This window comes from Eptesicus fuscus, chromosome 2 (genome assembly GCF_027574615.1).
Source record: "Eptesicus fuscus isolate TK198812 chromosome 2, DD_ASM_mEF_20220401, whole genome shotgun sequence".
Taxonomy (NCBI): Eukaryota; Metazoa; Chordata; class Mammalia; order Chiroptera; family Vespertilionidae; genus Eptesicus; species Eptesicus fuscus.
This window is the reverse complement of record NC_072474.1, coordinates 102,380,675-102,452,763: the sequence shown is the minus strand read 5'-3', so window position 1 is coordinate 102,452,763 and position 72,089 is coordinate 102,380,675. Positions and strand designations below refer to the sequence as shown.

At 43.8% G+C, this 72,089-nt stretch overlaps 1 long non-coding RNA gene across 1 annotated transcript; it reads left to right on the top strand.

The window, feature by feature from the left end:
• Positions 1-16,469: 16,469 nt before the first annotated feature.
• Positions 16,470-62,806, top strand: LOC129150884 (uncharacterized). The gene is made up of 3 exons (XR_008557667.1): positions 16,470-16,648; positions 40,199-40,392; positions 62,726-62,806. It is a non-coding gene; the product is annotated as an uncharacterized LOC129150884 (long non-coding RNA).
• The last annotated feature ends 9,283 nt before the right edge of the window (positions 62,807-72,089 follow it).

The window sequence follows — 72,089 nt, the reverse complement described above, 5'->3', positions numbered from 1 at the left end:
GGTGTTGCCTACTGCCGCTGGCCAAAACACGTGGGGCCCAGATCTTGGCCCATTAAGATAGCATGTTTACATCTGAGGCTCAGAGAAGTTACTCGGGTTGTTGCCCAGAATCCCACACGCAGGGGTCAAGACTCGAATCCAGACCTGCTACATTCTTCCCACTCCATTGCCTTATCTGCTCTTCAAAGTGGAGTGTAGCCAACAACCTGGTAAGTGGAGGCCTTTCCACTTGAGGAATTGCTAACTAAATGAGGCTTTTCTGGACCAGCCTAGGATCTTGGAAGTATTTTGGGCAACTCTCCATGATGATGCTGTTGCTACTGATTTCATACCTGGATTATCCAAGCAATTTATTTTTCTTTCTTCCCAGTATCTCTTTCCTCACAAGCACTTTATTAAGAAGGTGACATCAAGGGTGGCCCATTTTTAGGTAGTTCTGGAAAATGCTGAGGGAGGCGGGAGGAAAGGTTGCGACTGCTGGCAGTGTGGTTTTACAGAAAGAGCGTGGGCATCAGAATCAGACAGGCTTGGGTTCAAATCTGGGTCTGTTACTCACAATTTGAGTAATTGTTCAGAAGTTCAAGGCCCTCATCGGTAAAACAGAGATAATACCGTTTAGCTATCAGGGTTAAATGAGAAAATTTATTTAAAATCATCTGTCCTAAACAGGGGCTCAATGGACCTTAGTTTTCCTTGCCTTGCCCTACCCTTTTTGGATTATACAAAAATTTCAGCTATCTATACTTTTCTTTTCATTCCTCTTCTGGACATCCCTAAAGTCAGCTTAGAAGTAGGCCTTGTTTCCATGGAGATGTATTTAAGGTAAACAGCTTTGAAAAGGGGAAGCACAGACACCCATCCCCTCGCCCACTCACAACCAATGCACAGCCTCAGCAGAAAAGTTTCCAAAGAAATGCTTCACAAAGCTTTCGGGGAAGGCACCAAGTGTTCTTTCAAAGTCTTTACATGCTTGTTCATTGCAGGGCTCTTGAAATGAACAATAATTCGAAACAGATAATAATGAACTTCACACAGCAAGGGATCAAAAGTGGAATTATTGAGCTCACCATTGTCTAATATAATTAGGCTGACATGCTGCTGAATCCAAATGGATGGCTTTTTTTTTTTCTTCTTCCCCTGTCCTGTATGTGCACATTTATTTGGAGAAGAACTTTTAATGGGCAGAATATTACAAGATTTTCTGGGCCCCACATGGTTTCAGCTTTAATCCAAACAAGTTACTTTCTTCTGAAAGTCTGTTTTTTTTATTTTTTATTTTTTGGCATCATTATGTTGTCAGTTTCAAAGGAGACTCGCTTCCTTGAGTGTGGATGGAAATATAAGCACATAAATCACACGCCAATTTTACTTAACACAGAGGAATAATCCCACTGTTGCTTCTCATGGAACTAGGCCTTCTTAGGGAAAATGCCACAAATCCTTGAGAAGACCAAAGTGCATCCCATCAAATGACTTTTAAAAATTCCACAAACTAATGTCTCTGTCTTAAATAGCTTATTAAACATAGTTGAGATTAGATAATAGATATTTCTTAGAACTAACTTTAGATTTCTCCTCAATTTTGGCAAAAAAGCAGACTGCTTTACACAGATATAAACATTCACTTAAAAGTCTAATAACATAGTAGTTTCCTCTACTCGCCCTCTAGCATGAGGGCCAACTTTTGATGAATGAAAATCAACTCATGTCTCACTCAGGACATCTGTCCTCAAGATGTGACACCTAAAAGGATACGGCAGAAACATAAGTCACCAAAGGGCAACAACTCATAACATTACAGCTAACAATGGTACACAATCTTGTTTTTACCATCAACCACATAAAAGAAAGAGAAAGGCATCTAATAAAGCCTTTAGTAGTCACTTTATTAGTCTCTAGCACATGTCTTGAATTTTCCAAAGACTCTAACAGAATAATTGACTTGGCCCATGCTGCAAAATCACAGGCAGAAGAGTTCGTGCTACCAAGGATATACACACAGTGGTAGGGAGAAAGAGTAGCAGAACAATTTTCCCAAAACAAGAACGTCTAGATGTCTCTGGGTGGACAAGTTAAAGTTACCATCTCTAAAGTGGGCCTAGGTCTACTAGCTAGTGAGATATAAGGAGCCACAGTCTCTGTAGGAAAAAGGCCCAGCCGGGCCTCTGGTTATTAACATCACTAGCTCCATCCATCAATATCAGATCAAGAGCAGAGAATGAAGAGGGAACCTAGGGAGACCTTCTCCATGTCATATAACAAATCTGTCCAGTGAGATGTGAGAAGAGTTGAGCAGCCACAAAACCACAGACTTGCTGAACATTGGAGCTGGAAAGTTATAGAAGGGAAAACTGCAGTTGAAGGTGATGAAATGACTCGCCGGGTCACAGAGAAACTACTGCCACTCTTCATGACTTGTGACTTGAATGGAAATAGTCTCTTTCTGACTTTGGGGAGAAGAAAAAAGAAAAGAGTGAGTACGTTATGTGTCAGCAAAAGTCATGCCACATGCAGCTAGATCATTGCCCAACAAAGGAAATGTGGATTCACAGAACTAGCTTCCTAGTTCAAACACTATTTTTCCTGTAATTGGGTAAAACTAGGGGCAAACTGTGGTCAAACAGCACGAAGATGAAGAGAAGATCTCTGTTTTTAGATGTGTAAACTGGAGGCCCAGTTAAGACTTCTCAACCAGTTATCAATCCAGTGTTGCTTGAGGTATGCCCAACAGGGGCTAGGCATTTTAGAAAATAAAGAAAAAGCATAAGATATGTTCTTTTCCCTCAAGAAAAATTTGAACAACTGTCGGAGGTCATCAGAGATCAAGTGTGAAGACTGAGTATTGACAATCATTCCAACAGGAGTTCAGAGAAATCACAGACTATTGGACAAATAATCAAGGATGGCTTGATGGACCTGCTATCCATGGTATGTTGAAGACTGAGTTGGGTGGGAGATTAGGTGTAGAAGGAGAGACAAGCTGGGGGTGTCTAATTTAGAACTAAGTTTCCAAGGGAGGAATTAATGTGGCTGCAGAGAGTCTGGTAAAGCGACCCAACTAAGTGACCCAGAACTTGGGTTTAAGGACACAACGGGAAACACTGAATCTATAGAGAAAAGCACAATGAATGGCTCACTAAATCATTTGGCTGAAGTAATACAAAACAAAGCACCAGTGTAGACCTATTTCTTCGGAGGTCTTTGCCTCACGGCTATGTGAAGAAAAATTAAAATGAATTTTTAGATGTACATATACCAAAATCATAAAAAAGATTATATTCTTTATATTGTGACTAATATCTTGACCTGTGTACAAAATACAAAATTGGTCTGAGCCATATGAGAAATGATTGCCCCTTCATATCACCACTCCCCAAGAGGAAAGTGACCAGATAATTTTAGAAGCCATTTCTAGACCCACAAGGTACTGACTCAACAAAATAAAGTGTTGCCAATGCTATTAAATAGCCAAGGAGGTACTGCCAACAGGGATTAAATATCCAAGAAGGTATTGCCAACACTATTAAATATCCAAATGCCTTTATGTGCCTTTGAACATTCTTTCTCTGTGACCTTGAAGGCTTTCTTAAGCTTACCAACTCCTTCCATCTGAAAACCTGCCCATGGCCTTCCTTTTATTCCCTTTAATTTCTGGGGCAGGGAGGTAAACTGAGGTACAGAGAAATTATGGAGCCATCTAGATGAGAGACTATTTCAAAGTTAAAGCATGGCACACCCAAACGCCTGCTGTACACAAACGCTATTTATAATGTCTGATTTTACACTTGGATTTACAATGAGTTGAAGCAAAAAGAGCACAATTCCAGATTGAAGAAAAATTACAGCTGGAAAAGTAATTTTAAAATGAAAAACCCAAGAAAACCTTCCAAGTAGTTACTCAGTTTGGGAATTTAAGAAAGATGGAGGCTGTGTCCAAGAGGAAATGGCTTTGGGGACACAGAGGAATGGAAAGTCTTGCCTTCAGCCTACTTTTGAGCCCTGTCTTCTGCCATAGACACATCTGAATCGATAAAAGGCATTTCTGGATTTCACTAAGGCACGCGTGAGCAGAGGCCTCTGGACACAGTATGCATGAGGCACATGCAAAAGCTTAAGGTGGTGAGAGGATGTGGGAAGGGAGATATTAATGGCTGCTGGCCCCAAATAAACATGTGCCTTCCCTACCCCCCTGCTTATGCCTCCACTGCGCCCGCAGCATGCAGCCCAGGATACTCGGGAGCTGTGTGTTTGGTGGGGATGGAGGGGTGATACCTGGGGCAGGCATTTTCTCCTTCTTCCCTCAGCATAAGTGGCGGGAAGCTTTGGATTCACAGTTAGCAGCTGCTCAGCGTAGTCCTTTGCTGTCCGGAGATTGCCGAGTTTACCTCTAGAAAGGCAAACACATGGGATCAATGCTGCCCCTCCTCACTCACTTTCCCAAGGCAGACGTCACTGATCAAGCTGAACACTCTTGCTTTCAGCAAAGACCCCACTTCAGAATCCTTCTCAACCCAACAGTCCAGGCTGCCATCACCAATTAGAGTTGGCAAGTGATTTGAAACTAATTTGCCAGCCCAAGAGGAGAGAGAAAGAAAGGGAAAAGAAGGAAGAAAGTGGAAAGTAAATTTACTAAGCACCAACCATGTCTCAAGTAGTGGCATATAGAGGAGGGTGGGAAGTAAGACAGGTAGTTTACCACTGGCATTGTGTAGTAATCGTAAAAACAGACTTGAATCTGCCTCACCTGGTACTTAAGTTCTCCAAAGACAAGGTACCCCTTAGTGTCTGTACCCTGGCTGGACCTCGCACTGTCCCCATTCCCCTTCCTCAGTGCACTACTGAGACAAGAAGTTGTGGGGACCTTTCCACTCAGGTCACCTCTGAGAACCCCTGGTGAGATAACAAGGAATCGGAGTCAGGAGAGCCATCCTTTTATCCAAGCCTCGTCCTTAGTTGTGGGTGAACTGCGTTTCGGTTTCCTCATTAACAGAATGTAAAAAACAAGGCTGTCTCTTTCTTAGAGCACTGTACTGCACAGAGCTTGGCAGATGGGAGGAATTTTTTAAATGTAAGATTTTTTTCCTTAAGTTACCAACTGACTGGATTGCCCTTTCTTAAGTTTACGATCATTACAGTAATAATGAAAACAGTTTCTAATATACCAAAAAAAAGTTGTCAGATTTAGAAAAAAAAATTACAGGATTCCCAGTTAAATTTGAATTTCAGATTTAAAAAATAATATTTTCAGTATAAATATATTTCAAATATCTCATGGGATATATGTATACTAAAACCTTATTTTTTTATTTAAAATTCAAATTTAACTTGCTGTCCTGTATTTTTATCTGATAACACTAACATCAAATCTTGAGATGTGTGGGATGAATAGAGGAATAACTCTTCAGAGATAAAAATGTCAAACAGAAAGGAATATTTATAGAAATGGATGACTTTCAAACTTTTTTTTAGCCACATTCCAGAGTAAGAAATACATGTTGTATGACAATTCAATGCACACATACATATATGAATTAATGGAAATAAATATTTCACAAAACCTTTTCTGTGTGCAATGCCCTCTAACACTTTCTATCTTAACCATTCTGCCTTATTCTATTTTTTTTTTTAAATTCCTGATTCAGCCTCACTTAATTGATTTCCTGACCCCCTCATGCAAAGGTCAGCAAACTACAGCCCAAGGGCCAAATACAACCAGCCACCTGTTTTTGTATGGCGTGTGAGTTAGGAATGGTTTTCACATTTCTAAATGGTTGGGGGGGAAATCAAAGGAGTATGCTATTTATGACACGTGAAAATTATATGAAATTAAAATTTCAGTGCCCATAAATAAACTCTTATTGGAACCATATGCTCATTTGTTTATGCGTTTCCTATGATCACTTTCACACTATAACGGCAGAGTTGAGTAGTTGGGAGTATTGGGTTGCGTGTTGAGTATGACCCACAAAGTATAAAATACTTACTATTTGTCCCTTTACTGGAAAAGTTGGCCAACCCATCCTAATGGGTTGCAACCTGCAATTTGAAAAACTCTGGTCTAAATTGTTTTACCCTAAAAGCACCTATTTCTATTCATGTGAGGAGGGCTTTTTTTTTTTTTTTTTTTAAGAATCTCAGGGCAAACTTATTCTCAGTTCCTCATAAGATAAACCCAGATGAGCAGACTCTAGTCAAAACATTTATTTTTGGCTGCCCTTTGAGTATGAGTTTGTGTCATTCAAGGCCTAGAACTTAGAAAGAGTTGAGAAGACGTCATTTACCAATATCCCCAGTCACTTGAAGCACTGGCTGCTGCTCACAGAGAAGAAAAGGATTATAAAGAACAAGGAGAACAAAACATCATGTTCTTGACCTTGAGCTGATTGGATTCTTGACTTTTATTACAGAGTTTAGAACCTCCAGAGTGAAGTTTTGTGGTTTGCAAGAGCTAGTTGTGATCCAATCCAAAGGCTAACTCCCAAGAGAATGGAAAGAGAGGAGAGGATGGTTGCTCTGGCTAAAGAAAGAGGAGCCGAGAGAACAGGGGTAGGTCACACATCCATGAGGGGTCCGTTTCCCCCAACTTGTGACCTTTGGTGGTGTTGGGGGTAATAAATCCCAAGACAGATTCAAGGGGCACCATGACCTGAGAGAATTTGTGCCTTGTTCTCTGAAAGATTCCCGAAGTTAGGGGGTCCTCACAGAGGATTATCAGCAGTCAGAAACTACTGCCCCAGGGCCAAATTCAGAGTGCTACCATTTTTATAAATGAAACTTTATTGGAACAGAGCCATGCCCATTGGTTCACAAATTGTCTATGGCTGCTCTTGTATTACAATGGCAGAGTGGAGGAATTGCCAAAAATATTCACTGTCTGGCCCTGACCAGGGCATAGTTTGCCAACACCTATTTTCTATGCTAAGCAATAGTGGGGAAGACAGAGAAAAGGAGGCAGAAGGGCCCTGAGAAAGCCCTGTGGTTTTCCCACAACCAGAAAGGTGAAGGAGAACACCTGAATATGTCCCTTGCTCTCCCCGCTCCCCGCATGGGTCCAAAATAGCTAAAGCGGGATCCTTGGACCTGAGCAAGCCTTGAAGTTGGGACAAGGAGGATACATTTGAGATGGAAGACTCCTTAGCAACCGAGACCTGAGCAGAATACCAAGTATGGCCATTGGGTGCCAGGATGAAAAGATGCCAACAGCCAAGACTAGATCTGCATCAGACTAAAGATGCCTGTGGGCCAGACCACACCTCCCTTCCTCACCCCCGTGCAGCCCCATTTTCTACATTTAAACAATCCTAAGCTTCCAGGAATCTTAGCTGCAACTCCAGGAAGAAGGGAAGGGAATGACATGCTGAATTAAGTGACTAAAACACGAAATGACTGAGTAAACACCAAAGTGAGTGATTTTTCTCAGGAAGTCCCTATATATTAAGTTTCCTGCCACTAGCAGAATATGGGCTTAAACTAGAAAGTAGGTTATTGAAAAATGAAGAAAGTTATATTCTGTGTAAACAATAGGAAAGAACAGGAAACTGACTTTGCCACTACAGGAAACTGGAACTTCATTCAGCAATTCAGGAGACTGCAGCAGTGTGAGTCTCAATGGTTCACGACTCAGTGACTCCATACTGAATTTTTTTCTATCTCCTTCTTCCTAGAATAAGACAATTTAACCCAGTCAGCTCCTAGTGGTTTTCCCCATCCTACCTTCAATGTCAGAGATAGCCTGTGCAAGCCTAAATTGTCACCAGTAGGTGGTGCTAACATGGGGAGTGTTGGTACTCATTATCTGATGATGACTTAGCCAGATACTAATTAAAGTTCTCTTCGTTGACTGTTCCCTCAACCACACATTCCCTCTGGTCTAATTGAGCCTTGTTATTAAATAGGCCCTGAGTGGTTTCACCTCCAGGCTAACTCTCCCTCTCCAGCATGGTATAATGGAAATAATTCCAGAGTTAGGATACTTGGGATATGAATTTGGGCTGTCTTACTAATTAGATGAATTGGCCAAGTCACTTAATCTCTCTAAATCATGGGATCTTCATCTTTAAAATATGTGAGTTGGTCTTGTTAAACTCATGTTTTTTACCTCTGAAAAGCAATTTGTCAACCGCTATGAGATAGCGCTTTCCACCCATCAAATTAATCAATCTTAAGAAAAACTCAAGATTTCATGAAAAAGGCATTGTGACACATTGCTATGGGGAATGTAAACTGATACAAATTCCCTGGAGGGATTTCTGGCAGCGTGTAGCAAAAGTCCAAAAATTTACACACCCTTTGACCACCAGTTCCACATCTGGGAATTAATCTTAAATAAGTAGAGACATGTACAAAGACAGAGCTAAAGGATGTTCACAAAGCAGAGCATTTTGTTGTTGTGTGTTTTTAATTTGAGTTGTTTGATTTTGCACACCTTTGTTTTTGTTTTTTTTTTAAATATATGTTTATTGATTTCAGAGAAGAAGGGAAAGGGAGAAAGAGAGAGAGATAGAGAGAGAGAGAGAGAGAGAGAGAGAGAGAAACATCAATGATGAGAGAGAATCATTGATGTGTTGCCTCCTGCATGCAACCCTGGCCTGCAACCTGGCATATGCCCTTTACTGAAATTAAACCGGGACCTTTCAGTCTGCAGGCCGACGCTCTATCCACTGAGTCAAACCAGCTAGGGCAAAGCAGAGCATTTTAGCTTCTCTGTGGGCTCAGTGTACCTTTGTTAACTATTTTGTGAACTTTCATTGAACTACATTACAATACTTGTATAAGGCAACAAAGAACAACATTGTTTAACCATATAACAAGAAGATGTAGAGCCGAGGATTTCTCAAATATTTTTTGTATGCCAGATGACATGCTAGAGAGTTTTCTTAAGTTCCTTCTTTAAATATTCTCACAATAACTCTGACCTGGCCAGAGTGGCTTAGTTGGTAGAGTGTCATCCTGTGCACCAAAAGGTTGCCAGTTCGATTCCTAGTCAGGGCACATACCTGGGTTGCAGGTTCAATATCTAGTTAGGGCATGTATAGACGGCAACCAATCAATGTGTCTCTCTTCTCTCTCTCTCTCTCTCTCTCTCTCTCTCTCTCTCTCTCTCTCTCCCTTTCTTCCTCTCTCTCAGCATCTCCTCAGGTGAGGATTTAAAAAGAAAAGATATTATGAACCCTGTTTTACAGATAGAGAGACTGAGGTTCAGACATGTTAACCTTTTTGCTCAAGGTCATGCAATGCCTGGTAAATGGAGGAAGAAATGTGCCTTATGCTTTAAAAAGACCACGTTCCCTGTGGGCTGGAGGGAACTTGCATGGAGGTAAAGGCAGGGAAATGCAGTATGTGGACTTTGATCCTGCCTGAGAATTGGATCCAAGCTCTTCTGAGCCCTTAAGGAAGAATTGTCATTTCAAAGCTTCTGCCAATTCTTTGTGCTGCTAAAAATGGAAATCCAAATTGGTCTGTGGGGGCCAAGGCTTTCTTGTAGGGAAAAAGCACTTAATTGAGCTTCCATTGGTATAAAAGGAAATTCTATTCTGGAGTGGCAAAGCCTAGACGAGGAGCCTTCAAGTTCTGTGGATAGCAAAGTAAAAGGGTGGGGCGTTGTTCTGATGCGAATGGGTTTGGGGCCTCCTCTGGTGGGATAGAGAGGAAGAAGGTTGTGGGGCTTGGCATTGGGGAGGAACAACACAGAGCAAACCCCTGTGCAGGTGAGGAGGGAGCAGAGCCATCAAGGTCAAGAAAGACCAGTAGGGGCAGGATGGGAAGGAGCAGTGGTCGGCAAACTCATTAGTCAACAGAGCCAAATATCAACAGTACAACGATTGAAATTTCTTTTGAGAGCCACATTTTTAAACTTAAACTTCTATTATTCTTCAAAATAGACTTGCCCAGGCCGTGGTATTTTGTGGAAGAGCCACACTCAAGGGGCCAAAGAGCCGCATGTGGCTCGCGAGCCGCAGTTTGCCGACCACTGGGATGGAGTATGGGGCAGGGTCCTGGGTGTGGTCACGGCTAGCACCAAGCTCAAATGTCCCTTCTGTGCACTGAAATGCCTTCGACTTTTCAGTCAAGCCAGCATGCTTCCTGTCAGCATTGCCTTGGGAATGAAGGAAGGCACTGAGTTCCTTTTGGGGTCAGAGACACTGTCCAGATGGACCATGATAACTGACCACCAAGACTATGTCTGCAGTCATGGGAGAGCCCGGGTTTCCTTAAGTCTCACGGGTTGGAAGCGCGGGTTATTTTATTTTTAAACAAGGATGACCCTGGAAGGTTGTAACACACTTCAAGACATACGAGTTCAATGTACTTGCTGTACTTCAGGGGATGAGACTTGAGCTGCTCTGCAGGACAGCTAAAACCACACAGCGGGATGCCTCTTAACGGAGTTCACCTGTCCTGGGGCCTCTCCCTGACCACAAGCACTTGGCCGCCGGCAGCAGGGTAGGTGATTATAGCATTAGATCACGCTTATAATGGAAAAAAGGCTTTTCCTCTCCGGCTGACTAATCAGCTTGCCATTTTTATTGCATGATCAGTATCAAGAGACAGTGATTCTGAACTCTGCCAGCATCCCGGGTGTACACTGGCGTGACAGAGCGAACAGCTATATTAGCAGAGAACAGGTGGGGGGATTAGCGAACGCGCTAAGAAGGTCAAGAAATCCTGGTCCCTGAAGGCACAGGAAAAGGCTGCTGGCTCCTATTGGAACAAGAGCAGCTACTATTAGAGAGTTCTCACAAGCCAAGTCCTTATAGGCAACGTGCATTTGCCTTTTTCTTCTTATTTTAATGTCAAAAGTATTTAATGCTCGTTATCCATCTGTATTAGTTTCCTAGGGCTGCCATAACAAATTACCACAACCTTGGTGGCTTCAAACAGCAGAAAATTATTCTCTCACTGTTCTGGAGGTCAAAAGTCCAAAATCAAGGTGTTGGCTGGGTCATGCTCCCACTGGAGGCTCCAGGGAAGAATTCTTCTTTACCTTTTCTGGCGCCAGATGGTTCCAAGAAAATCCTTGGTGGTCCTTGGCTTGTGCCTGCATCACCCCAACTGCTGTCTCTGTCTTTACAGGGCCCCGTGTGTGTCTCGTGTAAGAAACTTGCCATTGGATTTAGGGACCATCTGCACAATCCAGGATGATCTCACCTCAAGATCCTTCACTTAATTACATTTGCAATAACCCCTTTCCACATAAGGTCACATTCAAAGGTACCAGAAACTAGGGTATACACATATGTTTTGGGGGGCCACCATTCACCCCCGTACAGTAACTGACAAAAGAATTCAAAGATGAGGAAGAATAAAGTTTTGGAAAACCTCGTCAGTGCATTTTCTCCTTTCAATAGTCTCATTTCTCTCCCTGCAGCCCTCCTTCATTTTTTGTCTCCGGAAAGGGGAGGGCAAATACCATGAAGCAGAATAAAAGGGTAAAAATAAAAAAGCAGGGTAAAAGGACAGAAAGGAAAGAGAGAGCCCTCCCAGTCCCAGGGCAGGTCAAAGGGGAGAGGGAAGGGAAGAAGAGAGGCAAGAGGACAGATTGGAGGCTCTGTTGGACCCCCCATCCCTGCCTCCCACCTTTGAGGTAGGGAGGAAACCAACTGGGAACTCCAAGTACCAGGAGCTTACTCCCCACTCAGGGTCAGCTCAGACAACCGGAAATCCCTTAGAGAAGTCTTGTGTTTATCATAGTTGTCCATGTGACAAGATGCTCGCTGCCCAGATGGTGGTTTAAAGCAGGCTGATGGGAGGGTCTAAGTGCACAGAGGGAGGAAGCGCCCCAGTTCCCATGCCTGATGCACTGGAGTTTCTGTACCACTTCCTGAAGGGTTTGTGGAAGTAGTGACAGACCAAGGGAGACCTAAGGATATGGGGACCAGGAGGCCTCTAAGTGCGGAAATCTCAGTGAGAAGTGAAGGCAGAGGCCGATGGACTTCTGCAGTGGAAGCCACCAAGCATCATGAATTGAGATTATTGAGCTCTGCCCCAACAGGGGATGGGGAAGAACCAGGAAGTAGATCACCTTCTATTCCAACCCACCTGGAAGTCCTCTTGGAAAGAAGCCAACGCAGAGGGAGCTCCTGAGGAAAAAAAAAGAAAAGAAAAAACACACTAATGAGCTGAACTGACTAAATTTTTATTTCATTTATTTTAAAAAATTAAATCTTTATTGTTGAAAGTATTTAGTATGTCCTTCATTGACCCCTTTTAGCCCACCCCATGCCCATCCCAGGCCTTCACCACCCTTATTGTCTGTGTCCATGGTTTATGTATATATGCATACAAGTGCTTTGGTTGATATCTTTCCACCCACCCACCCACATCTGCCTTCCCTCTTTAAAAGGCTTCTTTCCTTTTAAAGAAAAGAAGCTGTTACCTCTAACTATCGAAGTATAAGACTGTATGAAATGAAGAATATATTACAGGGAATCAACAGTGGAGTAGATGAAGCAGAGGATCAAATCAGAGATTTGGAAGATAAGGAAGTATAAAACACTCAAACAGAACAGCAGAAAGAAAAAAGAATCTAGCCCTAGCTGGTTTGGTTCAGTGATTAGAGCTTTGGCATGAGGACTGAAGGGTCCTGGGTTTGATTCCAGTCAATGGCACATACTTCAGTTGCAGGCTCAATCCCTGGCCCCAGGATGGGGCATGTGTGGGAGGCAACCAATCGATGTGTCTCTCTCACATTGATTTTTCTCTCTCTGTCTCTCTCCCCTCCCTTCCACTCTCTCTAAAAATCAATGGAAAAATATCCTTGGGTGAGGATTAACAATAACAACAGAAAAAATAATCTTAAAAAATGAAGATAGTGTAAGGAGCCTCTGGGACAACTTCACACATACCAATATTCACATTGTGGGAAGGGGGCCTGCCCAAAGGAGAAGAGAGAGAGCAAGAAATTGAAACTCTATTTGAGACACTAATGACAGAAAACTTCCCTAACTGGTGAAGGAAATAGACATAAATGTCCAGGAAGTGCAGAGAGTCCCAAAAAAGATGATCCCAAAGAGGCCCATACCAAGACACATCATAATTCAAATGCAAAAGCTTAAATTCAGAGAATCTTAAAAGCAGCAAGAGAAAAACAGTTACCTACAAGAAGCTCTCATACAACTGTCTGCTAGTTTCTCCACAGAAAATTTGCACACCTGAAGGGATTGGCAAGACATATTCAAAGTGATGAAAAGCAAGGATCTACAACCAAGAATACTCTATCCAGCAAAGCTACCATTTAGAATTAAAGGTCAGATAAAGAGCTTCACAAAAAAAGAAAAAGCTAAAGTAGTTCATCACCACCAAACCAATGTTACATGAAATATTGAAGAGTCTTTTCTAAGAGGAAGAAAAAAAAAAGATAAAAAATATGAACAACAAAGTGGCAATAAATACATAGTGATCAACAATTAAATCAATAAAACAAAATAAATGAACAAACAAACAAAAACAGACTCATAGATATTGAGAACATTTTGAATATTGCCAGAGAGGAGGAGGATTGGGGGCATGGGTGAAAAAGCTGAAGAGATTAAGAAGTATAAATTGGTTGTTACAGAATAGTCATGGGGATGTAAAGTTAGCATAGGGAATATAGTCAATAATCCCATATAATAAAAGCCTAATATGCTAAGTATCTGACCAGTCAGCCATTCAACCAGTCAAAGCATAATATGCTAATGATATGCTAAGGCTGCTTAACCACTCATTATGACGTGCACTGACCACCAGGGGGCAAATGCTCCAACCAGTAGATTAGCTTGCTGCTGGGGTCTGGCCCATTGGGACTAAGTGAGATGGGCCAGACATGCCCTGGAGCCCTCCCGCGGTCCCTCTCCGGCTAGCCAACCTCCTGCATCTCTCCCCGGCCCCAATCATGCACCAGTGGGATCCCTCAGCCTGGCCTGTGCCCTCTCACAATCCAGGACTCCTTGAGGGATGTCAGAGAGCCAGTTTCAGCCCGATCCCGCAGGCCAGGCCGAGGGACCCCACTGGTGCACGAATTCGTGCACTGGGCCTCTAGTAGTCTAATAACTATGTATGATGTCAGATGGCAACAAGATTTATCAGGTTGATCACTTAGTAAGTTATATAATGTCTAAACATTGGGTATACACCTGAAACTAATTTAATATTGTAAAAAAATTTTTTTATAGATATGAGACTAGGCTGGGAAGCAAAGAGGCATGAAAAAGCAGTGGGATAATGAACAAAACTACCTTTGTGTGTGTGTGTAGTTGTTCAGGTGGCAGTATACATATCCACTATGGAGGTACTCTTTTTAAGTTTATCATCTTTTCTTCAGGTAACAAACTTCACTGGTTGGCTGTGTATCTTTCCTCTCCTTTCTCCATGCTTAATAAAGCACCTACACACACACACACACACACACACACACACACACACACACACAAACACACACACACGTTCAGTTTTGTTTTATTTTTAATTGGGAGTAGATTATGCCCAACTATTTTTCTTACTTAACACTACATTATGGACAGTACAGTATAGCGAATGTATATGTATTTATACACGTGTGTGTATAGTGAATGTATATGTGTATATATGTATATATAATACACAGATAAAATGTATATATATAGCCTATTTTAATTCTATAGTATGCAATATCCACAAATCATATTCACAATTTACTTTTTCTCCCCCACCACCATCACCACACTTTTTATTGACCATCCTAAGCCATGTTTCATAGATATCTATACTTGTTTTCTCATCTAATCCTCACAAGATCCCTCTTAAGCTAAGGTCATTGCTGAGACTCATGGCACAATGACAGGCCTGGGCCATGTGTCCAGATGCCACTGTCCATGCCCTTTTCTCTGTACCACGTCCAAGCTCCCAGAGTGTCACTCCCCATGACCGTCTGCAGTGTCTGCAAATCCACCGTCAGGGATGTGTTAGTTTGCTAGGATTGTTGTAACAAATTACCACAAACTGGGTGACTTAAAACAGCAAGAACTTATTCTCTCACAGTTCTGGAGGCCAGAAGTCTAAAACTAAGAGGCTCTAGAGAAGAATCCTTCTTTGTCTCCTCCTGGCTTCTGCTCGTTGCTGGCAATCCTTGGCCTTCTTTGGCCATGTGTAGACACATGGCTCCAATCTCTGCCTCCATCATAACATGGTGTTCTCCCTGTGTACCTCTGTGTCCAAATGTCCCTCTGATGGACACCTGCCATTGGCTTGGGGCCCACATTAATTCAGGATGACTTCATCTTAACTTGATTGCATCTGCAAAGACCCTTTCCAAATAAGGTCAAATACACAAGTTCTGGGTAGACATGAATTTGGGGGGGGGGGGGGGAGAGGTGGAACACTTTTCAACCCAGTACAAGGGGGATGTTATTTTAAGTTGAAGTTCTATTTTTTGAAAACTCATTTTCAAGTTCTAAAGTGCAAATGGCTTCTCTAAAGAGCCCTGCTTATGTGACCAGTGCCATGTGAATGTGAACGGTGGAGTAGGCCTAGTGCTGGAATGTTGACAGAAGAAACTTTGGAATTAGTCCAAATTCTCCACTTTTTCCCCCTCCCTTCCCCGCCCAGCTCACATCAGTCACCGATCACTGCATTTCTGTCCCCTCTCCTCAGAATCATGAGATCACTTCTTCTTCTTCAAAAGCCAGGCCTCCAAATTCCTCAGCTGAGCAGCAGCATCACCCTGTGGGAGGGGTTTCTTCACCTCCAGTCTTGCCTTCCTCCAATTCCATCCTCTCACCTTCAGCCCAAGTGACCTAAGTTTACAATTTAGATCATGCAAAGCCTGCTCATTGCCTTCAGGGCACTGCCCAAGCCTGCTGGCTGGCACAGGTGCACAAAGTTTTTGCTTCCCAAGGCTGCCTCAGCTCTCACCCAATGCCCAGAATGCCATGACCTGTCATCCCTGCCATTTTCAGAACCTAACATACTCTCAAACACCTCCTTGCCTTTACATACTCTGTTTCTGAAAACTCTCTTCCCTTCCTCACATAGTGGGGTGAATAGTGAACCCCAGAAAGCTATGTACATGTCCTAATTCCCAGAACCTGAGGATGTGACCTTATTTGGAGATGGAGTCCTTGCAGCTGTAATTAACAAGAATGTCAAGATGACATCATCCTGGATGACCTGGGAGGGCCTACGTCCCATGACAGGTGTCCTTATAGAGGAAAGTAAAAGGAATTTGACACAGAGACAGGCAGAAGGGAAGCCATGTGAAGACAGAGGCAGAGATTGGCTTGATGCAGCCTCAAGCCAAGGAACACCTGGAGCCACCAGAAGCTGAAGAGGCAAGGAAGGATGGACCTTGAGAGCCTCCAGAGGGAGTGCAGCTCTGTCAACACCTATATTTTGGATTTCTGGCTTCCAGAACGCTGAGAGTATACATTTCTATTGTTTGAAGTTTGTGGTAAAGTTTTACAGCAGCCCCAGTAAAGTAATACACAAGGATTGTCCCCAGGTTCTCATGGAAGGCTGGTAGGTTACTGATGTCACAAAGACACCATGCTAAGAGGGTGAGTAAGGACTGAATCCAGCTCACACTGGGCCTGCCAAGCTGTGTGCCCTGCACAAAACTGCCTGTCGTCAGCACCGCGCCTTTCTCTTCTTCACACAAAGGCACCTGATGTGCCGGCAGCAGCCCTCATTCAAGGTACTGCTCCGGGGTTGTTCCTCCAGGAAGCCTTCCCTGACCCACATACTCTCCCTCAGTCTTGTGTGGCGTGTAGACACATGGCTCCAATCTCTGCCTCCATGGTGTTCTCCCTGTGTACCTCTGTGTCCAACCTAACATGGTGTTCTCCCTGTGTACCTCTGTGTCCAAATGTCCCTCTGATGGACACCTGCCATTGACTTGGGGCCCACATTAATTCAGTATGACCTCATCTTAACATGGACCCTTTACCTGCTCCAATAACACTTGTTCACACATTTATTCTGCTATAGGACAATTGTCTATTCACATTTCTGTCCCCTTGTCTGTATCTTGAGAGTGAGGACTTTCTTATTCTCTCCTTTCTCCTGTACCTAGCACATAGTAGGTGCTCCAGACCCATTTAATGAGTGAGCAGGAGCACACAATAGGACTTTACTGAGCCAGAACAATGAGAAGGTATGGTCAGCAAGGACAGGGATGGGGTGCTATTCCCAAATAGGTCCTGAGTACACACAGTTTCATGCACACCACCATTTTGCCTAAACTAGCCATCAAACAGAACCAAAAAATTGACTTAAATAGAGAGCATCAGCAGAACATTAAAGTTTTGCAAATGCCATATCTGACCTGGTTTCTTTATCTTTTCCCTAATTGAGGCATCAGTGCCTAAGGATATTTCCACTGGAGCCAAGCACGTGCTCCACACATCAGCAGGACCCAGTGGACTGCATTCCATGCAGACGCACACATGAGCTCATGCAAGTCCCAAGGTGCTCATCTGGTCCAGATTTGAAGGAAACTATTGAGCTGGATGGAGAAAAGCACATCATGTATCAACTTAATACCAAACAGATTTTATGACATACTGAAACTGCTTTTGATAATCTACTAATATATCAGAAGGGCTAATGAATTAAAAACAAAACCAAAAAAAGGAAAAGAAAAAGCTAATCATTGTATGTCTGTGGTCTGGACAATGTCTAGGAGTTTCAGGGATGACAAAAAGACAAAAAATTGCAGGGAGCTTTAGGGAAAGTTATCCAAAAGGCCCCCCTGAGAAGTAATCTTGCCTTTTGTAGCAAGAGGTATATTTTGCCAATTTATGAGCAGAGGCTTTTTTTTTTTCTGGCTGAAAGTCAGGATGGACTTTTCCAGAGATGAAGAAGAACCACAGCATGGCCATTCTCATCCCTGGGAAACATAGGTGGCCATGGAGGCTACTGAGAGAGGAGTCAAGTCTTGGCTCTCTAACTTGGCAATATGTCAACCCATTGGTGGTTTCCCTGTAAGTTGATAGTTTGAGCCTCCCTTGACTATCACTTGACCACCCATCAAAATGGGGAAAATGGGGATTAATATGATATATTAGCTAAGAATTTTTGGCTGCTAGCAAAAACCAATTATGGTTAGCGTAATAAATAATTTAATTGCAGGACAGGGTATTAGAGAGATTAAACTAATAAAATGGAAAGTTACTGCACCATGGGAAAGACAAAGATTGAGATAATCCAGTGTCCTCAGTAGTGGGACCTGCCATCCATGGGGCAACTTTAAGTTATGAGTGACCGATTCTGAGAGGAGAGAAGCTGATTGACCCAGTTTGGAATTAGATGGAATGGACTGGATTGGAATGGATTGGGTTAGAATGGATCAGACTGGAATTGGAATTGGAATTGGAATGGATTGGATTGGATTGGATTGGATTGGAACAGGTTGGATTGGATTGCACTGCATTGCATTGCATTATATTGAATTGTATTATATTGCATTGCATTGCATTGGAATAGATTATTCAGCTAAGGGCAAGATCAAGTGGTCCTCAGGCAGATGATTTCTGTAAGCCAGTGACCACCATAATTGGTGCCACCATAAACGCCTACCTGGAGAACATTTAGGGAAGATTTTAGGACATGTGGAAATTTAATATAAGGCCTTTCTTTTGTTTGCTTTTCTTAGTGCAGAATTTTTATCTGGGTGTGGTGGGGAATGTGCTACTGTCCTCTGGGATGGGGGATGGCATTTAGAAATTTGTGGAATTCTAATGGACTGTCTCAATATCTTGGGAGGTCTTGGGGGGGGGGGGGGTACTAGTGTCCCTTAGAGGGCAGGGACCCAGAAAACTCAACCTCTTTCTGCAATGCCTCCATTGAGTGGCACTGTATTAAAGTAATTCAGGCGGTTCCTGACTGAATCTTTATGATACTAACTCCTTCTATGTGACAAGGAGAAGGGGTGTTACTGTTTGTATTTACTTTTGTTTTATGGTAGGTTGTCATTTGAGGGTGATTTTATTGTATTATATTGTATTTTTTTACATAAGAAAATCACTTTTGTTGGCATTGTATAAATAGACATATATTTTTCAAATCAATAGAAAACATTTTATTATTCAATACATGATTTTTTAAAAATTGAAAAATAATCTTATTTAACACAATATGCCAACATAATTTTCAAATGGTCTAAAGATTTACATATATAATAAAATTTTATGAAAGTTCTGGAAGACATTATTTGTTGCAATTACTTTTGGGAGCAGAGAAGTTCTGCCAAAGCGTTCCTAATGGCCAAGTCCATGATATATATATGACCACACAAACATATTTCTATGGCAAACATAGATTTAAAAGACAAATAAAAAATATATGTACACACACACAAACAGAGAGTAGAGATGGGAGGAGAGAGAGAGAGAGAGAGTGTGAGAGAGAGAGGGGGAGGGAAAAGAGGGAGAGGGGGAGAGAGAGAGAGAGAGAGAGAGATCGGAGAAATAGGCACTCAGTTACTAGCAGTGGGCATATAAATTGGTCAAACTTTCTAGAAACCAAGTAAAAGGATACCCTTTAAACTATGATTTCTATCTTTAGGAACTTATTCTAATATTTATTTTTTAAATAGCCAAGAAAGGAGTGAAGGACATTTTTTAGACTAAAAATGCTGTCCTCACATCAGGAGCTCCAGGAGATGGTCTCCATTTGGGCCCTTACAGGAGATATTATAAAGAGGGTCTCGGTGATCAGTTAAGCCCACAGGGCAAAGGCCACACTGTTTTAGGACCCCATGCACATAAAGCATAAGGAGGAATCTGGGACAAAAGACCATTGGAGAGCCCTTTCCTCCCTGGAGAGAAGCAGTATAACCCTTTGTAACAAAAAAAAATCATTTGACCCTTTCAAAAATAAGGGTGAAGTCAGAAGTCAGGACTGCCTGTGCGGTAAGCTGCAGGGAAATGAAAGGAATTTTAAAAAATGAGTAAATTCTCAGAATAAGGCTGTAGGTTGAAAATGTCCACTGACAACTGGGGCAGCCATATTGGCAGAAGTTAATGTGCAAACGTGATTAACCTCATTTTATTTTTACACAGAAAACCAGAGGGATAGCTAGGAAATAAGCTCACTACTTCTTGTTCTTGGCTGATTCTAGCTTTTAGGGGACATTCTCTTCCTCAAACAGAGAGCTGTTCTTATGGCAAGGAACTCACGTGCTTTTTTTATTGCTACATCTTTTCTTTGAGTCATGGTTGGCAATCAGGCATTCAAATTCGACTATTTACCTTTGGGAATCCTCTGGGTATGTGAAGAATTAGTAACCACTAATAGATATTGCATCTGTTTGGCTGGTGTTGGGAAAGAACCTTTGCAATTAGCCAAAGAGACATTCGCCAGCACTAAGAGAGGGCAAATAGAAACATATCTTGGGATCTCATCTACTTCTGCACCTGTCCTCAGGCCAGAGGGAGTGGGGGTGGGAAGTCCCACCTTTCAAAGGTTAAGGACAACTTGTGACTTAAGCAGAGAATTGTGGAAATTGAAAAAAGAATGAAAGGGTGCGCCATAGCCCTAACTGGTTTGGCTCAGTGGATAGAGCATCGGCCTGCGGACTGAAGGGTCCCAGGTTCTATTCCAGTCAAGGGCATGTATCTTGATTGTGGGCACATCCCCAGCAGGGGGCTTGCAGGAGACAGCTGATCGATGTTTCTCTCTCATCAATGTTTCTAACTCTCTATCCCTCTCCCTTCCTCTCTGTAAAAAATCAATAAAATATATTTAAAAAAAAGAAAGGTTGCACCATAAATTTAAAAAAGAAAAAAAGAAGGAATTCAAGTCAACAAATATTTATTGTGCATTACGTGCTGTTAGATGACTCATCATCCCATCATCATCATCATAAGGACAGTGCATGTTTGCAATTCTCCTTCTACGTGCCAGGCACTGTTTTAAGTATATTATATGTGTTAACTCATTTAATCTTCATAACAAAACTGCAATGGCCATACCTGTTAGTATAATCCTCACTGCAAGATGCTGAAACAAGGCACCAGAGGCTAAGCACCTTCCCAGAATTATCCAGGTAGTAAGTGGTAGAGCTGGGATGTAAGCCCAGACAATAAGTCTTTGGAGTCTGGGCCTTAAATCACTATATTATAATGTCTCTTGAGATATAATTTCTTTATTCAGGAAGGTTACTGGGAGATGGACACATAAATAGGTAATACCAACATTATGTGCACAGAAGACAGTACAGGTTTTTGGGGAAGCCCTAGCCAGCCCAGGGGATAAAGCCTGCCTGGAGGGCTTGGTTTCTAACCAAATCTTGAGGAGAGGGTAGGAATGAGTCAGGCAGGTGAAGGAGCAGAGAGAAAATGACCAAGGCAGCAGGAATAAAAAAGGTGTGTGTACAAGGAGAAACAAATAGTTTGGAGGTAGCATAGTATGAAGCATGAGGAAGAGGGTGGGGTGAGATATAGCTGGGACCCTAACATGTTAAAGGCACGCCATATGCATCTGTTGAATGAACACAAGAGAGTCCAACCAGGTATGGCTTTGTGGGCCAAATTAAGGAGTTCGGTGGCCTCCGAGGGGTGGGGGTTGGGGGGAGATTTAAGCATAGGAGTACTATGATATTAGAAAGATTACTGTAGCAACATTGTTGAAGATAATTTTTTCTTTTTCTTTTTCTTTTTTTTTAGGCTGGGAGGAAGGCAAGTTTATCTGTCTTTTCTAGAATGTTATAGGGAAAATTTATATCGGGAACTGTTTGAAAAATGGGCTAAGGAGTATGCCTAGAAGTTACAATGTTCTTTTTACTAAAAGTTAGTCTAATAATCCAACTATAGTATGTACTTAATTAAATACACAAATTAAACCATGACACCATCACCCTAAGGAATTTTAATATATGTTTGACTAGGTTTCTTTTCTTTCTTCTTTATTTTTCTTTTCTTTTAAAAATTTCCTTAGTTCCTTTCTTCCTCCTCCTCTTCCTCCTTCTCTTCTGCCTCCTCCTTCTCCTCTCCTTTTTTCTCTTGCCTTACTTATTTCAACAGGTGGCTAAATTGGTCTCAAATCATACCTCAACTTCACCACTGGAGTTAAAATGGAGACACAAAGACCATGTAGGAGACCATTGCAAGGAGCCAGGCAAGAGATTGTGCTGACAGCCTGAACTGGAAACATATTAGATATGGAGAAGAAGGGGCATGTTTGAGAAATAGCTAAGAGTTAAAATTGGTCAGCTATGTGTACATGGGGAGCTGGGGTGGCAATAGAATTAGAGGAGCTAGGAAGAATTCGGGTTTCTTGCCTGAATGGTTATCATGTAATTAAACAGAGCATTGGGCGTGAAACATAACTAGGAAGGAAGGTGACAGGTTTAGTTTAAGGCCTATGGATTCGAAGTGCATGTGGAAACATCCAACAGGAAGTAGATGGGTCTGAAACCAAGGCAGCTATGACAGCATTGGACATTGTAAATTCAGTGCGTGTTGGTTAGAGGCTGTGGTAGCTCATTTCAAAGACAACAACCATTCATTCCCTCCCTGAATGCACATGCCAGTCCCCCATCCACAGAAGGAGTTTGTTTACTCTCCTCTTGATTCTGATTAGACTTGTAAGTGCTCAGAGCCATAAAATGCTATGGAAGAGACTTCTGAGATAGTCTGGGACTTCTGAGTTTAAGCCTTGAGAGGACAGGCATTTTTTAGTTAATTCCTCTCGGAAGATTCCTCTTGGAACGTGGGATACTATGCAGTTGCCTTGCTATGAGGAAACCCAAGCTATGAAACCCCAGACTCATGATAATGAATAGTTGGTGTTGTGTTTTAATCACTAGTTTAAAATGGTTTAATACATAGCAGGGGAAACAGAAATCAGTACCTCAACGTGGAGCACTTCTAGAACAAAAACCAAATACATATGACATTGGCTTTGGAATCTGCCAGCTGGGAGGGCTTTGAAAAGACACAAAGGCTGAAAGCAGTGAGGAAATTGCTACTAAAGATTTGAGAATAAGGGCCATGAGTTATGGATTGGAAGAGTAATTATCAAAAGAAAGAAAGGGTAGGAATTTATAGCCAAGAAGCAGTGTGTCGGGGGTGGTGGATGAAAAATTAATCAAAAGAAACATCAGGAGTTAGGGAGGATACTGGCTAAACTTACCTAGCAGGATTCTTGCTGAAGACAAGCCAGGGTGATCAGACATCACCTGGGGGATGGTGAAAGATGAGGAATCTGATTAGATATCAAGAGTGATCAGACTTGGAGGATGGGGGATTCTGGCTAAACCAACTTAGCAGGATTCTTGCTAAAATTATACAATGCAGAAGTACACGGAGGCCCCAAAGTCGGGCCTAGTTGAAAAAGAGTTCAGAAAAGCTCTGTTATCAGTGGAAGCGGAGTTCTTGGGGTGCCAAGAGGAAAAGAATTTCCTGAGGCCCCCAGAGGAGGATGGGGTTTCATGGAAAGCTTTATTGATGATATAAAATTAAGGGGGTTCCCCTCCACCATCCCATCTCTGTTTATCTCACCATGGAAGAAGTCCAAACTTGTCTCCAGCAGGGCCAGAATTAAGACCACTGCCCAGAATTACTGTTCCATATTAAAGTGCAGTGCAGTCCAGTATCCTGTGTGTGGAATCCATGTGGCCATGGACCATGAGGCTGCTAAGGCCACATGGCTATGGAGAGAGAACAGGAGAGCACATGGGCGAGTGTGGGCCACAGAGCAAACAAGAACAAGAGATAAGAGCAAGCAAGAGAGAGGGAATGCTGGGGATTTTAACCAGGAACTTCTTCAAACTAACCAATTATCCTTTCAACACATTGCGGACCAGTAGTTTTATTGCTAGCTTTATCCAGTGGCCAGATAAGTTTCTATTGAATGAGTACAAAAAACATTTTACATAAATGTTAAAGGCACGCCTTAAAATTAAATACCCATTGCATTTTGAAGTTATTTTATTACATATTCTTACAAGCTAATATCTTTTTGAAGTATGATACTTCGTAAAACACTGTGTAATATGAAAACATGAGAATTCTCGTGATCTGTCCGCAATGTTAAGATTTCATGCTACCCATTGTTTCCTAGGCTAGACTGACAGGCAAGCACCTCCCTGTGTCACCCCAACTTCTAATGCGCATCTACCTATCTCCCTTCTCCCCGCCCCCCCCAAACAATCCCGTACCCAATGGGGAAAGGAAGGGGTATTAATCTCTTTGGAGGGACAATGCTGTGTGAAGCTGGAGCTTCCTGGTGAAGCTTCTCAGGTGACCCTGCTTACAAACCTGACTTCGCTTTGCTTTCTTTCTTTTGTTAATGTTAACTAGCTACTTACAAGGCTAACAGCTTGAGTAGAGTTTGGTCAACGAGAGAATCTGTCAGACTTCCCTATCAAGAGGTAGAGTCTATTTCCCCTGGGCTGGCCTTGTGACTGCTTTGGCCAATATGATGCAGTAGAACACCTGGGACTTTTGAATCTCCATCTGAGAGAACTGGCAGCTTCCACCTCCTTACTGTGGGACACAGCCCCCATCAGTGAGGCAGCTCCACATCCATGAGGCAAAGAATACGCAGAAGAATAACAAGGCCCTCAACTGTCAGCCCTTGAGCTCCCAGTCGGTGGCCAACACCAATGGCCAGCCACGCGAGGCCATTGTGAAGCTACGATCCCCCTTAGCACCCCAGCCAATTCTGCAAAAAGCAGAAGAATCACCCACGTAACCCACAGAATTGTGGAGATCATAATTTACTGTTGTCTTAAACCACTGAGTTTCAGGTGGCTTGTTGTAGCAACCTGTAACCAAAACAGATAAAGATCAACACGTTGAGATTGGATGAGATATCTCCAAGAAAGGACATAAAATAAGAAAACAAGAACAACTCTGGGGAAAACACGAAAGTTAGGTGGTTAGAAGGGCCCCCAAGGAGACTGAGAAGACAGGTTCAAAGAGATAGAAGGAGATCAAGAAGAAGCAACACCGCAGAAAACAACGGAGGGCTCCTCAAAGGTGGAGGAAAAAGGCCAACCCCGCCAAACGCAGCAGAGAGTTCTAGAAAGAAAAGCAAGGATGTGGAAATCTGCCATCAGCTTTGTGATGTGAAGTCATTGATAACCTTTGCAAAAGCAGCTTCAGCCAAGTGGTGGAAACAGAAGCCCAATTTCAGGGGGTGAAAGATTTCTAGTTGGGAAATTTTACTTAGTCATAGACAGTAACAACGAGGGGAAACAACAGGTACAGACATCTCTTGCCACCAAGTGTCTCGAAAGGAAGTCAGAGTAATGGGACATTTGGTAAATGAGGTCATGGGTCAGAGAGGTGTTATATGAACACATTTATGCTTTCCAATCAAGCTCTAGGTTGCCTCGATTTTTTTTTATTTTTTATTTTTTTTAGAGGACATCATCTGACTGGTGTGTGACTTCTGCTGCTAGTTTGTTTGTCCACATGGTTCTGCTCAAAAGCTCAGCGGAACTGACCTGGTACGAAGGGTGGCACTATGTGGTGTAAAGAGCACTGAAATTGGGAGTTCTGACTGGATGCCACCAGCTAGCTACAGCATGTCAGTTCACTTCCAGACCTCAGCTCCTTCCACATTCAATAAGGGGTAACGTTCTATAAAGGGAGTTCATTCTCAAAAATTTCTACATGTCATTATAATTTATTGTTCTTGTTGTTCCCTGAAAGACTGGTGTGTGACTATGGCTAAATCACCAAACTTAAGCAACATACATGCATCTTAATGCCTTTCCCTAAAGCACACACAATATCTAATTTCTAGCCCATATCCTATTGAGTTGGAGCTTGGGTATAAGATATTCAACCAAGGGCCAGGTCCTTCCTGAGCCCTCAGAGCCAGGGTCACCCAGAGCAGGTGATTCTGGGCTGCAGGGTTGATGACTAAGACCTTCCCCTTGGTTATACCTGGGGCAGAGAGGTCTGTGGGCAAACCCAGGGATACAACAGGCTGCCAAGCAAATAGGGAAGAATCGGGGATTTACCAAGTAGTTTATTCCCTAAAAGGACAGGTATTCTTCAGCTTACATGGGTTGGGGTGACAGACCTCTGTCCCTTAATATGCTGCAGAGATGGAATACACACAAGCCTTTCAGTATCTCTCCCTCTTGAGGTCAGTATTGTTCAGCATCTTTTTAAAAAAACACACCACACATTTAAAATCTATTGGAAAATATTATTTCTGCATCAGCTTCTTTCTTTTTTACTTCTAATTTATACTTTCATTTTTAATCTATGGGGTGCCTTTCTTCTCAGGTACACTTAGAAATAAAGCCAGTGGGTAAGTGGTTTTTGTACAGTTAGGAAATGTATTTAATGGGTATTACCATGCTTTTTTTTTTTTTTTTTTTAGAGAAAGAAAATAGGCTAGAAAGAAAAATCTTATTGCATCTCTCACAACTGCCACCCAAACCCTAATATTTTAATGTCAATATTATTAGTGTGGCCCTGGCTGGCTTGGCTCAGTGGATAGAGCGTCAGCCTGTGGACTTAAGAGTCTCAGGTTCGATTAGGGTAAAGGGCACATGCCTGGGGTTGTGGACTCGATCCCGAGTAGGGGGCAAGCAGGAGGCAGCTGATCAATTGATTCTCATCATTGATGTTTTTATCTCTCTCTTCCTCTCTGAAATAATAAAAATACATATTTAAAAACAAAAAGACTTAAAAACCTACATCCAATTTGCTTCTCTAATTCTTCTACCTCTATGTCAGTACAGGAAATTCTACAGGCAAATGTCTCTGCTCTTTGTCCTTTCCTCTCTGCTCCTTTAAAAAAAAAAAAAAAATATATATATATATATATATATCCTATCTAATAAAAGAATAATATGCAAATTGACCATTACTCCAACACACAAAATGGTTTCCCCCATGTGGTCAAAGATGGCTGCCCCCATGTGGACACAAGATGGCCACCACAAGATGGCCAGCAGGGGAGGGCAGTTGGGAGGGACCAGGCTGGCAGAGGAGGGAAGTTGGGGGCGACCAGGCCTGCAGGGAAGGGCAGTTGGGGGGGGACCAGGCGTGCAGGGGAGGGCAGTTAGGGGTGACCAGGCCTGCAGGAGAGGGCAGTTGGGGGGACCAGGCATGCAGGGAAGGGCAGTTAGGAGTGACCAGGCCTGCAGGGGAGGGCAGTTAGGGGCAATCAGGCTGGCAGGGGAGCAGTTAGTCATCAATCAGGCTGGCAGGGGAGTGGTTAGAGGGTGATGAGGCTGGCAGGCAGAAGCAGTTAGGGGCAATCAGGAAGGCAGGCAGGCGAGCAGTTGGGAGCCAGCAGTCCTGGATTGTGAGAGCGATGTCTGACTGCCCGTTTAGGCCCGATCCTACCTACCGGGATCGAGCCTAAATGGGCAGTTGGACATCCCTCGAGGGGTCCCAGATTGGAGAGGGTGAAGGCTGGGCTGAGAAACACACACCCCCGTGCATGAATTTCATGGACCGGGCCTCTAGTATATATATATATATATATATATTTAGTGTGATAGGAGGAAAAATATATTTGTGGCAGAAAAAAATAATTTCTTATTCCCCACCAGGTTCTAAAGAGGAAGGTCCTCTGAGCATTAGTGCTAAGTGGGATGGTGAGTGTGTGGAAGGAAAAAGGGGCCACACACTAAACCTGACCAGCTCAGGGGAGGCCTACATGGTGGCCTTACAAACTTGGAGTCTGAAAGTAACATCATAGGGTGGTCTGAAATGAAACTTTCTAATTAAAAGCGAGTCATGGTAGGTAGTCATGTCAGGCCAGTATTTTTCATAAATAAATAAATAAATAAATAAATAAATAAATAAATAAATAATTTCTTTATTGTTGAAAGTATTACAGTTATCCTCCTTTTTCTCCCCCAGTACTCCCTCTACCCTGCTCCTGCCCTCCCCCCAGGCCTTCCCTGCATTATTGTCTGTCCATGGTCTATGCAAATATGCATACAAGTTCATTGGTTAATCTCTTCCCCCTCACCCCCCCCCCCCGCCCCTGAAATATGTAAGTCTGTTGTATGCTTCAGTGTCTCTGGATCTATTTTATTCATTAGATTCCACGTATAAGTGAGATCATGTGACACTTGTCTCTCTCTGACTGGCTTGTTTTGCTTAGCATAATACTCTCCAGGTCCCTCCATGCTATCTCAAATGGTAAGAGATATTTCTTTTTTATAGCTGCATAGTATTCCATGGTGTAAATATACTGTATCTTTTTGGTCCATTCATCTACTGATGGGCACTTGGGCTATTTCCAGATCTTAGCTATTGTAAATAATGCTGCTATGAACATAGGGGTATATATATATATATATATATATATATATATATATATATATATATATTTTTTTTTGTTGTTGTTGTTGTTGTTGTTGTTGTTTGTTTGTTTGTTTGTTTTGATTGATGTTTCAGGTTTCTTAGGTTATATTCCTAGAAGTGGGATCACTGGGTCAAATGGCAGTTCCATTTTTAATTTTTTGAGGAAACTCCACATTGTTTTTCATAGTGGTTGTACCAGTCTGCATCCCCGCCTAGTAGTGTACCAGAGTTCCCTTTTCTCCACATCCTTGCCAGCTCTTGTTGTTTGTTGATTTATTGATGGTAACTAGGTAGCTAGGCTAGTATTTTTCCCTAACAAAGGTCAAGCCTTATCTTAACTGAGCTTATTTTTTTTTTGCATTTGCGATAACATATCTGATAACATACCTTTGGGATCCTATCTAATAAAAGAGTAATATGCAAATTGACTGTCACTCCAACTCACAAGATGGTTGCCCCCATGTGGTCAAAGATCATGCTCCCATGTGGACACAAGATGGCCGCCGCAAGATGGCCTGCAAGGGAGGGCAGTTGTGGGCGATCAGGCCAGCAGGGGAGGGCAGTTGGGAGGGACCAGGCCTGCAAGGGAGGGCAGTTGGGGGCAATCAAACCTGCAGGGGAGGGCAGTTAGGGGTGACCAGGCCTGCAGGGGAGGGCAGTTAGGGGCAAACAGGCTGGCAGGGGAGTGGTTAGGGATGATGAGGCTGGCAGGCAGAAGCAGTTAGGGGCAATCAGGAAGGCAGGCAGGCTAGCCAGCCATCCTGGATTGTGAGAGGGATGTCCCAAATTGGAGAGGGTGCAGGCTGGGCTGAGGGACACATCCCCGTGCGCAAATTTTGTGCACTGGGCCTCTAGTTATCAAAATAGTTTCCTTTTCCTAGACCCCTCAAAGCATAACCCCTGTACCAGAACAGAGACCTCAAATTCACTCATTGTTATTGTTATTGTGTGAATTGTTAACTGTTAACCATCCTATACACACTGATGTAAAGTAAGTATGTGTCTATTTGTTTTACTTTTTATCTAATCCCAGAGATTCCTCCCCGCTTTGCCTTCTCTCACACCCTAATCTATCACCAATGGATTTCATGGAACCCCCTTACTCCTCCTCCTTTCATTGTAATATATAAAATAAGGTGTAAAACTGCCTTTATCTGGAGCATTTTCTTAACCTGTTAAGGTTTTGCTTCCCGGCAATTGTTATTGGTTTGGCTCAAATAAACTCATAAAAATTCTTACAGGTTCAGACAATTCTTACATTGACAAGTGAGTGTACAAGTTGGGAGGTTTTGGAGAGCTAGCTTGTGTTGCTTAAAGAAAAGGAAGAAGGAAGAGAAAGAGTGGGGGAGGGAGGGAAAGAGAATTCAGAGGAGGCTAGAATTACTGGTGCCTGTCTATTTAATGAGGGTGGTGGGGGCAACAGAGCAGCTATTAGCTGAGAAGAAACTTTGCAGGAAGACCTGAGATGCTGTGTGACGTAACACCCTCCACCATTTCTCTCCCGTGCCTTCTCCAGCTTTCCCCTTCGTGTGCTGGTTGGGAACTTAGACTCTAGAGCCAGATGCTTTGTTTCAACTCCTGAACCCACACACACCACTGGCTGTGCAACTTTGAGTGATTTAATCTAGCATCTGCATGCTTTGGTTTTCTTATCTGTAAAACAAAGACAATAATAGCACGTACCTCATAAAGTTCTTATCAGAATTTAATGTGTTAATACATGTAGAGGGTTTACAATAGGCCTCACACATACTTGATTACTGCTCACCAATGCTTTCTGAAATTCTTTTTTTTTTTAATTTATGTTTTTTGTTTTGGGGAGGATGTGACAAAGATCCAAGTTCTATTTTATGGTAACAAGATGAGAACAAAGACTGCTCCTAGGGGTCAATTACATCTGAGGCTTTTAAAATAGTTATTACTACTATTGTAATTATTTTACCAGCTAGGGCTAGCCCTCCCTCTTAATATGCATCCACACATTTTTCTTTATTACCTTTGCATGTACATCCATTGATTTTCCTTTATTCAAGGAATCCATATTCCTTCATTTATTTGACAAATATTTATTGAGCACTTACTACTTTCTACATGTCAAGCATTGTTCTAGGTCCTGGAAAATAACACAGCCAAGATCCCTGCTCCCACCGTGTTTATGTTCAGACTACCACTTGAAAACAACGAAACGAATGAGATCGTTTCTAATACGGTGAGGACAATGAAACATGATAATGGGATGGACTTAAGGACTTGAAATTGACTTGGACAGGGTGGTCAAGGAAGGCCTTTCTGAGGACATACCACTGGAGCTGAGAAGTGAATAACACAGAAGAGGCAGCCACATGAAGTTATTAGGCTGAATATTCCAAGCAAGAAAGGAAAAAGTCCAGGGACGTCAAGATGAAGAAGTCCTGGTGTGTATAAGCAATTGGAGGAAACCCAGAGGGCTAGAGCCCCCTGAGTGAGGGCAAGAGTGGGAGGACATGAAGTCAGAGAGGTGGAGAGGAGCTATCTCTGCCAGGCCCCCAGATGTCTTGGAAGGGAAGTGTATGTTTTATTCTAAGTGCAAATGGGAAGCCACTGGAGAGTTTCAGGCAGAGGCGTAACAGAATCTAATTTACCACGTGCAAGGAGATATTGATTTAATCCTTACGGTGTGCAATACACAGTATGGAGCCTTAAAGGAGGGTATCAAGACGAATAGAAAAAAAGCCAGACCCTCCTGGCTGCTATGTGGAAAATAGATTGTGGAGGGGCAAAAGAGGAAGCAGGACGTCCATTTAGGAGAATTCTAGAAGAGAGAAGTAGGTGCTTGGGCGGGTGGTAGCTGGTGAAGGGGGTAGAGATTTTGACTACATTTTGGATATAGAGGCTTCTAATGACTTGCTAATGGATATTGGTAGAGGGAACAGAGAACTGAATGATGACAAGGAATATAGACTTTCTAGAAAAAATTCATTCAGAGAAGTCACAAAATGAACAAACAATAAGACAAACAGCAACAACAACAAAACTTGAGAATTAGGAGAGAATTTGATTTCCTAAATTGCTACATTATCTCATTTAAAATCTCCAGTTTCAACAAAAAAATTTCAAACAAGAAAGTATGACCTTTGCACAGGAAAAATGTAGTCAGTAGAAATTGTGTCCTCAGGCCCTAACTGGTTTGGCTCGGTAGATAGAGCGTCAGCCTGCGGACTGAAAGATCCCAGGTTCAATTCTGGTCAAGGGCATGTACCTTGGTTGTGGGCACATACCCAGTAGGAGGTGTGCAGGAGAGGCAGCTGATCGATGTTTCTAACTCTCTATCCCTCTCCCTTCCTCTCTGTAAAAAATCAATAAAATATATTTTAAAAAAAAAGAAAGAAAAGAAATTTGTCCTTCAGAAGCACAGATATTGTACTTACTAGACCAAGACTTGAAATCAACTCTTTTACTTTTTAAGTTTTTCCCCTTTATTTTATTATTTTTTCCCACCACCATTTATCTCCAATATACTCTCTTTCATCTCTACCTACCTGAAATCAACTATTTTAAATATGTTTAAAGAACCAAAGGAAATCATTTCTAAAGAACTACAGAAATGTCTTCGAAGAATGACTCTTTAAATAGAAAATATTAGTAAAGCAATAGATGCAAAAATATACTCTAAGTCCTTCATATTTATAAAAAAAAAAGGTTTAAACAAATATATCAAATATTAGCATGGCTTTCAGAATCACAACCAAGCAAATTTAATGATGAATTGTTTTAAAATTTACTATGAGTTGTAATGCTTCATTCAAGTTGTTTCTCTCTCACATATCACTGTTGATCCTCCTTTTCTTCTCTCTTAGTTATCTCTTGTTGCATAACAAATTATCCCACACCTTACGACTAAAAACAACAAATATTTATATTATCTCACAGCTTGTGAGGATCATGAACCCACACAAGGCTTAATTGGGAGCTTCTAACTGAGGATCTGCCACAGAACTGCAATCAAGGTATCAGCTACGGCTGCAGTCATTGGAAGGCTTGACCAGAAAAGGAGCCACTTCCAGGTTCACTCACACTGTTATTGTAGTTAGCTAGTCCTATATAATAAAAGCCTAATATGCTAAGTGTCCGGTTGACTGGTCAGCCATTCACCCAATCAAAGCATAATATACTAATGACATGCTAAGGCCACTTAACCACTCACTATGACGTGCACTGACCACCAGGGAGCAGACGCTCTGATTGGTAGGTTAGCTTGCTGCTCAGGGCTGGCCAATAGGGACTGAGCAAGATGGGCCAGACATGCCCTGGAGCCCTCCCGCGGTCCCTCCCTGGCTGGCCAACCTCCCGCGTCCCTCCCCGGCCCAGATAGTGCACCGGTGGGGTCCCTTGGTCTGGCCTGCACCCTCTTGCAATCTGGGACCCCTTGGGGGATATAGGAGAGCTGGTTTCAGCCCTATCCCGTGGGCCAGGCCAAGGGACCCCACTGGTGCACAAATTTATGCACCGGGCCTCTAGTTATTAATGAAGGAAAGGAAGCCAAGGGGAGCATGCATCTGTTTGACATTGTCAAACATGGTCAGGTGGGGAGCATGAGCCTGTTTGCTTCAGGATGCTGCAGCTTAACAACCCTCCCTTCCCCCATATAGGAAGCAGGCTGCCCTCCAGTACAGGATGGTCAGGGGGTGAGGGGCAGCAGGGAGAGATAAACACATGAGCAACATAAATGAAGATGATGCAGGGGAGAGGCTTGACCATAGGCCTGTCAGTCTAACCTGGGAAAGGGATCATTGGCTAGGGGTTGGACCCACCAGAAGCCCATGAAAGCTTGGGAAGTTGATTGGTTATTTTGAGTAAGCTCCTGGTTAAAAACCCAGTTTAACAAAGAAGCTCTCTCTCTCTCATGCCCACCCTGTAATGCACTCACCTGTTCAAGAAGCCACAGTCTTTTTTATAACCTACTATTTTCATAACATCCAATTATTTTCTGCCATATTCTATTTGTTAGAAGTTAGTAAGTCCATCCCACACCCAAGGAAGGGGATTACACACCTGCAGAGATACCAGGAAGTCACCTTCTACCCAGTCCCAACCACTTTTGGTGGGCTGGACTGTTCTTGGTAGCAAATAGAAGCAGGAAAAGTAATAACAGTAGCAAGTCTTCACGATTGCTGATAGCTCAAGCCAATTCAATAAAGCCATCAGAGGAATAGTCACTGGTGGCCTCCATACAGGAAGACCACCCCTGGAAAAAGTAAGGCAATGTGCATTCAGACACAGTTGTCAGATTTACTACATGTGACCAAGTCAGAAAGGAAAGTATCAGGTCTGCATCAGAACTTACTCAAGAAGTTCCCAAGTCCACAGTCTCAAGTACAATTATTTGCATTTGGACTCTAAGATCCTTGTCATTTCATCCTTTGTTCAGTGCACAAATCTTCCCAAACTCCTCAGCAAACCTTTCCCAAAGGGATGTTACTTTTCCTCCCCTAATTACAGCCTCCTTCATTTGCATGTGACTTTTCTCATGACAATATCATTCACACAGAGGAGGAAGCACCAGGAATGCTCCCTTCAGTTGAACTCCAACTGTGTTGTTGGCTCATCACACTCTTGCAAGCAAAAGAATATAAACATTTAACAGCCTCCCCATTCTTCTCCCCTCTGCTCTCCCACAGTGACTTGTTGTTTGGTGCAAGTTCCCATGAATTCACGAACTTAACACATTCTGTATCCATAATTAAACTGTGTATTTTCCTTTTCTAATGAAACACTGTTTTTCTGATTAATAGTTCCCCAAATACTGCCTGTTGCCTCTTCTACCCTGGGATGGATACCTTCAAAAACAAACACAGATTTCCAACTTAGATGAAAATGTCAAAAAGTCCAATAAGGTCACAAAAGAGCAATCAAGTAGTAATCAAAGAATTTACTTCATTTATGTTCTGCATTTCCATGATACCATTCCCCTACTTCATTGAAAGTGTTGGGCTTTTCTAGAACATAAATGATTAGAATTAAACTTCAAACACCCAAACCCTTTCCACTCAGAGCTCTAAAAATGGATCATTAGCCCGGTTGAGCGTTGACCTATGAATCAGGAAGTCACTGGGTCATTGTTCAATTCCCGGTCAGGGCCCATGCCCAGGTTGCAGGCTTGATCCCCAGTGTGGGGCATGCAGGAAACAGCTGATTGATAATTCTCTCTCATCATTGATGTTTCTATCGCTTTCTCACTCTTCCTTCTTCTCTGAAATCACTTAAAATATATGTTTTTAAAAACGCACAAAAAACTGATCATTATTACTCGGATAAAAATTCTATACTCCTGCTCTGCATCCCACCATTTCCTGGCAGTCAGACTGCAGAATTGTCAACTTCCTGATCCTGGTCTTCCATATTCATGAAGCTAGTATTAACATGATTTCAAAAAGTTTGAAGTCCCCTACCTAAAATTGAATTCTCACAGTGTTAAACACACACACTCACACACACAAACAACAATAATAAAAACTACCTCTGGAGTCCCAGAAAGACCAGTATGCTGGAATTGATTTGAATCCCAATACCCCACTTTCTACCTAAATCATGTGACTTGAACTCTCTGTATATGTTAATAATCCTTAGCTCTGAGAGCTTTGTAGGTGTATGTGAGATAATCATCACTGATTTAGCAACTATTGCTTGAACACCTCTTGAGTAGAAGGCCCAAGGGGTAAGCTCTGCAGGATACAAAGATGAATTAGATAAAGATAATGCCCTTAAGAAGTTTAGAATATAGAATGGGAGATTAAAATCAGTAACTATGATTCAAGGTAGAAAGTGGTAAAACACCTTCAACCAGATCCCAGAGCCAACACCTCCCTAAGAGGCCTTCCTGCGTGCCATTGAATGTGGGGCTCATTCACTCTCTGCCTCTGCACCTTGTTTCAGTTTCTTACAGCAACCTTGTTACATAACTTTCTCATGGTTATTTAACTTCTAACTTACCAGGTTTTGGTCAGTCTCTTTCCTGAACATGTGAACCTTATGAGAACAGAGGCCCCCTCTGTCCTATTCATCACTGTAAAACGATGCTCCAAGAATACCTGTGGATGAGCAAATGAGAGATTCAAACTTCGAAGTTAAAAGACTGCAGAGATTATTTCTATGTGTAAACACTAACAATTTTCCCAATAGCAAAATTCTGGTCTGTGAGTTTTATATCATTTCTGGTGAAATCTAAGAGGGGTGTTCTCCCACAGGACTGAGCCTGGGGACTGAGCTTGAGGAGAAGATGTCATTGAATAAGGCTGGAGGATCCCATCTCCCAACCAGCCCCTGGAGAAACAACCCCTAATTCTCACCCTAGGTATAGAATGACTGATTTATGCTATCTTCTTGGAGAACAAAAAAGAAAATCAATTCTGTTTGATAAAGGAGCTTTTTCACATTGTTCTTCATGAGTCATTTAACATGATTTAATTTCGCACATGTCAATGCCATATTGAGCGAATATATAAACTTATAGCAGAGAGCCTTTAACCTTTAGAATACACCTGAAGACTAATGTATAAAGTCCCAATAGGATAACTGCCATTCAAAATAGAAAAAAGAAAGCCCTAGCCAATTTTGTTCAGTATATAGAGCTTTGGGCCTCGGACGAAAGGGTCTTGGGTTGGATTCTGGTCAAGGGCACGTACCTCGGTTGCAGGATTGATCCCCAGCTATTGTAGGGCTGCATGAGGGAGGCAACCAATGGGTGTGTCTCTCTCACATTGATGTTTCTGGAAAAATATCCTCAGGTGAGGATTAACAAAACAAAACAAAAAACTAGAAAAACACACACACACAATACTATAAACATTCTAAGGTAATCTGACTAGACAAAGTTTAAACAACCCAAGAAATATCCATGCCTTGTCTGAAAAGACTATAATTAAGTGTCTAATATAAAGAAAATAGCCTATAATTCCCACATTTCTTTTCTTACAGTCCTTGTAAGATCAATAATAAAACACAAGTTTTTACAATTTCATTATAGTTAAATTGTATTTACTAAAAATTACCTTCTTCATCATTAAAATAATGTTTCATTCAATAACTATTGCAAGTGTCAAACCAATTTACACAGGTTTGCCTCAATTTCCATACTGCTAGACTGGACTCAATTATTTTTGTTTGCAACCTCAACAAAACTTCTCTGCACTGAATGGCAATGAAAGGAAGATGACTCGTGGGATGAGAATTTGGGGGTCATTAAAAAATGATTTCAGTCTTGATGTTTGATATAAACCAGGGGCTCAATTAATAGTTCTCAGTTGTTGGAATTCCTCTGGAGTAAAAGTGACTGATGAGATTAAGAGCCTCTCCAGCAAGAGAACTCGCATTTATAAGATTCCCACTGTACACAGTAACTCTACATGTGCTGTCCTGCTTAATCTAGTGCCAAAAACATCAACCAGCTATGTATTATTTACTACCAGGCGTCTCGCACTGTGCTCTGGGGATTTGGTGGTGTGAAGAAATGAGGACCTACACTCAAAGGCCATATATTTAATTTTCATAATAACATTTTGAGGTGAGTGACTACTATTCCCACTTTATATACTGTGTAGGTTTCAATGTGGAATTAATCTATGTCTATCATGCTGTGCCCAGTAGATGTCCATTTGTATGAAAGAGTGAAGAGCTTTATGAGGGAGAACTTACTAAGGGAGGATGAGCGCAATGATCTTTATCCTATTGAGAGGGTCAATAAAATATGACATCCTTGAAGCAACTCATAAGAATTTGTGTATGGGTCCTAAGAAGGTAAAAACAAACACAAATAAACAAATAAGCAAAAAAAAAAAAAAACAAACAAACCCAAACAAACAAACAAAAAACCAACCCCAAACAAAACAAAGAGCCATTTCTCTAAAAAGTGTGTATGTCCATAGACCATAAGCAGCAAGCTTTAGTGCCCCATCGTTGGCCCAGACTAGAAAGTCACCTGCCCATCTATTCTCATCTATTCTCCTCCTTTCTTCTTTCCTAACATAATCCCAACTTTGTTCAGTTCTTCACTCTTCCTCATAAAAGAGGAAACTTACTCTGGGGAAACTGGCCCCACACCCACTCTGATGGTGGGCTTGAGTGGTGTTGATGTCACCCCTCCCCCCTTGCCATTGATTGTCTCAAATGTGTGTGTGTGTGTGTGAGGCGGGGGGTGGGGGGGGGTGGGAAGGGGAGTGATGCAATCCACCTTTGCTAGGATCTGGTGGGAAAATTCTCTCACATTCCTTTAGGAGAATTTCCAGAAGCATTCTCTTCTCTCTGGACATGGTTGTGGTGGGCATGTTCTGAACCGGCTTCAGTTGTTTTATTGACCAAATTCAAATGAAGCCAAAACACAGAGTAGAACAAAGCGAAGAGAATCATAAAAAAACAGAGTTGAAGCCTCTGGAGTTCATCACCCTGAGACGTGCTCTGGCAGCAACTAACCCTCCTGATTTTATTCTCCTCATTGTCCATGTATTAGAGGCCTCCTTATAGCTGGGCACAGGGCCATCCAGAATAAAGACTTCTCTTTGCAATTTGGCATGTCCATGTGACTAAGCTCTGGCTGATGGAATATAAGCAGAAATGCCATGTGGCAGCTTCTAGGAACCTTCCTAGAAGACAGCTGGTTCGTGACACCTTCTTTACCCTTTCCTCCTTCCTGCTGTGGGAGCATGTACACGATGACTGGAGCTCTGGCCACCACCTTGGACTATGACAGTAGCGACTACCTTTTTAGGAAACGACAGAGCAGTGAGCAGGAAGAGCCTGGAAGGAGCTGGAAGCTTGTCCACATTTTTGTTGAGCACAGTTGTGATAGAGGCTCTGGTCTTCCTATCTCTGGCCTTGTATGTGTGTGAGAGAAACAAAGCTCATTTCAGCTACTTTTAGTTTGGGTCTTTGTTTCTCTTAGTTTAACCTAATCCTCACTGGAATGTAAGTCTTCTTACCTTTGGACTTCTACTTTATTGTCCCACAAACAATAAATTCCACTTGTTTGATCCAGATTGGGTTGAGTTTTCTATTAACCTGCAAACAAAAACATCCTACATAATACATGAGGCGAGGCAGCCTCATCCCCACTTGGCTACAAACTACCTTAAAGCATTGGTGGCTCAGAGCATGCAGCATATTGATGGCTGCACCAGGATAAACATGGCATTAGAGAGGGGGTGCCCACAGGAGACATTACTGCCCAGTGGTAGCCAGAAGATATAATGACGTCTACCAGGAGGGGGAAAAAATGAAAATTTGACTACTACTCCACATGGTAGTTAACATGATAGCTCAGTGGATTCATCATAGACTTAATGCAAGAGACCCCAAGACTCTCAGAAATAGTTGAGTATCTCATTGCCTAGATGAAATAAGAATGAATAGAATATGCTTCGTTACCTAAAGTTGACCTCTTTTAACCAACAGGTTGGTGAAAACAGAAAAGGTTGAACTACAAATATGTCAGTGAACAAGTTCAAAATAGTTAAATAACTTGCCCAAGTTTATGTCACTAATTCCACAATGCGAATCAACACCAAGTCCTTAAGAAGGGGCATTTTAACATTGTTTTGTTCCTTAATATCGCCTTCCTCTAAACAAATGCACTTTTTTTTAAACCAAGGATTTTCTAATATTGGGTGAAAAACTAAAACATATTTATAAAAATACCCACTGACCCACGATAACTGAAGATTACCTATCAGGAAAAAGGGTAACTGGATGTTCCCTTCTAAATATAAGTTCTATGATTCCACTATCGATCCCTACCTATTAATATAATTGAAAGTATATGTTTGAGATTCAATCCATATAATTTTAAATAATGCATATATTTCTCCATCATCTTAAATAAGAAAATACAAGATTTAATTTGCTACTGAAATGATTCAAATAATTTTCACTGTTGGGTTGTTTAGTTGTTAAAAATTGTCTTCCCAGTTTCAACCAGTCAGCCTTAGCTTCAGAACATGTGCAACTTAGTGAACCTGGCAGAGAGAAAAGACAGGCATTTTTGCAAAGATTGGCCAGAAAATGTGTGATTTTTTTTCTCCTGCAGGCTGTTGGCTTACCAATTGCAAAGAGCAAATCTCAAGAGATTCAGAAGCTCAATTTGAATAAACAAGCATAAGTTTGGATGCTTATCAAAACTCTGGCAAAACTAGGCCAGAAATGGACCTGATTTTCTAGTGAGGTTTCCAGTATTTCCTGTTTCCAGTAGAACTGGACTATCTTGGGAAGAGTATGCTAACAACTGGGACCAGCTGGACATAACTGGAGAACACTCAAAGACGGAGAAAGAAAAAAAAACTAGAGAAAAGATAGGGCATGCTGCTTCAAGCTGCAAGAGAGATGGAAATAATTAAAATACAGCACTGAAAATAAAGTACTACTGGACTTGCTGCTTCTTTTATTTCCCTAGGGGGAAAATCTGAAGTGTTTTTATTCTTTCTGCCTTTGGTACTGCCCCAGAAAAGAGATCTACCTGGTGGGCCTCCCACCATACAAGCCTATCCAAGGCTTAGAGCTCGGGAGAGAAGGGGGTTGTTTATCTACTCATAGCCATTACTAAGTTACTGTGAATCAATAAGTTGGAAGAGGTGAACATGCAACCTATGATAAATAATAGTCTGATAATGAGTCACCCTTCCCCGAGCCAAATAAGGCTATGCTCACTCATTCCAAAGAAGTGGGTAATAAATCTATTTGGAGAAAGATGTTCCAAAGAGCCAGGGTAACCCTCTGTGGTAAACACAATTGATCAAAGCACAACATCTCTTCCAACTCCTCGCTGGTGTGCCTGCCTGCAGAGGAGGTCAGAAAACTAAACAGTACTTCCCAGCCTTCCTACAGCTAGAGTTCTGGGTATCACTTGGATTCCACTGATTGGAATCACTAGTGCAAGATTTGAGGTAGGGAGTGGGATGGATGCTACACTTCTGCTTCTGCTATTTCTGCAGGCAAACACCACCATGGCAGATGTAGTGCAGTCCCAGTAACCAGCTGCTAGTGTCAAGGTGCAAGCCATCCATGCGGCAAGTATGGATTCCAGAGCTGGCAAGCATCAGGGGCTCACCGATGATGGCATATTCTTGACGATGTTGGTGTTCTGACCGTGTACCCTGATTGTACTGGCTTCCCGACTGTGGCAGCGGTGAGTGGTTCTGGAGCCAGCAGCTGTAGCAGCAGCTTCCACATCTGGCAAGCAGCTTCCTCATTACAGTAGCTACTTTGGTGTCCTTGTTCTAGAGCATGGCTTTGAGAGTTGTAGAGCATGGCTTTGGATACAGAACTCAACTTCCCTAATAGTTCTGTAAGCCACTGAATACTCCTTAAGAAATGCCTTTCTGTTTTATTTTATTTTATTTTTTTAATCCTCTTCAGAGGATATTTTTTTCCATTGAATTTTGGGGAGTGTGGGTGAGAGAGAGAAAGACAGAGAAACATCGATGTGAGAGAAACACATCAATCGGTTACCTCCTGCATGAGCCCTGACCAGGGCCCAGGCTGGAGAGACTGCAACCAAGGTATGTGCCCTTGACCTGAATCAAACCCAGGACCCTTTGGTCCACAGGTCAACACTCTATCCACTGAGCCAAACGGCCAGGGCAATGCCTTTCTGTTTTAAAATGACTAGAATGTATTCAGTTTTCTGCTGCTGAACCCTAACTGATACACCACCTCCAGAAGATACATCTACAGAAATCCCAACCTCCTCCCAGTTTTTGCACCTGGACCCCTTAGACTCTTGATTCCAATAATTACAGGCTGTTGTTGTTCCTTGTGATTAAGCCCCTTAGGATAAGCTGAATGAGGGGTGAGGGTGGAGTAGAAAACAGAAGGGGTGTTTCCAGATTTCCAGGAGTTGCTTGGCCGAGGGGTTTTACCCAGGAAGCCATTTCTGAATTAATGAGTTGTGAAGAAGAGAGAAAATCAGAAGCCAGGAAATGGAGCCAAGGTCAGAACAGAAAAGAAAATAAATTCTGTATTTAAATGGGAGTGGCTGAGATAAAGATAAAGACCAAGGATGAGTTAAAAGGCCTGTGGCTAGAGAAGCTGAGATTGTGGAACAAGGGAGAGATGCAACTCTAGGTAAGACCGAGTTCTTCAGATTGTTGTGGTCAATTGGTCCTTAAGAATTAGGTAGAAATTGGCTCAAACGCCCATCCTACACATCCTAGTAAATCCAGTTTTCCTCCCAACACACCAAAGTGCCTTGGAAAGGAGTGTTGACTCATGCTTCTAATCACCACAGGCCCTCGCTTCCACTGTCTTCAGCTCTGCTTTGTGCTCCAACCTCAAGAAGAGCTGTACCCTTTATTCCCCGAGGTATTGCCCTCAGGCCACCACGTCAAACCCTTCCCTTCCCACACTGTCACCAGTTCAAGACAGTGTGTAGCCGACTTCACGCGAGGGTTGGGACATTACATCACAGCTTATTATAGAAAACCACAACTTTGAAAGAGAGTCCCTTTCTTAAAAGTTCCTTGACCAATTTGGCCTTCAAACAATTCTCTTTGGCTCTTTCTTCCATTTGGAGTCCTGCTTCATCCTCACGTAATCAAGACCCTCCTCTTCCCTCCAGCAAATTCTTATTTATTTTTTTCTGTGGAGCACTTTACATTTTTGTCTGCTTCCTCATCCAGTCTGGCCTCCCCAAATGGCCCTTTCTCCAGCCAAAATGACCTATTGAGACAGCTTGTCTCTTAAATCATGGCAGAAGGCATAGTAGAGATGTTTCTATGGAGCAAAGTCCCAGAGGAGAGATGAGCGATGACATCCAGGCTCAGATGGAAGGGGTGATTCACCTGAAGCCCCTCCCACTGAGAAGGGAGGAAAGCAGCAGGGAGCAGGCCACGGAGGAGGCAGCAGGTGAAAGACTGTTCCTGCTCTCATTCCTGTAAGGCTGGAAGGCCAGTGAGCAGGTCCTCTTTCCTTTCAGCCCTGGTGCCTTCCATGGTGGTAGAGCATGCTGGCTAAGGGCCTGCCTGCAGCACTAGGCTGCCTGAATAGAAGTCTTTGCTCCACTACTTACCAGCTCTGTGGCTTTCAGGCAAGTCTGCATTTGTAAAATGAGGATAAAAGTAGCATTTATCTTGTAGAGCTGATGGGAGTATTAAACAAAGTGCATAGAACAGTGACTGAAATACCTTCAGGGCTCAATAAAAGCCAGCAAGTGTCATGGTAAGAGAAGTGCCCTCTTAAAGTAACCAGAACGGTGGGACACATCTAAGACCCAGCACGAATCAGTTGGGCAGGAGAGTAAGATGGAGGGGCAGAGCTCCTACTCAGCTATTTAAGAGCTTAAGGTACTGCCCAAGCTGCTTAACTTGTCCAAGGCTCAATTTCCTCATCCATTAAGTAGAGGGATTATGCCTCCCCCGCCCCCCACCTTTAAGGGGCTCTACTGAGCATAAGAGACAATGGTGTTTACTACAGAGAGAGGAGCATAGGAGCACTATGACGTCTCTCCTTGTCCAGGAAGTTGCCTCCACTGCCAGGCTGATCTCTCTCATTCTTGATCTTCAGCAACCGGCCTTTGGGGATTAAAAACACCAGCAATAATAAGCTGTGGATGTCTCTCTTGCCTTCATCTTTTTTCTATCATTCCTCCTGAACTCTCCATTGATTTTATGAACAAAATAAAATTGAATAAGAATAAAACTGAAGCAACAATAAATATCAATATATATAAAAGCCCAAGCGACTGAATGACCAATTGCTATGATGTGCACTGACCACCAGGGGGCAGACACTCAACACAGGAGCTGCCCCCTGGTGGTCAGTGCGCTCCCACAGTGGGAGCACCACTCAGCTGACCAATGGGCGCCTGATGCTGGGCTCACCTCTGGTGAGTGCAACTGAGGAGGCACGAGCCTCTCCCGCCTCTGTGGCAGTGCTACAGGACAGCAGCTGCAGTAGGCGCAGCAGGGCTGGGATGAGTGAGAGTGGTGTGGGCTCAGGCTCCTCCCCAGCTGCCTGCTGCTTTGCACACTGCTACATCCCCCAAGGGGTCCAGGATTGCGAGAGGATGCAGGCCAGGCTGAGAGACCCCACCGGTGCATGAATCTGTGCACTGGGCATTTGGTACTTTCATAATAATCCTGCTTAGAACCAGCCACCTGAATAAACCAGGCAGGCCGGAGGGCAGACCGAATCCATGTCATTCTTTCTCTCCTTGCCCATTCAACATTCTCTTTGGCCCTCTCCCATCCTCTGGGGTGAAATCACAGATACTTCCCCCATCATTCTTAGACACTAAAAAGCTATCAAGTTATTTTAAACCATTAAGGAGAGCAATCTAATGGAATAATTAAATAATCAAAACGACATGCTTCTGCAACTTAGGTGGGCCTTGGGGAAATGATGCTAAGTGAAATAAGTCAGATAGAAAAAGGTAAATACTGCATGGTCTCACTTATGTGTGGAATCTAAAATAGCCAAACTCAGAGATATAGAGAGTAGAGTAGCAGTGTTGTGGGTAGGGAAATGGAGAGATATTGGTCAAAATGTATAAACTACCAATTAAAGACTAACAGGTTTGGGGATCTAATGTACAGCATGGTGATTATAGCTAATAATACTGTATGTACCATATATGTGAATGTTGCTAAGAGAATCGATCTTAAATGTTCTCCCCACAAAAGAGAAATGGTAACTATGTGACAGAATGGAAGTGGTAGCTAATCATATGGAGGCAATCATTTTGCAATTTATAAATGTATCCAAGCAAAACATTGTATACCTTAAACTTAAATAATGTTATATGTCAACTAGAGGCCCAGTGCACAAAAATTTGTGCACTGGAGGGAGGGGGGGTGTCCCTCAGCCTGGCCCGTGCCCTCTCGCAGTCCGGGACCCCTTGGGGGATGTCCACCTGCTGGCTTAGGCCCACTCCCTGGGGTATCGGGCCTAAGCTGGCAGTCAGACATCCCTCTGGCAGCCTGGGAGCCCTTAGGGGATGTCCACCTGCCAGCTTAGGCCTGCTCCCCATGGACATCTTACTGCTGCCACAGAGGCAGGAGAGGCTCCCGTCACCGCCGCTGCACTTGCAGCCATCAGCCCGGCTTGTGGCTGAGTGGAGCTCCCCCTGTGGAAGCGCACTGATCACCAGGGGGCAGTTCCTGCATTGAGCATCTTCCCCCTGGTGGTCAGTGCACATCATAGCGACCGGTTGTTCCCGGTCGTTCTGCTGTTAGGGTCAATTTGCATATTATCCTTTTATTATATAGGATTATATCTCAATTAAAATTAGGGGTGGGGGAGGAACCACAAGCTTTCACCTGGCTAACACTTCGCTTGTTCCTCAACGTAGGCTTGCAGTAGCTAAGGAGATGTGATCCATTTCTCTTTCTTCCTCCACCTGGATCTACAGGCAGCGCTCCAAAAGCCCTCCTCACTGGGCATAAGGTGAAAGGAACACACAACTCTCCCCAGCCCCACGTAGTGCACAGAGAAATGCTCAGGACCCCTATGACGCCCCCCATGAGAGTCTTTTTCTCCACTGACCTCCTCACCTCTTTCTTCTCTTCTACAGCCCAGGCCTGGCTCTCAGGCAAAAGCTGGCAGAACAAACTTGGTAATTTCTTAGCATGTTTTGCACAGGGGTCTGGCCCTTGCTCCCGACGAGGCTTTACTGGGCAACAGTTATACTGTTCTCTGCTTTTTAGGCTTCCGAAAACCTCTAGGACAGAAAGAGTCCCTTTTTAACACCCTGTTAAAAAGAAACAGGTGTGACGAATGGAAGTTTTCAAAATAAAACCACCGAAATTAGCATTGCGCTCAAGTTTCCAAATTTTCATCAAGGTCTCATGCAATAAAACCACAATCCAACATTTCTGATCCGCACGCTGGAAACGCACAGCCCCTCATGTTGACGGGCTGAAGCAGACCGACTCCTGTGGCCACATCCACAGGCTGCACTGAGCCGAAGGGTAGTCCAACCAATAAATGGGCAGTGACGACCTCAGGAGACCAGTCCATCACTGCTGCCTGCAGCTTGACCTCAGTGTATGGAATGCCAGGTGTGCTGGGAAAAGCTGGGGAAAGAAGACCTCACCTGACCTTACTCTGTGTGTGAGCCAAGTCTCGCAGGGAGCACCGGCTGAGGGGAATTGGTCACATGTGTCTGTACTCTTTTTTCCCAGACTGTTATTGCAGGTCCCTTAGCATCCTGTATCTTCAAAGTTCCCCCAACAGTTTCTGAGTCCTTTGGAATATCTGGTATGACTGTCCTCTCAGCTACCCTGGATGTACACCATTTTCCCCTCCATAGGCCTGAGTTCCTAGAAGGAACTATGGCAGAAGCTTCTCATGCACCTGAAGGTGTACCAAACAGATGGTAAAGAGAGGATCAGGCCACACAGGGTTCATCCAGGCCACCGTATTCCTGACCTCCTGCTTTTATCGATGCCGGCACCCCTGTGGCTGCTGCCTCTGAAGTCATATGCTGCCAAAGCTGCCCCAAAGTGGCACGAAAGGGCTCCACTTTCTTTGTCGCTAAGGAGAGCCCTCTGTCCCTCCTGGGGTGGCGCTCTGCAACATGGGACCCTGATGCTGATGTGACTTGGGCTTCCAGGTCTCACACAGATTCTGGATAAAGTGCTCTTGAGTAAGACGTGCAGGTGTCCCTGTGGCTGAACCAGAAGGAAATCTGGGAGACAGTCCCTGGGAGGCAGGCTGCTAGATTCAGACTCCAAGACACCTGCTGTGGAACACGTGTGGGCCTTGGGTTCTCGTCTCTGAACGTGAGTTCTGTCCCAGGAGGGGCCAGGGAAATGCCCTACAAAGTGCCTGTGTCTAAGCCCAGACCCAGGAACAAATACCCTGTGATGAACATAGCTTTGATTTTGAGAATGCCGACTTCCCACATATTGAAAGCAACAACCATTTTTTTCAGAGAAAAAGTCAAACAGTCAAGATTAACTATTGAATTAGCAGGAACCACTAAATGCCAACTGAGACAGAAAAGTTGATTTCTTGAAGAGGAGGATGATTAACATTGCTCTACAACAGGGGTGGGGAACCTTTTTACTTCCAAAGGCCATTTGGATATTTATAACATCATTCTCAGGCCATACAAATTTATCAACTTAAAAATTAGCCTGCTATCTTTGGCCAAACATTTAATTAACACACCCCTAATGCCTTGACTGGGCCAGACCAAATTATTTCACGGGCCTTATGCAGCCTGCAGGCCAGACGTTTCCTATCCCTGCTGTACAAGGTGGAGAGAACCATCTATGACGTTCCCCTCAGCACTCCTGCCCATGTGACCACCCCACTCCCCAGCCTCTCAAACATCTTCCATGATCACAAAACAGTGTAGGCCGTTTCCTGTAGCCCAGCAATCTTGCTCTGTTGTGTCCAGTCCCAGATATCTTACTATACCTCCCCCTGAGACCCCAAATTCTGACAATCTTCCTCAATATTATCTCACTATACCTAACAAGATTAGACCCTTCTACATTGAATATTATGTAAAATATAATATGAAATATTATAGCCAAAACCGGTTTGGCTCAGTGGATAGAGCGTCAGCCTGCGGACTCAAGGGTCCCAGGGTCGATTCCGGTCAAGGGCATGTGCCTTGGTTGCGGGCACATCCCCAGTGGGGGCTGTGCAGGAGGCAGCTGATCGATGATTCTCTCTCATCGATGTTTCTGACTCTCTATCCCTCTCTCTTCCTCTCTGTAAAAAATCAATAAAATATATTTAAAAAAAAAAAAAAAGAAATATTATAGCACATGTCGGCCAAGCTGGGAATAGACAATTCAACTCAATATTGCACACATGTACTGATTACCCACTAGGTGACAAGTGTTAAATAACAGAGATGAATCAGACCTACTTCACAGCTACAAGAAGACTATGCTTGATATTGCTGTGAAAACATGCAATCTAATACACATGAAACACTCAGACAAGTGCCTAGTATTATTAGCATTTATAATAATTACTAGAGGCCTGGTGCATGAAATTCATGCACTCGAGGGGGTGTGGGGGTTCCTCACCTGGCCTGTGCCCTCTCACAGTTCAGGAGCCCTCAGGGGATGTCTGACTGCCTTAGAGGTAGGAGAGGCTCCCACCACCGATGCTGTGCTCACCAGCTGTGAGCTGGCTCAGGGCTTCTGGCTGAGTGGCGCTCCCCCTGTGGGAGCACAATGACCACTAGGAGGCAGCTCCTGCATTGAATGTCTTCTCCCTGGTGGTCAGTGCACATCATAGCGACTGGTGGTTCCACTGTTCAGTCGATTTGCATATTAGCCTTTTATTATATAGGATTAGGGAAGATAGATATGGACATAACTGCTGGTACTATAATAAGCTAAATTATTTAGCAGTGTAGTAAAAGTATAAACAACAACTATACACAACTATACACAATTCTATATCCTTATTTAAGCCAAAGCTATGTCCACAGCTAAGATTTCAATATACATTCATCCATATATGTATACTAATTGCCTACATTGTGCCAGGCACTGTGCTGGACCTGGAGGACAGAGTGATAAGCAGGACTCAGGAGGGCTCAGCCCTGACCTTAAAACATTGTCCACTTAGCCTTGGCCAGTGTAACTCAGTTGGTTGGAGCATCGTTCTATACACTGAAAGGTCACGGGTTTGATTCCCAGTCAGGGCATATTCCTGGATTGTGGTTTTAATCCATACTCAAGGTGTGTACAGAGGGCAGCCAGTTGATGTTTCTCTCTCACATCAATGTTTCTCTCTCACTCTCTCTCTCTCCCTCTCCCTTCCTCTCTTACTAAAATCAATAAGAACATATCCTCAGGTGAGGATTAAAATAAATTAAATAAACATTGACTGTTAGTCAGTAGTTAGACAGAATTAGAGACACGATGTCCACCAGGTATCTATTTGTGTGAAGAACCTCTTTTGAAAGAAGTTCATCCTTCTGCATTAATCACCCACCAGGTAGGACACAAATTATTGGTCAATCCATGATTTGGTTACTCCCTGCCAGCTGTGGCCAAGTGGGTGGGAACTGTGTGGAGACATGGCTGCCTCCTCCTCCCTAGGGCTGTAGGCAGGGCTGTCCTCTAGTAGAGTGGGTGGACTGGGCCCACAAGTCGGCATTGTTAACACCAGCAGGCAGATGTGGGAGATCAGTCAAGGCTGTAGGGCAATGTGGCCAAGGTACAGGGAATGAACATTCATGCCGGTCCAAACTCAAGGAAAAAGTAATTGATTGGTCCACTTCTTAATGCTGAGTCTCCTGATCTCTTTATGTCCTTTAATTTCCACCACTGCTTAAGTTGATTCATGTATTTTGCCTTAAGGGAAGGTCAAAATAAGCTCATAACCTTACTCATATCCCCAAATTTCCTTTTATGTTATCTGACTTCTGTCCACAGCACTGCCATAGTTCCCATCACCCACTCCTGAAAACTTGACATTCTGTTTGACTGCTCTTTTTCTTGCCCCAACATTAAGTCAGTTGCCAATGGCTTTGGAAAGCAGTGCAGAGCAGTCAGAAAGCACGACTTTTAGAGTCTTCCAGACCTGAGTACAAAGTCTAGCTCTAGCACTCACTAACCTGTGGTCTTTAACATGTTACTACATTGACCTGAGTCTCAGTTTCAGGATAGGTAAAATAAGACTAATAACACCTATCTTAGACTGTCATTGTTGGGTTAAATAAAATATTGTAAGACATGCTCTAGCACAGGCTGCACATCGTGAACTTCGATAACCACAAGCTCTTATTTGCTACCTCTGAGAGGCATTTCACATGCATTATCTCATCTCATTTTCTCTGACACACCCTAGAGTGACAATAATAACCTCCTTGTCTCCCATTGTTTCTCCCTCCAACCTATTATGTACCCAAGCTGTCGTAACTCCTCCTAAAAACAGTTCCAACCCCTTCGCTGCCCAGACTGGAAATCTTTACTCACTCCTCCAATGTCAACCCAATAAATAAAGTTCAGACTCTTTAGCTTGGCATTTAAATGTTCAGATTTAGCTCCCTTTCTTCCCTCCCTATGAAAGCCTCCGACCTATTCAAACTGCACGAGTTACCAATTACCCCCAAACTTTTCATGTCGCTGCTTTTCTTTACCCCCTTCTCCCTGCCCAGAATAGAATGCACTATCCCCCTCGTTCTCTCTTAACAAAATTCTATCCGTTCTCCAATGCTTCATTTTATTTTCTGACTTGCCAGTTTTAAATCAACTTTCTCTCTGAACTGCCACAGAACATTTTAGCATCTCGCATAGGGTATAGATTACCTTTTACATTACAGTGGCATTATCAGTGTAACTGCCTTAACTCTTTTGTGGTACAAAGCAGAGATGGAATTATTATATTCAAGTACTGGACAGGGTGTGAAGCTTTAAAATGCCTGAGAGTGATATAGACCCTTTTCTTCATAGCTGATATATAAGATACGATGTTTTGGATTACAAGAACCAACCACCCTGGCTACAAATCATTGAATAGGGCTTTGTGCCTGAGCCATAGGCATCCATTTTACAGGCAGGTTCTCCTTCTGGGAGAGTTTAAATTTGAGTAGTTGGAAGAACCAGCCTTTGAGAGAACCTAAGAAGCCAATAGAGATACCAGTAAGCAGACATCCTGGGGCAGAAGCCATGAGTGAGCAAAAAGCATGAGCTAGAGCAGAAAGAAGGGGAAGCCACAAGTCATAAGAGAAGCACCCGCTCAGACTCAGTTAAGGAGAAGCAACAAAGGGAAAGCTGAGTCGTCTGAGAGATGAACCACTTGAACTGCTGCTGGGACCTGAACTCCACTGGGCAAGCCTCTTCAGCTGATGTTGACCTTCCAGAACTCCACTGGGCGGCCTCTTCAGCTGATGTTGACTTTCTGTGCTTTCTTATTAGCTAAGCAAACCCCCCTGGGACAACTGAATAAATATTTGTTCTTAATAGTCTAGAAGAGCCTCCCATCGTACACCCAGACCTGAAATAGCTCTCTCTGTGCCCATTTTCTTCTCAGCTACAGATTTAGTTCTCTCTGGCTTGCCCCATAGCACATTGGTGAAATGCATAAATGCTTATGGCCTTTCATACTGTCCAAACAGTAGATATCTTAGGTTTCTGGGACCTGTTTGCCTTCATCCTGACCTTGGCACCTTATTGCTTGATACCATCTTGCTCGAAATCCTGGCACATCTCTTTGTGTCCTGATTGGCATATGCCAACTTCTTAAACCCAGAGGTTATTCAAGAGCATCATCTCAACTTTATAGATGAGACAGTTGAGGCATAGACAGACTGAAGCCTGGCAAGAGTACTGTGGTTTGGAAGCAAGAATGTAATTTAGAAGTCCTGAGATGTCCCCGCTATTATTCTCCCCTGATCTCTGTGATTAGACTGAGATGAATGAACATGAATTAAAAAAGAAGAAGAAGAAGAAAAGAAACCATCTACCATCTTCAGAAGTGGGTAGTAATTGAAGCAGTAATTTAACATAATGATTGACTTCCTCCTGGGAGCCCTTTCAAAACCTACAGAAAATGATAGATTCCAAGCACTTACCTGAAGCATCAAGCTCCGTGGGCACAAGCAGAGATTTAATCTAGTCATGTATTGGATCTGAAGCCAGTTGGCTGCCCTGCTTTTTCACCTCTGAATTTTACTTCATCAACAAATTTTCTCTTGCCAAATGCTCCTCTGTGGGTTGTCAAAAACTTGAAAGCCAAATTGCGAGACGAGTTTGCACCCAAATCATGGAAAGCCCAAAATGAAACCAACTGGCAGGAAAGATTTAATTCTCAAAACAATTATGAGAGCGCAAGTTCATCATCCCTGTTTTAAAGAAGAGTAAATTAAAAAAAATTTTTTTATTGTTTAAAGCATTACAAATAGTAGTACATATGTCTTCATTTTTTCCCCATTGACCTCCCCCAACCTCCCCAACCTCCTGGCCCATGCCCTCACTGCCCCCCCCCCACCAGTGTCTGTGTCCATTGGTTATGCTTATATACATGCATACAAGTCCTTCAGTTGATCTCTTACCTCCCCCACTCAAAAAAAAAAACAAAAACACCTCCCCTGCCTTCCTGCTGTAGTTTGACAGTCTGTTTGATGCTTCTCTGCCTCTGTATCTATTTTTGTTCATCAGTTTATAATGTTCTTTATTATCCATAAATGAGTGAGATCATGTGGTATTTTTCTTTCACTGACTGGCTTATTTCACTTAGCATAATGCTCTCCAGTTCCATCCATACTGTTGCAAATGGTAAGAATTCCTTTTTTATAGCAGCGTAGTATTCCATTGTGTAGATGTACCACAGTTTTCTAATCCACTCATCTGCTGATGAGCATTTAGGCTGTTTCCAAATCTTAGCTATGGTGAATTGTGCTGCTATGAACACGGGGGTGAAGAAGAGTAAATTGAGTCCCACACAAAAAGAGCTAAATAAGTTGTCATGACCACCCAAGAAGCAGAAGAGCAGAGCCTCAAACCTGCATTGCTAACTCCTTATACCACCCTCTGTCTACCACTGCGTGATTCTCTCTTTTTACATCCTGCTATTTAGAGAAAGCTGGTTGTTGCCTATATTTCAGATTTCAATCAGACATTTAAATTCTATAAACTATAGTCTTGGCTAAAATGAAAAAAAAGGGGGAGGGAAGGAGGCGATTATTCACAATTTGCGCAGGCTTTGTGATGTGCTGAGGTTGGTATAATAATTTAAACAATAATTAATTGGCATCCAAATCAGACACTAGAGATGCACATTAGCTGGCAAATAAATGTAGCATCCAGAAGCAACCAACACTACCCACAAGAACCCAGAGTTGTCTGGAATGAGCACCTATTGTGTACATTTTTGTTATTATGTTTTAATCTCTTGTGTTTCCCCCCACCCCCCGTTTTTTTTTTCCTTTTTAGGTAATAAAACCAGTCTTTCCTAAAAGAAATTCATTCCATGTTGACCTTGAGCCTCATCACTTGGCTGATCAAATCACTCCCTTGTCCTAAACACAATGATTGGTTCAAGCATAAACTTTGACTCAAGCAGGCCAATCAGAATTGTCTCTAAAATTTCATATGTGTACACATTTATGGATTAGTAGCCAGGAGGATGCAGGCTCCAGCCTTACAGCAACCATATTTTCAGGGCACAAAGAGCCCATTTAAGAAACAGATTATTAGAGATAAGCAGAGCCAAGAGATGGAGAAAAAGAGCCAATAAATTATCCTCATTAAGTTAAATTTTGGCTACAAGCAATCAAAATTATCCAACCACATACAATACCAGACCCAGCATTTTGTAAGAGCTGGCAAGTAGCTCAAATGTTTCTGGCAAGGAAGAGAGTGACAATAAAAATATGGGTATTGTAGGTTCATATAGGGTGGAGTCTAGAGTAAATTCACCCATTTTGTGTAGAGATTTTTTTTTTGAAAGATTGAGTGATCAAATAAAACATAAGGAGACAGTAAAATATCTTGAGGTAACCATCATTAACATTTTTATATAAATATAAATTCATTGAATACAGCAGGAGTTGGCAAACTTTTGCTGTAAAGACTCAGAAAGTAAATATTTTTGGCTTTGTATGTCATATGGTCTCTATTACAACCTGCCATTGTATCCATAGACAATACAAAAATGAGTGGGTATAGCTGTGTTCCAATTAAACTATATTTGCAAAAACAGGTCGTGGGCCAGATTTGGCCAGCAAGCCACAGTTTACTGACCCTTAGGATATAGAATCAGCTGCTCTAACAGAAACTCCAAATTATAATGACATAAATAAACTAGAAATGCATTTATTTTTCAGGAACAGTTTGGGCATAAATAGTAAAGGGCTGCTATGGCAACTACAAAGTGTCAGAGACCCAGACTCCTTCTGTCTTGTTGCTCTGCCACTCCTAGGATGTTGCCCTGGTGCACGTGATCTGAGGTGACTTTGTGGGGATGGAGAAACTTTCCCCTTTTCCTATTAGTTCTTCTGACTGGTCAAATAATTAAAATGACATAAGACAGATCAACAGGAGAAAATCAAGTTCTAATATAGGAAATTTACATAAACATGAAAATTCCGAAGATAGTAAGGCAAAATGAGGTATATATGTCATTCTGGATGAAGGAAGGGGAAGTAGGATCTAGAACTTCAAAGGGCAATAAGACAATTTATAAGGAGATAAAAAGAGTTAACACTTAGTAAATAAATGTTTGTTGGGCTATTTTGAAACAGAGAGGTCTTTGATCAAATGGGCCTTGTTAGTTTCCTCCCTGTCTATCACACACACTGGTTTAGATTAAACTATAGTTATCTATGGTGATACCTCCCTTCCTGGAGCAGGTCCTCTATCTTAACTTCCTTTTAGGCACTAAGGGGGAAGTCGAGGGTTTTTCCTGTCTTTTGATTATTTCTTAAAAATAATCACCTTGAAATAATATCTCAAAGAGGCATATTTTAGGTGGCAAACTCTGCTCCCCTTCAGTTTACTACCATGTCCATTTTCCAGCCAGCAGGAAGGGAAAATGAGGGAAGGAACCATGGAAAGGAAAAGCCCTGCCCTTTAAGGATGCCAACCAGGAATTGCACATACTTTCACTCACATCTCATTGGAGAGAATTTAGTCATATGACCGTATCTAGCTGCAAAGGAAACTGGAAAATGCAGACTATATTCTGGGCAGCATGTGGCTAGCTAAAAATTAGGGCGTGTTATTTTACTATAGCAAAGGGGGAAACAGGTATTAGGAAACAACTAGCTGTCTTTGCCACAGATTTCCTCCTGTCTTTCACTTTAATACATATATGTATGTAAGAACAATCTTGTCATTCTCCAGCCCCCAGCCCTCAGATTAGAAAGAAACCCAGGAAAGAAGTGACTGGGACAGATGCCTTCATTGTCAAATTAATGGAGTAGGTTTTGTAATCTAGCTCAGAGTCAGAAGGTGGATAAATGTCCTTTAAGAAGAGTAACATGACTGTGTTGTCTAGACTTGAGGTTTCTTAGCAGGAGTTTTTATCAGTGAAAGATATGTATGTTTTTGGTTTAGATGTTTGGAACAAAATCAAGTGTCATTAGGAGTGGAAAACACTCCCAACCCTTCTATCTTGAGGCTCTACATTCAAGTTTCTCTACCAGCAGGAGAAATGATAGCCTAGACTATGCCTTTGACTCACAAGCAGGTTCCAGGAGCAGGAAAATTATAAGACGTAAAAGGGGATATGAGACTTGATGAATTCGGAGAAAAGCACTGTGTGTCCCAGAAAATAGGGTGGGGTGAGTATGCCAGGACTTAGTTTGGTAATGCCGGGGGTCTTGATCCAGCATCTAGAAGGGTTCAAGAATCTGGAGAAGCAACTGTGTGTAAATTAATCAAGAGTCAAGAGACGAAACATAATTTTGGAAGGCATTTTGGGGAGTCAGAGAAGACTTGGCTAAAGGAACCAAGTTCTCTTGTCTCTCTGGACCCCTTACTCTTTATTAACACAAATTGTCCTAAAGCAAGGTAGATATACATATCAAAGGGTAAGGTTTGGTATACAGTAGGCATTGTTAAATTGGGGGGAACTGCCTACGGCTGTTCGGGTGTTTGGCCAGTAGGAGGCAACAACATGTAGATTGAAATGCCCTCAGCCGTCTGGCAGCAAGCAATCATTTATGCATCCTTTTCATGTTTGGGGAAATGCCCTTAGCCATTTCCAACAGGCAAATACTATATATGATTCAGCCCTTGCTGAGTTCCCAAGTTCCATCAACCTTTTGATGAAACTCTTGCATTTATGACATGCTGGAATTAGCTTCTGGCAATTTGGGAGGAAAGAGTTAAAGAAAGAGATAATAAAAAGAAAGGAGAGGAGGCATTAGGACAAGAGAGAGTTTCGGGGTGGGGAGAGCACCATCTGGAGCCCCATGTGGCACATTCTGAGGTCTGGGCTGTGCACATCCCCCGCCCACATTGGTGGGAAGGGGAAGGAGCCAGCCTAGATGCGCAGTTGATTTTCTACACCCGCGACTCAGGAAAGTTTTAATATATCCTTGTAACCTCTGAGTAAAAGGCTGCTTACACTTCCCCTGGAGGACAGGTTTTCATGTGATTGTTAGAAGGGCAGCCAAAGTGGTATCTGGAACTAGGAAAAAACAACCCCCTGTCGTTAGATACTAGGAGGCACTCTCTTGGTGGGTTGTAGGGCGACTGAGGATTCTACTCATGGACAACAGTACAACTAGAGGGACAGAATGACACAAGTCCATGTGCCCACACAGTGCATGGATGGAGGCCAACCTGCCCTCTAAGGTGTTGTCACACGCGGTGTACATATACTGCCTGTATGCCCCAATCACACTTCCAGATTTTAAAGCCCTTAAGAATTGGCATTTTATGTATCTATCTTTGCCTTCCTGAAGGAGCAAGCAGGAGCCTTTCTATATGTATTGATTCCTTGAATGAAAGAGATAATTGAATCTGTAATTTCTGTGTGTTTTTTTAAAATATATTTTTATTGATTTCAGAGAGAGGAAGAGAGAGGGAGAGGGTGATGGAGACATCAGTAATGGGAGAGAATTGATTGGTTGCCTCTGGCATGCCCTACACTGGGGATCAAGCATGCAACCCAGGAATCAGAACCATGACCTCCTGGTTCAGAGGTCGATGCTCAATCACTGAGCCATGCCAGCAGGCTGAATCTGCAATTTCTTAAAAACATCTATGAAGCACCTATTGAGTGCCAGGCACCAGTCATCTGGGTAAAAGATGAAAATTTGTAGTTCCTGACTTAAAAGCTTTTAGCCTAGTAGGAAAATAGACACTGAAGTGGACATCTGCTGTTTTCTGGCTTCCAGCCCTCAACCCCAACTTCCTTTTAGTTAATCACTCCCCCTTTTGAGAACTCCCCATACTGTGTGTTTGGGATGGGCAGTGCTATCTCACAGCACAGAAGCCAAAGTTGCTAGATGTTCCTCTCCTTCTCCCTTTTCCATTCCTGGTTCAGCCACAGGCTGGCACAGGGCAGGCCCAGCCAGGCAGATGTTCTTCTGGGACATGCTATCTCGATGGTGTGTAAGAGCCTTGGGTATGACTGGAGCTTATAGCCATCATGATGTTGGTAACAGGTCCTCTGGTTCTTGCCCACTTTTCAACCCTGGTCTTCACAGTCTTTCTTTGATTTTGAGAACCCATACTATCATTCCAGTAAGTTCATTTCTTTCCCTTAATATTTCCAGCGTTTTATTGTGGCCAACAACCAAATTCCTTGCTGATGCAGAAACGCTCTTCTTTCGAATACAAAGATGAGAAACTTACCCCCACCATATCAGATAAATGGAGAATTTATTGTAGGAATGCAGTGAGCACTATGGGAAGTGGAGATGCATAAATTTAAGGCCAGATGCCATTACAAGAGAGGCTTAATAAAGCTTGAGCTTAATGAATAGTTCTGGGTCTAATCAATCATCAAATACACAGCAAATAATATAGATTCCAATAAATATTAAATAATAAACTGTAAGCAAAATATTGCAGTTCATGATAAACATCATGAAAGAATGAAGAAAATGTATTTACTAGAGACCCAAGATGATTCTAGGACCCTTAGCTCAGGAGCTGCGATTGACATGAGTACTGTCCCTGAGATGTCCACTTCTTTTAGTTCCACCACTAAGTGAATTCTGGACTCCCTATAACATATCTTTTCTATTTTATAGCTTCTGCTTATTCAGAGTTTCTGATGTCTCACAATGTAAGCTTCTACATCAAAGCTTCTGTAATGTCTCAGGTTAGGTTCCCTGAGAAGCAGATCCTGAGATGGAGGTCAGCAGGCCAGAGGTTTATTAGGATGTGCTCTTGGGATTCCCACTTGTGAGTGGGAAAAGAAGTTGATAGAACTAGGTGGAGAGAGAAGTTGAACCACAGTGCTGTCTTGATTTGCATGATCAACTTGTCCAAGTTTTCCTGGGACTTTCAGGTTTTAGCCCTGGAACGTACTCTATTCCAGGCAAAGCAGGAGAGCTGGTGACCTACTATTGACAAAGGACTTGGCCAACTACATAGGTCCCTCTGAAGCTGCTAGGGCATTTCAAAAATTTCCCAAGAGATTGAACCTGCTTTTGTGTCACCCAGCCATTGGATATGGGCTTTCCTGGGAAAGGTGCATGGTCTTGGGTAGGGGGAGAAGGAACTCTTCAATAGAAACATTCCCAATGGAAGCTGGCAACTGAGGGCTCGCTGCTGGTGCACTCCCAGCAGCAGGGGGATAAATCTTTCATTCCTGAATGGAACCTGGGCAGCACATCACAGCATCCACTACATCAGGGTCTCTGTAGATCATACTTTCAGCTTCAGTTCCTATTGTTTGTTGCTAAAGTCTTTCCCAATTCAGATCCTTCACAGTGAGACTCTGACCTGGCCTGGCCCACAGCACTGGTCACTAACCATGTGGAGATTGGCTTCCCTTGTCTACTTAGCTACGTTTAGAAGCAGAATTATACAGTAGAAACATTCCATTCAAGACTCATCCCTGATGGGAAAAATACCTAAATAGACACTTCTCCAAAGAGGACATACAGATGGCCAACAGACATATGAAAAGATGCTTAGTGTCACTAATCATGAAAGAAATGAAAATTAACACCACAATGAGATATCACCTAGCACCTGTCACAATAGTTATCATCAATAAATAAACAAACAAAAAGCATTAGCAAGGATGTGGAAAAAAGAGAACCCTCATGGACTGTTGGTGGGAATGCAGACTGGTGCAGCCACTGTGGAAAGCAGTATGGAGTTACTTCAAAAATTTAAAAATGGAACTGCCTTATGATCCAGAGATTCCACTTCTGAGAATAAATCTGAAGAAACCCAAAACACTAATTTGAAAGAATTATTCACACCTATATTCACTGCAGTGTTATTTACAACTAGAGGCCCAGTGCACGAAATTTGTGCACTGGTAGGGTCCATAGCAGCTGCTGGAAGCTGGCTGGGGCCTCCCTCCCTTACCCCTAGCCAGCCCCACCCCCTGGACAAACTCCCGGTCAAGGGGACAATTTGCATACTATGCTTTTATTATATAGGATAGCTAAGATCTGGAAACAGCAGCCCAAGCGCCCATTAGTAGATGAGTGGATAAAAAAAGCTGTGATACATTTACACAATGGAGTACTATTAAAAAAGAAGGAAATCTTACCTTTTTGCGACAGCATGGATGGACCTGGAGAGTGTTATGCTAGGTGAAATAGTCAGTCAGAGAAAGACAAACACCGTATGATTTCACTTATCTGTGGAATCTAAATGAACAAAATAAGCTAAAAAAAAAATAGAAACAGACTCATCTATACTAATAAAAGGGTAATATGCTAATTAGACCAGGAGATCTTTTGGACAAAGCCATGGTGGTGGGGCCAAGGCAGAGGCGGTTAGGGGCAATCAGGCCAGGAGGGGAGGACAGTTGGAGGTGACAGGCCAGCTGGGGAGGGCAGTTGGGGGCGATCAGGTTGGCGAGTGGGCCAGTTGGGGGCAAGAAGGCCATTGGGGGGAGTAGTTGGGGGTGAGCAGGCTGGCAGGCAGAGTGGTTAGGGGTGATCAAGCAGGCAGGCAGGTGAGCGGTTAGGAGCCAGTGGTCCCAGTTTGGAGAGGGTGCAGGCCAAGTTGAGGGACACCCCCCCCCCCCGTGCATGAATTTCGTGCACTGGGTCACTAGTAGAAAATGATCTGACAGCTGTAAGAGGAGAGGAGGTTAGCAGGACTGGGTGAAAAGAGTGAAGGGATTAAGCAATGAGATGAAACAAACAAAATTTTTTTCAAAATTAAAGAGACATCCTTCTAACACGGTTGGTGTGTATCTTAAATGGCATGTCCATATACTAATAATCAGTGATAATGAGCCTTACCAGATGGAGCAGATCAATACAGTTGACCCTTGAATACCATCAGGGTTATAAGAATCAACCTCCATGCAGTTGAAAATCTGCAAATAACTTCTGACTCCCCAATAACTTAACCAGAAGTCTTACTGCTAACATAAACAGCTTACTAACACGTATTTTGTGTGTTATATGTTATTATATATTGTATTCTTACAATAAAGTAAGCTAGAGCAAAGACAATGCTATTAAGAAAATCATAGGGGAGATAAAATACATTTGTAGTATATATATTTTTTAAATCCATGAATAAGTGGACCCACAGTTCAAACCTATGTTGTTCAAGGTCAACTGAAGAGAAGATGGAATATGTAAGTACCTAGTGGATAAAATATACATATTTATACAGTTTGTGTATTGTGAAAAGCACTTGGGTCTACAGACTTGAATTAGGACTTGAAGGATGAGCTAGGAGAAGGGCTTTGCCCAGAAGGTGAGTAGAGAAAGGCACTCCAAGCAGAGGTGTAAAGGGAACTGGAGTGTCCCTGAAGGGCTTGGCCTTCCAGCCACCCCTGTACTCACTCGCTGCCTCTCAACCAGGTGCCTGGGAGGCATTTCTGGCAGCTGCTCCGAGGGAAACATGCCACCCATTGAATCATCTGGGGCACTCCCTGTTCCCACCTTTTGTGAGCTGGTGCCAGGGAGTTCTCTGGGCCAAGTTTTGCCCCACCCTGATCCTGTTTGGCTTATGTGCTCTGCCAGGATCCCCACAAGGGGTGGCATGGCCTGGGGCCCCTGCTGTTCTTCAGTCAACAGCAGCAGCCAGGTCAGTGCAAATGCTGGTCTCTCCTCAGTGTGAGGCTCCCACTGCTGTCAGCTGGGCCTTGTGGGTGAGGGGAGGCAGCAGGTGGGTTTAGTTGCCAATTTGGCTGTGCAAGGTAGCTCTGCTGTTCCTATTTCAGCACTAGGAATGGAAGGATTCCCAGGAGAGGTGTGGCAGTCCCATCTAAGGTTTCCAGAGGCGCTAAAGTTTGCTGACTTTTAAAGCATCACACAACTACAACAGTGAAGACGACATCACTCTCCAGCAAATTTGTAAGATATAGCTAACAGTTATTGAGCACTTATTCTGTGTCAAACAGTGGTTTGTAGGAATTAGTTCATATAGTCCTCATAAAAACCCTATGTGATAGACACTATTTTTTATTATCCTATTTCTCACTGTAGAAGCACAGAAGAGGTTAGGTAGCTCTGCCTGAAATCTCACATCATATATATATATATATATATATATATATATTATTGATTTTTTTTACAGGGAGGAAGGGAGAGGGATAGAGAGCTAGAAATGTCGATGAGAGAGAAACATCGACCAGCTGCCTCCTGCACACCCCCCACTGGGGATGTGCCCGCAACCAAGGTATATGCCCTTGACCGGAATCGAACCTGGGACCTTCCAGTCCGCAGGCCAATGCTCTATCCACTAAGCCAAACCAGTTTCGGCAAATCTCACATCTTTAAGTTAATTTGAGCACAGGCATTCCCTCCATCTCAATCACCACATTAATCTGTATTCTGATGATTTAACTGGCATCTTAGGAGGTGGTGTCTGAAAATGCTCTATGATTTATTAACACAACATTCTTTCCATTCACCTTCACATTAATCCAATGAGATAGTGAAGATGAGTATTGCTATCCCATTTTATAGACGAGGAAATGAAGGCTCAGAGAAAATAAAGAATTAATAACCAGCAAGTGGCTAAATTGGGACCTCAAATAAGTGTTCTGCTTCCCAGTCTACACTGTTGTGTGTCATTTCAAAGGGCCTAAGAATAATAGTATTCAAAAACATGTAATGGAAAAAGGAATAAACTCTATTTCTGTATTCATAACTGTAGACCTCCTTTTGCCCCACCCTGTATATTTCTTCACTGTCCTTAAATAAAATCTTTGACATCACCATCACCCTTTCTTTCTAAATATCAATAAAAGCATATTAAAAAATATATATATATTTGGAAGGGACAGGAAGTTCATTAAAATCTAACCTCTTGGATTTTCAGAGGAGAAAATTGAGGTCCCAAATGTTACTTAGTCAAGGTCACTGGCATCCAGGCTGGGGCAGAGACTGACCCCGGAGTCCTGCTTTCTAGCTCAGACCTTTCTCCATGTCAGCTTTACTCTCATTGTATTTAATGTTTGTACTTGAGGAAATACCCGCTATCCTATCTAATAAAAGAGTAATATGCAAATTAACCATCACTCCGCTACACCCACAAGCCATGCTCACCAGCCAATCAGGAGCGAGTATGCAAATTAACCCAACCAAGATGGCTGCGGCCACAGAGCAAGCAGGAGGCTTGGGTTTCCCTGGCAATGGAGGAAGCCAAGCTTTCCACACACCCTGGCAGGCCCAGGCCTCCACTCAAGTCTACAAAGTTGCAATTATAGAAGATAAATAAATCCCAACAAAAATGGCGGCAGCCACAGAGCTGGAGAGAGCAGGAGGCTTGAGTTGCCCTCGGCGATAGAGGACGTCAAGCTCCCGCAGCCCTGGCCTGCCTTGGCTTCCACTCAAGGCTAAAGTTTCAATTATAGAAGATAAACAAATCCCAGATACCAGGGCCTCTGCTTGGGTCGCCGGGGGCCGTGGCCAGCCTGCAAACCACCACAGGCCCCTCGCCCAGGCCACCCCACGTCCCAAGGGAACCCCCACCCTGATCCGGGACACCCTTCAGGACAAACCAGCTGGCCCCCACCCGTGCACCAGGCCTCTATCCTATATAATCCTATCTAATAAAAGAGTAATATGCAAAGTGACTGTAACTCCAACACACAAGATGGCTGCCCCCATGTGGTCAAAGATGGCTGCCCCCATGTGGACACAAGATGGCTGCCACAAGATGGCCAGCAGGGGAGGGCAGTTGGGAGGGACCAGGCCTGCAAGGGAGGGCAGTTGGGGGTGATCAAGCCTGCAGGGGAGGGCAGTTAGGGATGACCAGGCCGGCAGGGAAGGGCAGTTAGGGGCAAACAGGCTGGCAGGGGAGCAGCTAGGCATCAATCAGGCTGGCAGGGAAGTGGTTAGGGGGTGATCAGGCTGGCAGGCAGAAGTGGTTAGGGGCAAACAGGAAGGCAGGCAGGCAAGCAGTTGAGAGCCAGCAGTCCTGGATTGTGAAAAGGATTTCCTACCAGTATCGGGCCTAAATGGGCAGTCGGACATCCCTCAAGGGGTCCCAGATTGGAGAGGGTGTAGGTTGGGCTGAGGGACACACACACCCCTGTGCACAAATTTGGCGCACCAGGCCTCTAGTCCTATATAATAAAAGGCTAATATGCAAATTGTCCCCTTGACCAGGAGTTCAACCAGGAGTTCGACCAGAGAATGGGGCCAGCCAGCTGGCCAACTGCCCATGGCCCCTCCCCCCCGCTGGCCCTGCCCCCTGATTGCTCCCCCCCATCCCAGTTGGGGGTGGGGCTGGTCCACCAACTGCCTGCAGCCCCTCCCCCCAGCTGGCCCCTTCCCCTTGACCCCCCCCTCAATGGGACCAGCCAGCCAGACCCCACCCATGCATGAATTTGTGTACCTGGCTTCTAGAATTAAATACAAGCACAAAACCATGTGTGGTACTTTTAGGGTACGTATATTCATTACATATTTCTGTGGGTTTTTTTTCTAGTTTTAGAAGAAGCTTTAATGGCCTAAGAAAAGTTTACAATACAATGTTAAGCAATAAAGAAGAATATGAAACTGTACATGTGATAATCCCAATTAGATTAAAAATATAATGTACCAATTTATAATCCCACCATCAGTGTACAAGAGCTCCCTTTTCTCCACATCCTTGAGAACACTGGTATCTTTTATGTTTTTCATAACAACCATCTTAACAGGCAATATCCTGTGGGTTTGGTTTGCATTTCCCTAATGATATCGAGCACCTTTTCATATACCTATTGTTCATTTCTAGATATTTTTTGGGAAAAAAAAAAAGTCTTTTTAGGTCCTTTGTCCATTTTTTAATCAGGTTGGTTTTGGGTGGGGGGTGTTGCTAATGAGTTGTATGAGCTTCTTATATTTTAGATATTAAGCCCTTATCAGACATGGTTTGCAAGTATTTTCTTTCCATTTGTAGCTTGCCTAATCATTTTGTTGATGGTTTCCTTTGCTGTGCAGAAACTTTTTAGTTTGATGTAGTTCCACTTATTTTTGCTTTTGTTGTCTGGGCTTTTGGTGTCACATCCAAAAATACCTTTGTGAAGGACAGTGTTAAGGAGCTTTTTCTCTGTTTTCTTCTAGAAGTTTTAATCCATTTTGAGTTGATTTTTGTGTATGGTGGAAGATAAGGATGCAGTTTCTTTCTTCTGCATTTAGATATCCAGTTTCCCCAGCACCATGGATCCTTTCCCCATTACATATTCTTAGCACCCTTCTCAAAAGTTAGTTGACTGCATAGGCTTGGATTTATTTTTGGCTCTCTATTCTGTTCATTGGTCTACATGACTGTTTTGATGCCAGCACCATACTACATTATTTACAGATTAAAGCTTTCTGTGCTTTTCTCATTCGTCTGTGGTAATTTATGTTTAGTGCCATTGTGATTAAAAAGCACAAATACAAACAGTGAAAGCTTGTGGCACTAAGCTATAAGGTAATTGTAGTGTTTTTCAAAGTGGATTAACAACCTGATAGTGGGTCCTGAAATAAATGCAGTGAGTTGCAGCAAGCACATTTTAAGAAAATGATATAGAAAAGAGAAAAAAATCAGAATACTACATGATGTCAAAAATAAGTATTGTATACAGAACATTGTCGCTCTCTCTCTCTCTCTCTCTCTCTCTCTCTCTCTCTCTCTCTCTCTCTCTCACACACACACACACACACACACACACACACACACCCCTGCGATCAATCAAAGAGATGCTGGCATAGCCTCTGGAGCAGGGCCTTACAAGCTCACTGTAGTAGTTTGAATAACAGCTCCCAACAATGTCAGGTCCTAATCCTTGGAACCTGTGATGTTACTTTATAAAGGGAAAGGTTCTTTGCAGATGTGACTCAATGAAGGGCCTTGAGAAGGATGGATAGCCCTGGATTATCTGTGTGGGCCATACCAGTGCCGTCACACGTCTTCTTATAAAAGAAAGGCTGGGGGGAGGGTTGCCACAGATAGAAGCCCAGCTATGTTAACACCTAGGCTTTGACCCAGTGAAACTGATTTCAGACGCCTGGCACCCAGAACTGTGAGAGAATAAATTTCTGATATTTCAAACCACCCATTTGTGGTCATCTGTTATAGCAGTCACAGGAAATGAGAACACTCCCCTTGAACTCTCACCTCCGATGGCTATTGCTTCCTGGGGTGGTTGTGGAGGGCTCAAGACAGGGAGGCCTCAAGACTGGGAGGTGTGGGTGACACTTAGGAGGCTCACAGTTAGTGACCAATTAGCTTGGAGTAGGTCCCTATTTTCACAACTGGCGCAGCTGCGTTGGCCTAGGTGGGCTTCCCGTCAGCACTATTTGTGTGAGCGTAAATATCAGTGTATGGAAACCAGGTCACCATGCAAAATGGATGCCTTCTGAGGGTGGATGCCAAAAAAAAGATGGGAGGCTGCTAACCCAGATGACCCAAAATAGGCTTGGACTGACTTCTATTTTTTTCCAAGTTCGCTTCAATATGAAAAGGCAAAATTAAATACCCTCATGGAGAATCTGTGGATGCCCAAGATTCATCTGCAAGTGCTCACGGACTCTTGGGTTGGAGTTTGAGAAACTCAGTAGACCCATTTCCCTCCAGCACCCGGCACAGATGAATCCTCTTTACATCTCTTGTACCTTGAGCCTGATTTGTGTGGGCTCATCCACCCACGAACTGTGCGCAGCTGTGCTCCCTTCGTCGGCAGCTCTTGGCCCCGCTCCTCAACCAGGCACTTTCACGCGGGCCACGGCCTGTTGGGCAGGTCTGAGGCCTCTGGAGGACCCGCCCCTGGCTGTGCAGGCTGGAGCTGCTCTGACCACCTGTCCTCACCTGTCCTCCACCTCTCAGCCTCAGGGCCTCACAGTCTTTTTATTACAGGGAGCCCTGGGCTCTTGGCCGTCTGGAGTTTCAGAGGACTGAAGTATCTTAGCCCCGTGGTCTTAGAAGCAATGATTTTGAGCAAAATGCTGCTTTACACCTGAAACAAAATAAAAACGCTGTCTCTGACGTATGTATAACAAACTTATTTCTTTTGGGCCTGATTTCTGCTTCTCCTTGATTCTCAAACTGTTATCCCCCATCCCCAGCTCTGGCACAAGAATGAGGAGGGCCCTTACCTAACAAGCAAAAAACGTGCTTGTTACCCCCCCAACATCCCATCTCAACTGAAAAGCCTATTTCTGCACCCCTGAGTGTTCTCTGTCCTGTCCCCTTCGAGGTGGATTTTACTGTTGTTATTGATGGGTCTGCCTTCCTTGTGGCAGAAAAGCTTTGAGCAACCAGGACATGAAGTTCCAATTCCCATGACACGTGGAACCTCCCACCTGTTTCCCACCTCAGGTTACTGCCCAGCTCAGGCCCACCTTAGGGACACCAGAGGTGCCTACTGGGGCTGAAACCTTCCCTGCATAACCCAGGTGTCCTTCTCTCTGGCCAAACCATTTCCTTACACATGCACCAACCAACACCACAGGTCATGAACATAATCAGGACTGTATAGCTCCTGCCATTCTGTATTCGTGGACCTCTGACCATCTGATCCTCACCACATCCATGGGCATTGGTTGTGTTTGCATCACCTCATTTTGCAAATGAAAAAAACTGGGGCTCAGAATTCAAGAGACCCATTATCCATCTTCTAGTAAGTGGCATTGCTGGCTTGAGATGCCCATCTTCTAGCTCTGGTTCTGGTCCAATTTCCACTCTACCTCTTTGCCTTATTCTCTTTGTCTAGAACAGCTAAAATGGGGGGAAGGGAGAAAGGAATCCTCTACCCTCTTCTTCCAACAGGGGCTGTCAGCCTGGACAGAACCTTCCCTACCCTGAAGTTGAATGAGTTTATTCATTAACCTTGTTACTAAGAGTAATATAGCATAGATGAAAACCTAGCTGGTATAGTTTGAAGGCGCCCATGGAAGACCCTTCCTTCACCCTAAAACCTGACAAAGTGGCTGAAATCAAAACTCCACTGGTAGAGTCTATTTTCTTTGAGTCTCAAAGCATGGGGTAGCAGAGCTTTGGAATCTGACACATCAGAATTCCATCCCATTTCCACAACTTCGCTGTGTGGAGAAAGGGCGAGGGCAACCTCTGGAGTCTCCATAAGGGCACTAATCCATTCACGAGGGCTCCACCTTCATGCCCTAGTCACCTCCCAAAAGCCTCACCTCCAAATTCCATCATCCTGGGATTAGGTTTCAACATATGAATTTTGGGAGGAGGATACAGTCAGTCTATATCTATAGCATCTTCTTTGGCAGAAAACTAAGAGGCCCTGCTGGGTACTTAAGAACGAGGAGCTGAATTCAGCTGCCAGGAGGGAACCTCAGCAGAGTCAAGGCGAATGGCTTCCTGACCTTTGCAGCTCACACACGAAGGTTGCATCCGCCTCTGGTGGAGAAGCACCTTGGCCAAGCAATGGGACCTGAGCAGGCCGGCCCACTTGTGGTGGGTGTCTCCACTTCAGGGCCATACCTGCCAGCTCTGCTTAGGGAAGACAGTCAGATATGGAACCAGCTTCACAATCTAGGAAGCTAAAAAAATCCCTTCTTTCTCAAGGTCATAACCTGGTCTCCTGCTCCTCCTCTCACCTCTGTACTCTGACCAATCGCACCCCACCTCACCCCCAACACTGCACCCAGACCTACCCCACAAGTCCTTCCTTCCTTGTTGACTTCCACACTTCCAGCCTCCACACCTATCTCCATGGTGAGGAAATTGCAGGGTTGGTTCTCCAGAAGCAAGGAACTGTGGGGGAAGCAATGGACCGAGATGGCAGTCGACATTGGATGAAAACAGCCTGCTCCCTCCACTCTGCGTTGCTACTGGCAGCACCCTGGTGGTGGTCAGGCCCGTCAACAATTTAGATTATTTAGGTGGGAAAAAATCAGTCACAACAGGCTCTTAGACACATCATAGTCATCATCTTCATCATCATCCTTGGTAACTTTTTTTTACCATGCCATCTTTTTTTTTTTAATATACATATACACTGAGTAGCCAGATTATTATGATCTCTGAATGCATAATAATCTGGCCACTCAGTGTGTGTGTGTGTGTGTGTGTGTGTGTGTTAGAGGCCCAGTGCATGAATTTGTGCATGGGTGGGGTCCAGCCAGCCTGGCCAGGGGGAGGGGACATGGGTGGTTGCCCAGTCTGCCTGCTGGTCGAACTCCTGGTCGAGGGGACAATTTGCATATTAGCCTTTTATTATATAGGATATACACTGAGTGGCCAGATTATTATGCATTCAGAGATCATAATAATCTGGCCACTCAGTGTATGTTTATTGATTTCAGAGAGGAAGGGAGAAGGAGAAAGAGATAGAAACATCAATGATGAGAATCATTGATCAGCTGCCTCCTGCACGCCCCCCACTGGGGATCAGCCTGCAACCCAGGTATGTGCCCTTGCCTGGAATTGAACCTGGGACCCTTCTGTAGGTTGACGCTCCAGTCACTGAACCAAACCGGCTAGGGCCCATGCCATCTTTAGCCAGGCTCCACTCTAAGCACTTTTCATATGTGAATCTGTTCATTGAGCACTTAGCATGTCTAACTTCTTTATTTGCCTTATCCCAATGACTCAAAGGGGCTGTGACCCTTATGCTCTCATTGTAGAGATGAGAAAGCTCAAGCTCAGAAATCTAAAGTAATTTGCTCAAGCTCACACAGTTAATCGGTGGTAAACGGCAAAATTAAATTTCTGTACCATGTAAACATCTTTAAGAGTCACTTCTAGAACTAGATAAGCTTCTAAAAAAAACAAAAACAAAAAAACATGCCTTTCTGCCAGCAGAATGCTGACAAGTGAAAGACTGGAGAAAAGGGGAAGACAGATCCCCTATCTTCAAAGGCCTCGCCATTAGGTTACCAAGTTGGTGTTTCTCTACAAAAGCAGTTGGAGAAGCAGGTAGGAGAGAAGGGAGTGTCTGTGGGGCTGGGCCAGTGGCCAGAGAAGGCACAGGCTTTGGATTCTCCCTATAGTCTCTCTCTTTAAAAATATATATAAAATCCTAATATGCAAATAGACCCAACGGCAGAACAACCGAACAACTGAACAACCAGATGCTATGACATGCACTGACCACCAGGGGGTGCGCACAGAACATGGCAGGCATTGGCTGCAGCAGGATGATGGTAGAGCAGGTGAGCAGGGGTGCCAGACCAAGGAGGGGCACCAGTCACTGTCATTGGGCGAGACTCTGGTGGTTACTGAAAATTCTTTGTTCTCAGGCACTGCGGTCCCACCCAGCGCTCACACCTGCCACCTGCGCCAGCCCCACTCCCACCCGCTACCGGCCCTGATCACTCAGTGCCATCAGCGGGTGTGAGTGGTGGCTGCCAGCCCCAATCACCCCTCAGGGCTTCTCCACCTCCCCTTGCTCCTGAGGGGGATTGGGGCCGGCAGCCGCCTCTCGCACCCACTGGCAGTGCTGGCCCCACTCACACCCACTGCTGGTACCTGCCCCAATCGCTCCATGCCGTCAGTGGGTGCAAGCAGGGCCAGCGCCGTCAGCGCATGGGAGCGGAGGCAGTGGGAGCGGGGCTGTTGGCAGAGAGGGGACCAGGGGCTGCAGTGGGAGGGGCCAGGCGGGGGTGCGGAGGATGGGCCGAGACCCAACCCTGTGCCCACAGCAGCCTTGCAGCCCACAGTTCCTTTCAAGGTGCATGAATTCATGCACTGGGCCCCTAGTATACACTGAGTGGCCAGATTATTATGATCTCTGAACGCATAATAATGTGGCCACTCAGTGTATATCCTATATAATAAAAGGCAATATGCAAATTGTTCCCTCCACCAGGAGTTGGACCAGCAGGCAGGCCGGCCAACTGCCCATGTCCCCTCCCCCTGGCCAGGCTGGCTGGACCCCACCCATGTACAAATTCATGCCCAGGCCTCTAATATATATATATATACTGAGTGGCCAGATTACTATGCATTTAGAGATCATAATAATTTGGCCACTCAGTGTATATATAAACATAGAAACATCAAGGATGAGAGAGAATCATTGATTGGCTGCCTCCTGTATGCCCCCAATGGGGATTGAGTCTGAAACCCAGGCATGTGCCCTGACCAGGAATCGAACTGTGACCTCCTCATTCATAGATAGATGCTCAGCCACTGAGCCATGCCAGTCGGGTAGTCTCTCTCTTTTCATAAGACCCTGGATTTTTCTCCTGGTGACCTCAACTAGTTGCTGGAGCAACTTAACTGATGCCATTCCAACCACCAGACTTTTTAGTTATTTGTATAGGTAACTAAACATCTCGCACTGTTCAAGTTTGAGTTGCGTTTTCTGTTACTACAAGAGAGCACTATGCTACCCAGTCTTCTTGCTGCTCCTCTCTTTCCTTGTTCAATGCTGGAGGGACTCTTTCTCACAGAGAAGAAAAGCAGAGGAGGGAAGCAAAGAGGAGAGGATTTGAAAGCCAAGTTCATAGATTGGACTTCTTGGTAGCTGCCCTGGAAAGAGGTCCAACAGGAGACACTTGGCCAGAATAAGACCCAGAGTTATTTGGAAATGTCAGTGCTCCATTCTCTCCCTTCTCCCACAGATAATCAAGAGTTGGCTGGGAGTGCTAATCCCCACCAAACCCAGCCAAGGAAATATCACTGCTCTGGAATCCTGAGTCTTTCCAGAGGTTTAAACCATCATGTTCAGGGTGCGTTCCAGGGCTGGGGGCAGAGGCCACCTCTGTTAGTGAGCCATCTGGAGCACCTCGAGCCTATAAGCAGCCCTGCTTGCTCCGGTCCCCCTGTGTCCCAATTTTACCCCAAAGGACAAGATGAGATGAGGCCTGAGAGAGCCAGTTCAAGAAATCAAGCGCATGGCACGGCCTCTTCTGGTAGCAAGATTTGAGATAAAGAGTGAGCCCTAGTGGTTCCTTGAAGTGCCAGGCAAGATGCTGGGGATGACTGGGACCACCTGAGATTGCTCTGAGGCCAAGATGCGGGAGGGAGGCTGCCTGAGGGATGACAGGGCAATTAGTTAATAAGCCAGGATGTCCAAAGCTCTAGGCCAGCTCAGGGGCAACTCAGGCAACTGTCAGCATCCGAGGTTCCAGGGGGAGGGAACACATCACAGCAGCAGGGAGTCGGGGAGGCGGTCACTACCCGAGGCTCATGTCCACGAGGCGTAGAGCGCCAACCCCCTGTCTCCAGCTCGAACACGCACCAGCTGTGTGCCTTCAAAGCAGCTCTTGGAGATTCAGTTTCTCATCTGGAAATGGGAATAAGAATTCCTCCCTTCTAAGTTTGTTTTGATGAATAAGTGCATGCTAAGAGCGTAGGACAGTGCCTGGCACGTGGCTGAACTCCACACAAGGCACTTTGGGGCTCCTAGGGAGAGGGGGAGCTGGGATGCAGTGGGGAGGCTGGCATGGGGAAGGGGCTGAGAGCAAAGCAGGAGCCCAGTGCTCAGCCCTCTGTAATCATTCCCCACTTAGCCTCTCCTAACTGGAGATGCAGATGGGAAAGCCTCAGTGAGGCAGGACCCCACAGGGGCCAGCTGAGGCCTTCCCTCCCCCTGGAGGAGAGGCTCCCTCTGAAATTGGGGTAGGCATGTCTTACTGGGTAGCGCTCAGCGGGCTGCCTCCACGGAGCAGACGCGAGGCAGGGGTAGACAGGGATCTATGGAGCCTAGAGGGCAAGGGCACTGCACAGAGTTGGCTGAGTGGGTGCCTGTCCGCGGCCCCCTGCTTTCTGCTTCCCTCAGTGTCATGGGTCGAGCAGGGAGTCTGAGGGAAAACCACAGGGATGACCATCTTTGTCTCTACTTGTGTGGGTCGGAATTTTCTTAACCAAATGCCCTTGAATTTTCACTCATATATCTGTATTTTGTTTTTAAGAGTTAAATAGAAAAAATAAAAATAAATTTAAAAAACTGTTCTGCATGGATGTCCCCGTATCCTAGGATCCACTGGAGCCTCTGCCCGGGGCTGGAGGTCCCGAGTGCAGGGGGCAGAGTGCCCGAAGCCAGGCGGCTGCACTTGGAGCCTGGCCCATGGAACTCCCAAGTTTGGAGGTGTGTGAACTGGGACACGTTCTCCAACCTCTCTGTGCCTTCGAGTCCCATCTTCACTAAAAAAGTGGAGACAATGGTAACTTCCATGAGCTAATATGAAGAAAAGCACTGAAAACAGGCCTTGGTGAAGGTCACACAAGCGTTTGCTAATACTGCCCTGGTCCGCAGCCCCAGGCGCTGTAACTCTCCCCCTGTAGACATAAGGGCCTTCCTAATTGCTCAGTTACGGGCCAGACTGTGGCACAAAGCACACATTTACTGAAGGCTTAGCGGAGCCGTTAGGATTCTTTTGGTTACAAGCAACAGTAAACCTGCCGCAGGCTGACGTCACAGAAATGAGATTTTATGAGGGTACATAGCTGAAGAGCACATGGCTTGGTTCAGATGCTCCAAGGATGAGGTCAGGCTCCGCTGTGTCCTCTCAGCTCGGCTCTGCTTCCTTCTCAGACGGGATTTCCTACTCGTGGCCACAAAATGGCTCAACAGCAAGAGGGGCTGCATCCTCCCTGGCTGGCGATTTCATGAGAAAAGAGAGAGACTTCTTCCTGATGGGCTCATTCACATCTCATGGGCCTGCCTTGGTCATGGAATAGACACCAACGTTTCGATTAGCAAGGTCTGGGCCAAGTGTCACCCCTGGAGCCTGAAATAGAGCCCCATAGAGAAAGGGAGTGTGACTTGACATGGTTAGTATTAGAATAAAGGAATCGAGAAAAAAAGCAAGCGAGTGCAAAGGGTTAAACATAAATTGAGGCACTACTCCCTCCACACAGAAATGTTGGCAATATTTGAGGATGGCGGAGGAGCACGAAAACG